The sequence below is a fragment of the Oncorhynchus tshawytscha genome, linkage group LG10, assembly GCF_018296145.1.
Source record: "Oncorhynchus tshawytscha isolate Ot180627B linkage group LG10, Otsh_v2.0, whole genome shotgun sequence".
In the NCBI taxonomy this organism is placed as follows: Eukaryota; Metazoa; Chordata; class Actinopteri; order Salmoniformes; family Salmonidae; genus Oncorhynchus; species Oncorhynchus tshawytscha.
Window position 1 is genome coordinate 20,898,650 of NC_056438.1, and position 72,089 is coordinate 20,970,738.

The window sequence follows — 72,089 nt, forward strand, 5'->3', positions numbered from 1 at the left end:
AATCAAAGCTACGGTAGATATAACATGATTTGACGTCATTTTATCTGTGGCCAATGACCTTGAGCCTTCTTGAATAGGCACTTCTAATATAAATCTATGGCAGCACCCAAGGGGCTTACATATTTTAGCTCTCCCCGTAGATTTTATATTGACGTATATATATCCCCATGAGTGACTGAACACTGAGCAAATCACGGCACAACTAGAAAACATTTCCAAACCCTGTGCTCTGTATTTTCCGCTGGCTTCCCCACCACTAAAGAATGTACTGAGCTAGGCTGAAATACCTGCGTTTTGAAAATGCCTTAAGAAAGCAAAAAAAGAGACCGTGTTTGTATGCAGCTGTGTTAACTTATTATATGTTTTACATTGTTTGCAAACTGATATGTGACATATATTAATGCCAAAATAACATGCAAAACAGGCAACAACAAAAAACAAACAAACAGGTTGGGCTCATACCTGAATGATGGGTTGCCACTGGTTGTATCCTTGTTTACTCTTCAGAACACAATGGTGCACAAGTGATGCATTTTCCATTGTATAATTTCGCTTGACTGTGAGAACCAAAAGTTATTTAAGGTTTGTATAAAAAAATGAAGTATATACCCTATTTCATGTCACTGGAGTAGGCTAGCCTGAAGGCCTATATTTCATTTTTTTTTTCACGGCATCCAGACCTAGTTGCCAACCCCAGTTGTATATTGTAATACCATCACCGCTTCACCATCATTCAGATACTTCAAATATGTGTGGATTTAGTGCTAAACTTGAAGAATTTGTCTCTGTGAAGTTAAATCACAGAACAAAAAGATGCAACATTTTCAAAGATTTTAATGAGTTGCAGTTCATATAAGGAAAAGAGACAATTGAAATAAATAAATTAGGTCATAATCTATTGATTTCACATGACTGGGAATACAGACATGCATCTGTTGGTCAAGGATACTGTACCTATAAAAAAAAAGTAGGGACATGAATCAGAAAACCAGTCAGTATCTGGTTTGACCATCATTTGCTCTACACATCTCATTCGGATAGAGTTGATCAGGCTGTTGATTGTGGCCTGTGGAATGTTGTCCCACTCCTCTTCAATGGCTGTGCGAAGTTGTTGGATATTGGCGATAAGTGAAACATGCTGTCTTACAGGTTGATCCTGTTAAAGTGTGGGATCCTGTTACGATGCTTGCTTCAGATCCTCCAGTGAGACGGCTGACTGAAGGGGAGCGTAGAGTATTTGTAAGAGCTGTTTCGTTGTCGTCTGGCAAGACGATCGGAGGAGCGTGAGAGGTCTGCCACCACATTATCCCTCCCCGGAGTGAACTTCAGCTGATAGTCATACTGTCTGAGGCAGTCGGCCCATCTGTTGAACCTGAAGTGGCTTGTGGCCAGTTCTGTATGCCGACAGTAGCGTAGTGAGGGACTGGTGGGTGGGTCGAAATGTGAACAGCCGGCCATATAAGTAGAGGTGCCACATTTCGTACGCCCAGACACAGGCCAGTGCTTCTCGTTCACCCACAGAGTACCGTTGTTTAGTGGGGCTCAGGGCTCTTGAGGTGAAGGCGACGGGCCTCTCAATGCCACTCTGCAGCTGTGAGAGGAGAGGACAGCTCCTAGTGTTCCATCTGAGGTGTCACAGGTGACAATGGTGAGGCAGATGGGGTCAAAGTGAGACAATTGAGGTCATATCTCATCTCACATGCAGATAGACTAAAACATATACAGATATAGCCAGTTTTTCAGAATGTGCCTTGGTTCCTCGCAGGTTAAATTTTAGTTACTTGTACTTGCCAAAGCCTTTATGATGTGTAACACGATAATCAAATAAAACAGTTTTACTATTATAATCAACATTTACAAAACAGTATCTTTCCTAACCCCATCCGTCATTGAATTCTGATACTTGCTCTTATTTGGGTATCATGAAAAAGGGTAATATTCACAAGCTTTAGTTTCACATTTGATAAAATAACGTAACAGTGAATAATACTTGAGGAGTGGGTTATAAAGGTAGAATATAAAAACATTTGAGGTACTGATAGCTTGGCACCACATACAGTCAACATTTTGATTTAAGCTTTCAGAATGTTTAACATCAGCATTTTTCAAGAAAACTGCTTCTAGTTGAAGAGAAAATAATACAATATAATCAAAACAATATGGCTGTCATTGTAGTACAACTATTTTATGGAAGAAGCGCCCTGCCTGATTGGTACATGATTGTCTCATCCATCTCCATTGGCCCTTGGCTCATGAGTGGTGGGATGCCATTGGTTGAAAGGTCTGAGCCTGTGTCCATGACGGGCACCATATTTGGCACGGCCATGCCCATCTCTCTGGAAGGGGGTACTGCCAGCACCCCAAACTCCACCTCAAAGCTCCCCTTTGCCTCTCCATTCTCACGGCGTATCAGCATCTCGTATTCCCCGAAACGTATCAGGGCCTTACCAGGCAGCTCTGCCCTCTCCAGGAACCCCAGCTCAAACCCATTGACAGTCACACGTCCCTTCTGGCTGAGGTTCTGCACAGAAAATAGCATGTCCGGGCTATTGGAGGTGCGGTAGGCCTGCAAGGACAGCTGCTTGCGGGAGACACGGGGGTCGGCCAGCACGAAGGTGCAGGCCTGGGCATCCCGGCCCAGCCTCACTGGGTCCTCGGCCTGGAGCTTGTGTCTGGTTTCCAAAGGCAACATGCGGTACAGAGCCCTGGAAGCCTGCTGGGGGTGGTAGAGCTGGATCTGGAGGCATGTCATCAGCTCCTCTGTTTCCACAGTGTGAGACACCTCCATGATGGATCTTATGATGGCTGATGCAATTGAAGGGATGTTGTCTTTCACTTTCTGGTTAACTTGGTCTAAGAGAAAAACAGAGAGGAATATTCAAATGGACTACTTTTTGTTATTCTGGCACTAAATAAGTCTCATTACTAGACAGAGAATAACAGCTCAGATAGAGGATGTCAGAGGGTGATGGAATGAAAAACACTTAATTCTATTGCTCTAATCCATAGGAAGAGTATTCAGGGTATTTCCATGAAGCAGTACAAAATCTCAAGGTGCTCTGTTATTTGTTCTAACATTTTTAGTTCTTAGAATTGCATCATCATTCCACACCCTCAGCCTGTCAGGATATCCTCTAAAAAGTTCACTGGCTTAAAGTAATTCCACTGTGATACGAATGTAGCCTTTTTCAAGTATACACAGGGAAACGTCTTAGGATAGACTGCTTTTTCACAAATGTCATTCTATATTGTCATCAGAGAAAGGTGAATAACATTTTAGATATATAATCTGTAAATATCTTCCACACTTATTTTTCTTAAGCACCTATAACAATAGGTTTTCTAACATTTTAATGAGAATCACATATGACATTCGTTCAAACAAAACCATTCTGAATGTTCACTTCCAAACTTGCTATATCTTACCTGTAAAATTGGGTAGGCTGTAGGATTATTTATTTTGCTTGTAGCGTCTCGAAAGATCGGGCTACATTATACAGTAGGCTGTCTCCGACGGTTGACTTCCTTTGTTTACTAGAACCAGTACAATTGTTGCCTATTGGCGCACAAAGTGTTGTGTCAACTATAACGGGTATCGGAGGATACTACCGGGACCAAAAAACAGGAAGGGGGTGATCCTTACGTCAGCCAGAACCAGCAGCACCATACATAGCACCACCAGTGGCAGTGAACTGCTGCTAGTCATAATCCGGTTATAGCTTGATGTTTAGGGAACGTCTGATTATGCTTTCGCCTTGGCAGGTTCTATACAACTTCCTTACGATTTTCAGTAACAGGCAGGATCATAGGGCTATTTTATGACCGTGTGAGTACAGTCGACAAAGGAGCGGTATCAGTTAAACCAACTAGCTTCTTATCTGTGATGAAATTGCATGTCAAATGAACTTTTTTGGGAAAGGGGGGCTATTGTCAATCATTCGACTGCCATCTGTAATCAGCATGCCAAAACCCTGAAGCAGTAAAACGAATCTTGGTTGTCTGCGACACATAGCTCTACAGATCATGGTGATAATAAAACTAAGAAAATGTGTCTATGTGTTCAATAAAATACTGTAAAGACCCTGGTTTTATAAGCGCGGAAACGACCCTGCCGCACGAGCATGCTTTTGCGGCACAGTATATAGCGTGCCGGACCTCGGGCTCGAAGGTCGAGGGTTCGAGACCTGCTTACTGCTGTTTCATTACAATACGTATACCAAGCAAGCTAATATCATAAGTCATACCATTCGAAGTAGTTGGTACGAATAGTGGCGTAATCATAGTATTATGTACCTAGCTAGGCTAATAAATAACCTCAACTTGCCTAAGCAGTTTCAAGCTATTCACTGTTTGCTCATGTGACTGATGGTCCGTATTACGTGCCTACTCTTGGCGTTAGTAACGCTGTAACAACTTAATGTCATTGGTCAATTCACAGGCTAATCAAAGAACAATGGTTGCCTAACCAATCAGCTAGCATAACGCATCTCAGCAGGCTAGGGGGTTTTCCGCTCTTAGAACGCGGTGTAGACATTTTTATACAAAAGTGAAGTAACGAACGTTAACCGATTGAGGTAAGTGTACTATTCAATATTTCTGGTCTATAACATCTTTAAAAAACTGCTGTACTATGAAGCGAGGGCCAGCCAACGAGAGCGTACAGGTCGCAGTGGTGGGTAGTATATGGGGCTTTGGTGACAAAACGGATGGCACTGTGATAGACTGCATCCAATTTATTGAGTAGGGTATTGGAGGCTATTTTGTAAATGACATCGCCGAAGTCGAGGACCGGTAGGATGGTCAGTTTTACAAGGGTATGTTTGGCATCATGAGTGAAGGATGCTTTGTTGCGAAATAGGAAGCCAATTCTAGATTTAACTTTGGATTGGAGATGTTTGATGTGAGTCTGGAAGGAGAGTTTACAGTCTAACCAGACACCTAGGTATTTGTAATTGTCCACATATTCTAAGTCAGAATCGTCCAGAGCATGCATTTAGTTTTACTTGTATTTAAGAGCAATTGGAGGCCACGGAAGGAGAGTTGTGTGGCATTGAAGCTCGTCTGGAGGGTTGTTAACACAGTGTCCAAAGAAGGGCCAGAAGTATACAGAATGGTGTCGTCTGCGTAGAGGTGGATCAGAGACTCACCAGCAGCAAGAGCGACATCATTGATGTATACAGAGAAGAGAGTCGGTCCAAGAATTGAACACTGTGGCACCCCCATGTAGACTGCCAGAGGCCCGGACAACAGACCCTCCGATTTGACACACTGAACTCTATCAGAGAAGTAGTTGGTGAACCAGGCGAGGCAATCATTTGAGAAACCAAGGCTGTCGAGTCTGCCGATGAGGATGTGGTGATTGATAGAGTCGAAAGCCTTGGCCAGGTCAATGAATACAGCTGCACAGTATTGTTTCTTATCGATGGCGGTTAAGATATCGTTTAAGACCTTGAGCGTGGCTGAGGTGCACCCATGACCAGCTCTGAAACCAGATTGCATAGCGGAGAAGGTATGGTGGGATTCGAAATGGTCAGTAATCTGTTTGTTGACTTGTCTTTCGAAGACCTTAAAGGCAGGGTAGGATAGATATAGGTCTGTAGCAGTTTAGGTCAAGAGTGTCCCCCCCTTTGAAGAGGGGGATGACCGCAGCTGCTTGCCAATCTTTGGGAAACTCAGACGACACGAAAGAGAGGTTGAACAGGCTAGTAATAGGAGTTGCAACAAATTCGGCAGATAATTTTAGAAAGAAAGGGTCCAGATTGTCTAGCCCGGTTGATTTGTAGGGGTCCAGATCATGCAGCTCTTTCAGAACATCAGCTGACTGGATTTGGGAGAAGGAGAAATGGGGAAGGCTTGGGCGAGTTGCTGTGGGGGGTGCAGTGCTGTTGACCGGGGTATGGGTAGCCAGGTGGAAAGCATGGCCAGCCGTAGAAAAATGCTTATGGAAATTCTCAATTATAGTGGATTTATGGGTGGTGACAAATCAAATCAAATTTATTTATATAGCCCTTCGTACATCAGCTGATATCTCAAAGTGCTGTACAGAAACCCAGCCTAAAACCCCAAACAGCAAGCAATGCAGGTGTAGAAGCACGGTGGCTAGGAAAAACTCCCTAGAAAGGCCAAAACCTAGGAAGAAACCTAGAGAGGAACCAGGCTATGTGGGGTGGCCAGTCCTCTTCTGGCTGTGCCGGGTGGAGATTATAACAGAACATGGCCAAGATGTTCAAATGTTCATAAATGACCAGCATGGTCGAATAATAATAAGGCAGAACAGTTGAAACTGGAGCAGCAGCACAGTCAGGTGGAAGTTGAAACTGGAGCAGCAGCATGGCCAGGTGGACTGGGGACAGCAAGGAGTCATCATGTCAGGTAGTCCTGGGGCATGGTCCTAGGGCTCAGGTCAGTTGAAACTCCTGGCCAGGTGGCTGGGGACAGCAAGGTCCAGGTAGTCCTGGGGCATGGAGCTCAGAGAGAAAGAAAGAGAGAAGGAGAGAATTAGAGAACGCACACTTAGATTCACACAGGACACCGAATAGGACAGGAGAAGTACTCCAGATATAACAAACTGACCCCAGCCCCCCGACACATAAACTACTGCAGCATAAATACTGGAGGCTGAGACAGGAGGGGTCAGGAGACACAGTGTTTCCTGTCCTCAGTGCAGTGGGCAGCTGGGAGGAGGTGTTCTTATTCTCCATGGACTTTACAGTGTCCCAGAACTTTTTTGAGTTTGTGTTGCAGGAAGCAAATTTCTGCTTGAAAAAGCTAGCCTTGGCTTTTCTAACTGCCTGTGTATATTGGTGTCTAGCTTCCCTGAAAAGTTACATATCACGGGGGCTGTTCGATGCTAATGCAGAACGCCATAGGATGTTTCTGTGTTGGTTAAGGGCAGTCCGGTCTGGAGAGAACGAAGGGCTATATCTGTTCCTGGTTCTAAATTTCTTGATTGGGTCATGCTTATTTAAGATGGTGGGGAAGGCATTTTAAAAAAATAACCAGGCATCCTCTACTGACGGGATGAGATCAATATCCTTCCAGGATACCCGGGCCAGGTCGATTAGAAAGGCCTGCTCTCTGAAGTGTTTCAGGGAGCGTTTGACAGTGATGAGTGGAGGTCGTTTGACCGCTGACCCATTACGGACGCAGGCAATGAGGCAGTGATCGCTGAGAACTTAGTTGAAAACAGCAGAGGTGTATTTAGAGGGCAAGTTGGTTAGAATGATATCTATGAGGGTGCCCGTGTTTACGGCTTTGGGGTGGTACCTGGTAGGTTCATTGATAATTTGTGTGAGATTGAGGGTATCAAGCTTAGATTGTATGATGGCTGAGGTGTTAAGCATGTTCCAGTTTAGGTCGCCTAGCAGCACAAGCGCTGAAGATAGATGGGGGGCAATCAGTTCATATATGGTGTCCAGAGCACAGCTAGGTGCCGAGGGTGGTCTATAGCAGGCGGCAACGGGGATAGACTTGTTTTTAGAGAGGTGGATTTTTAAAAGTAGAAGTTCAAATTGTTTGGGTACAGACCTGGATAGTAGGACAGAACTCTGCAGGCTATCTTTGCAGTAGATTGCAACACCGCCCCCTTTGGCCGTTCTATCTTGTCTAAAAATGTTGTAGTTAGGGATGGAGATTTCAGAATTATTGGTGGTCTTCCTAAGCCAGGATTCAGACACAGCTAGGACATCCGGGTTGGCAGAGTGTGCTAAAGCAGTGAATAAAACAAACTTAGGAGGCTTCTAATGTTAACATGCATGAAACCAAGGCTATTACGGTTACAGAAGTAATTAAAAGAGAGCGCCTGGGGAATAGGAGTGGAGCTAGGCACTGCAGGGCCTGGATTCACCTCTACATCACCAGAGGAACAGAGGAGGAGTAGGTTAAGGGTACGGCTAAAAGTTATGAGAATTGGTCGTCTAGAACGTCTGGAACAGAGAGTAAAGGGATGTTTCTGGGGGCGATAAAATAGCTTCAAGGTATAATGTACAGACAAAGGTATGGTAGGATGTGAATACAGTGGAGGTAAACCAAGGTATTGAGTGATGATGAGAGAGATATTGTCTCTAAAAACATAATTGAAACCAGGTGATGTCATCGCATGTGTGGGTGGTGGAACTGAAAGGTTGGATGAGGTATAATGAGCAGGGCTAGAGGCTCTACAGTGAAATAAGCCATTAAACACTAACCAGAACAGCAATGGACGAGGCATATTGACATTAAGGAGTGGCATGCTTAGTCGAGTGATCATAAGGGTCCAGTGAGTAGTGAGGTTGGTTGGGGTAACGGCGATTCAGACAGCTAGCCGGGTCATCGGTAGCAAGCTAGCATAGGATGGAGGTCTGTTTTTAGCCACCTCATGCGTTTCCATCGGTAGATGGAAGTGGGGTTCCCTTATGGTAGAGGGGATCAATCCAATTGGCAAAATAGATATAGTTATAGTTACCCAAGAAAAAATGTCCGATAGACCTATTCAGATAGCAGCTAATGATTAGCGGGCTACAGATGGGCGTTCAGGTAACGTTGCGACGGAGGGGCCAGTTGGATAACTCCCTCGGGCAGATAATGTCAGTAGTCAAGTCGTGAAGGCCCGGTGGGGCACCGCATCGGCAGTAAAACGGGTCCGGATAGGTGATTGTAGCCCAGGAGTGGCTGATGGAACTCTTCAGCTGGCTAGCTCCGGAATAATTGATGTTTGCTCCGGGATCGACGTAAGCCAAAAGTCACTTGATGCGCTCTTTAGACGGGCTTCATGCCTCAGTTCTGAGAGGAATGGTCTGACAGTCGCTCTTCGCTAAACCTTCAGAGTAACTGTGAAATGCTTGAACTGGGAGAAAAAGCATGTGTAAGAGAGCTCTGCGAAAAATTGTAATTCTTAATCCTCTCGTTGGCACTGCTGGTTTGTAGGCAACTATTGAGCTAAACATAAATCATGTATTGGTAAAAGTGAGGAACTGATGTAGAGTATTAATTTGACCATTCAGATTGAAGTGTCTCACAAGTTGCTGCTGATGAGAATGGAACGATGAATGTAGATTGTTTATAAATGAAACACGTGTTCGCGCCGGTTGACTTGTGTGTGGTTCGCCCTCTTTCCAGGTGTATTTATTTCAACAAGATTTGCGTCCTCGTCACAGCCATCGTATCCTGATGCGCACAGCATTCATCTGTGGCTGAGCGCGTTTCATTCTCAGGAGCAATTGTAATGTTTGACTTCTCGTCATCGAAAACATTTTTATTACACTTGTATTGTTTTGGCCTTTTTTGGTTTGTATTATTTTAGTATTGTGCTTTAGCTACCTTTTTAGTCTCTGGCTCCCAGAAGCCTTTGAGCCGTGCATATTTCTTTTACATTCCAATATTTAGTCTTGATATACTGTAATGTGTCATTATACAAACTTTTGCTGATGAGTCACACTTCTTAAATTTGATGAATGGAAGCATCAACACGTTAGGATGTTACAAGTAAGATGTTACTATTAGCAAATAATCGTGACTGTATATCGACTTAAATACGAACCATCATGTGTTTCCTTGTTCAATCTGAAGTTATGCGACAATGTACAACGGCATAATAAAACCACTATGGACTACAACAATTGACTAGTTGGTTAATTTGTAAATGATCAAATATTTGCTTATGGTAGCTCGTTACCCCAATGTGGATAACGTTGTTTTTTTTTGTCATCAGAGGACAAACTGAATTGTATAATAATTGTTTTAATTTTTTGATCTCTTAACATCTTATCGCAGATTCTTATCACAATCAGTGGTCCGATGGCAGATGATCAGTTGCTTCTCATTACATTTTAATCATTGAATTGTGATCATGTGAAGGGGGTTATGTGCCTGATGATAAGTTAAGAATCGTCCTCTACCAATGTGAAATAACGTTATCACTTATGTCTCCCCTGAACTTCAAGTGCTCAATCACAATTTAACTATCTAAATCAACCCCTTCACTGCCCATCAATTTATTTAGGTTGTCATGGGTTGGATTGCCATTGTCATGTCCCCAGTTCTCAACATATTACACTTGGCATGATGGTGTTATGAGCACCCTCGCTCTTGGAGCATCTCTGGAGAGATGTTCTTGGCAAAGCCTGCAGTAACTTAACCAGGTAAAAGATGTGAATCAAGATCAGTTGTATGAAACTAAGAGTTAAGCGTGATGAATTTAGGTACACATGAGTCAAGGTCTTTTCCAATTTAGTACAGGAGAATGGCAAATGACCTCTGTTTGCTTGATTTAGGCCTGGCATGAACAGGTAAGGTTTTTTTTTTTTGAACTTCCTTTCCAAAACTAAAAAGCAATATGGCTGCGTTTAGACGGGCATTCCAAGTGTCATATATTTTCCCCACTAATTCGTATTGTGACCAATCACATCAGTTCTTTCCACATCAGATCATTTTCAGAGCTGAGCTGATTGGTCAAAAGGCCAATTTAGTGAAAAGAATATCAGATATGGGCTGCGTGCATAAATGCAACCATTGTCAACCAAATGTCTAAAGGGTCAATCTGGGATTCATCAACATTTTGGGACTTATGTTAATGATGTAAAGGCCTAGCCATTGATTCTTGAAGAATACAACTTAAATGCCTCATGACCTTCAACTGCCCTACACAGAAATATGTTCATCAGAGCCCCAAATATAAGCTTGTCTTACTCAATTCTTTGTAAACAAACTGCAGCTTCAAAACTGAATTTTTTTAGCTCATATATGGTCGGTCCTTGTATCAATCGCTCCGTCTATGAATTTGAGTGGTTAACCTACATTTCTTAAGCCTCATCACCACTTGTTTGGTTAACAGTTGGGGGGGGGGGGGCTAAATCCCAGATTGCACTTTAAACATACAGTGCATTCGGAAAGTATTCTGACCCCTTGACTTTTTTCACATTGTTACATTGTAGCCATTATTCTAATGGATAAAATATATATATGTTATATCAATCTACACACAATACCCCATAATGACCAAGCGAAAACAGGTTTTTGGAAAGTTTTACAAATGTATAAAAAAGAGGAATACCTTATTTACATAAGTATTCAGACCCTTTGCTATGAGACTCGCAATTGAGATCAGGTGCATCCTGTTTCTATTTATCATCCTTGATGTTTCTACAACTTGATATTAGTCTACTTTTGGCCAATTCAATTGATTGGACAGGATTTGGAACGGCACACACCTGTCTATAAGGTCCCACATCTGACAGTGCATGTCAGCAAAAACCAAGCCATGAGGTTGAAGAAATTGTCCGTAGATAGCCGAGAAAGGAGAAGAGTACCAAACAATTTCTGCGACATTGAAGGTCCCCAAGATCACAGTGTCCTCCATTCTTAAATGGAAGAAGTTTGGAACCACCAAGATTTCCTAGAGCTGGCTTCCTGGCCAAACTGAGCAATCGGAGGAGAAGGCCTTGGTCAGGGAGGAGACCAAGAACCCGATGGGCACTCTGACAGAGCTCCAGAGTTCCTCTGTGGAGATGGTTGTCCTTCTGGAAGGTTCTCCCATCTCTGCAGCCTTTGTGGTAGAGTGGCCAGACGGAAGCCACTCTTCAGTAAAAGGCACCTAACATCCCGCTTGGAGTTTACCAAAAGGCACCTAAAGGACTGACCATGAGAAACAAGATTCTCTGGTCTGATGAAACCAATAATTAATTATTTAGCCTGAATGCCAAGCGTCACGTTTGAAGGAAACCTGGCACCATCCCTACAGGGAAGCAAGGTTGTGGCAGCATCATGCTTTGGGGATGTTTTTCAGGGACTGGGAGACTAGTCAGGACCGAAGGAAAACGAACAAAGCAGAGTACAGAGATCCTTGATGAAAACGTGCTCAGGACCTTAGACTGGGGTGAAGGTACACATTCCAACAGGACAACGACCCTATGCGCACAGCCAATACAACACAGGAGTGGCTTTGGGACAAGTCTCTGAATGCCTTTTAATCCGATCGAACATCTATTGAGAGACCTAAAAATAGCTGCGCAGTGACGCTCCCCATCCAACCATACAGAGCTTGAGAGGATCTGCAGAGAAGAATGGGAGAAACTCCCCAAATACAGGTGTGCCAGGCTTGTTGCGTCATACCCAAGAAGACTCGAGGCTGTAATCGCTTCCAAAGGTGCATCAACAAAGTACTAAATAAAGGGTCTAAATACTTATGTTAATGTGATATCTGTTTTTTATTTGTAATACATTTGCAAAAATGTCTAAACCTGTATTTGCTTTGTCATTATGGGATTTTGTGTGTAGATTGAGGGGCGAAAACTTAATCAATTTTAGAATAAGGCTGTAATGTAACAAAATGTGGAAAAAGTCAAGGGGTCTGAACTCTTTCCGAATGCTCTGTAAACATGATGTTGGTTGTGGAAATGTTTTACGTCGTTGTGAAGGATTCAGATTTGTTTAAAATATATACTGAACAAAAATATAAACGCAACATGCTACAATTTCATCGATTTTACTGAGTTTAACAGTTCATATAAGGGAATCACTCAAATTAAATAATTAGGCCCTAATCTATGAATCTTAACATAACTGGGAATACAGATATGCATCTGTTGTTCACTGATACCTCAAAAGAGAGGTAGGGGCGTGGATCAGAAAACCAGTCCTTATCTGGTGTGACCATTTGCCTCATGCAGTGTGACACATCCCCCTTCGCATAGAGTTGATCAGGCTATTGTTTGTGGCCTGTGACATGTCGTCCTATTCAATGGCTGTGCGAAGTTGCTGGATATTGGTGGGAACTGGAACACGCTGTCGTACACGTGATTTCAGAGCATCCCAAACATGCTCAATCATTGACATGTCTGAGTATGCAGGCCATGAAAGAACTGGGACATTTTCAGCATCCAGGAATTGTGTACAGATCTTTGCGACATGGAGGCGTGAATTATCATGCTGAGGTGATGACTGGATGAATGGCATGACAATGGGCTTCAGGGGCTGGGCACGGTTTCTCTCTGCATTCAAATTGCCATAGATAAAAGGCAGTTGTGTTCGTTGTCCCTGGCTTATGCCTGCCCATACCATAACCCCACCGCAACCATGGGGCACACGGTTCACCACGTTGACATCAGCAAACAGCTAGCCCACAAAATGCCATACACAAGGTCTGTGGTTGTGAGGCCGGTTGGACATACTGCCAAATTCTCTAAAATGACGGAGGCGGCTTATTGTAGAGAAATTAACATCCAGTTCTCTGGCAACAGTTCTAGTTGACATTCCTGTAGTCAGCATGCCAACAGTCCCCCAACTAGAGACGTATGTGGCATTGTTTTGTGTAACAAATCTGCACATTTTAGAGTGGTCTTTTATTTTCCCCAGCACAAGGTGTACCTGTGTAATGATAATGCTGTTTAATCAGCTCCTTGATATGCCACAGCTGTCAGGTGCATGGATTATATTGGCAAAGGAGAAATTATCACTAACAGGGATGTAAAGAAATTTGTGCCCAAAATTTGAGAAATAAGACTTTTTTGTGTGTGTATGGGAAATGTCTTGGTCTTTTGTGTCAGCTCATGAAATGTGTGACCAACACTTCACATGTTGTTTATATTTTTGTTCAGTGTAATTCCATCCATAAGCAAGCATGGACAAAGTCTTAAAGTCAGCAGGTACATATTGATTTAGGGGATGTATTCATTAGTGTATACCAAAGTGAAACATTTAGCAACGAAAACAAGCGTTTCTAATTGTACAAGTTAATGCTACTGAGTCCCCCTCTGTTTTGGCCCGTTTGGTTCCTAGTGAATGCACCCCTTTGTTTTAAGTTCAAGGCCCCTGCTAAATTAGAAAAGTAGAATTTATTAAGCATTAATATGTATTTGAACCTATACTGTAAAATAGTTGTATTGGTCTGTACAGCTGTACACACCCCCCTAATAAAATATTTAAAAATACCATGATCTTGTTTGTTCACTCAGGGTTACTAGTGCCCTTTCCAAATGAGGGTACTGTACATAATGTTGGAAGGCTGGCCACACGAGACTACAGATGTGTTTACAGATCATGTATAATTTCCATTGGGGGGTAGCCTACAGATAATCTATCGTTTTCTATGAACCCAAATATCCATCTGAGATCCTTTTGGTTTGGCTGTGGTGTGTTCCCTTTATGGAAGCCTACTGCCCTCTGCTGGATAGTTGATATACACGATCAAAGAAGTCAAAACATAGCTGTATGTGTTTCTCAAAATCCCATTGCACCACAATGGTCCCACTCTTACCCAATAAAAAGTCATCGAAAACATCTGTATGTATTTAAAAAGATTGTTACAAGTGTTAGCAGAATGTATTAGATAAAAGACAGAATCTATTAGTGAAGGTGCTGGAGGCCAAAGGGAAAAAGTCTCAGCATACTTCCAGTCAGATGCAAATGTCTTTAAATGTCGCTGAGCTTTCGGTCAGTCGGCCCTCATCAGAGCTTGTCTCCACAAACAATAGTGGGACATATACAATGCCTTCGGAAAGTATTCAGACTACTTGCCTTATTCTAAAATGGGTTAAATAAAATAATCCTCAGCAATCTGCACACAATACCAAATGACTAAGCGAAAACAGTTTTAGATTTTTCTTCAATTGTATTAATACATTGAATTGAATACACAGGTATTCAAACCCTTTGCTATGAGACTCAAAATTGAGCTCAGGTGCATCAGGTTTCCATTGATCATCCTTCAGATGTTTCTACAACTTGATTTGAGTCCACTTGTGGTAAATTCAATTGATTGGACATGATTTGGAATGGCACACAACTGTCTATATAAGGTCCCACAGTTGACAGTGCATGTCAGAGCGAAAACCAAGCCATAAGGTTGAAGGAATTGTCCGTAGCGCTCCGAGACAGGATTGTGTGGAGCCACAGATCTGGGGAATGGTACCAAAACATGTATGCAGCGTTGAATATCCCCAAGAACACAGTGGCCCTCCAACATTCTTAATTGGAATAAGTCTGGAGCCACCAAGACTTCCTATAGCTGGCCGTCTGGCCAGACTGAGCAATCGGGGGGAGAAGTGCCTTAGTCAGGGAGGTGACCAAGAACCTGATGGTCACTCTGACAGAGCTCTAGGGTTCTTCTGTGGAGAACCTTTAAGAAGGGCAACCATCTCTGCAGCACTCCACCAATCAGGCCTTTATGGTAGAGTGGCCAGACGGAAGCCACTCCTTAGTAAAAGGCCTTGACCGCCAGCTTGGAGTTTGCCAAAAGGCACCTAAAGACTCTTGACCATGAGAAAGAAGATTCTCTGGTCTGTTGAAACTATTTGACCTGAATGCCAAGCGTCACGTCTGGAGGAAACCTGCCACCATCTTAACGGTGAAGCATGGTGATGCTTCACTGTAGATGATGCTCCAGAGCGCTCAGGACCTGTGACTGGGGCAAAGGTTCACCTTCCAATAGGACAACGACCCTATGCACACAGCCAAGACAACGCAGGAGTGGCTTCGGGACAAGTCTCTGAATATCCTTGAGTGGCCCAGCCAGAGCCTGGACTTGAACCCAATCGATCATCTCTGGAGAGACCTGAAAATAGCTCTACAGCAACACTCCCCATCCAACCTTACAGAGCTTGAGAGGATCTGCAGAGAAGAATGGGAGAAACTCCCCAAATACAGGTGTGCCAAGCTTGTAGCGTCATACCCAAGATGACTCGAGGCTGTAATTGCTGCCAGAGGTGCTTCAACAAAGTACTGAGTAAAGGGTCTGAATACTTATGTATAAATGTAATATTTCTGTTTTATTTTTAATAAATTAGCAAAACTTTCTACAAACCTGTTTTTTCTTTGTCATTATGGGGTATTGTTGTGTAGATTGAGAAAAAAAACAATTTCATCAATTTTAGAATAAGGCTGTAACCTAACAAATGTGGAAAAAGTCAAGTGTTCTGAATACCTTCCGGAGGCACTGTAAGGCCACACAGTGAGCCAGAGATAATGACCGCAACACCTGTGGTAATCTAAAGTATCCCAAAGGGTCACTAGATGTCATATAAAATGGAACAATTAAATGTCAGTATAAGGAACCTATACTCTCAAAAAGGGATCATTACAGCTGAAAAGCACCCAAAAAATTAAGCAAAGGAAAACACATATAGAACACTATACACAGTGCCTTCAGGAAGTATTCAAACACCTTGGCAATTCCACATTTTGTTATGTTACAGCCTGAATTCAAAATGGATTACCTGGATTTCTCTCTCTCACCCATCTACACACTATAATGACAAAGCAAAAACATCTTGTTTTAGAAATGTTAGCAAATGTATTGAAAATGAAATACAAAAATATCTAATATACACAAGTATTCAAATCGAACTTCGTCACATGCGCAAAATACAACAAGTGTAGACCTTACAGTGAAATGCTTACTTTACAAGCCCTTAACCAACAGTGCCGTTCAAGAAGAGTTAAAACATTTTCTCCCAAAAAATAATATAAAAAATGATAAAAACTAACACAATAACATAACAAGGCTATATACAGGTGGTACCAGTACCGAGTCAGTGTGTGGGGGTACAGGTTAGTTGAGGTCATTTGTACATGCAGGTAGGGGTGAAGTGACTTCATAGAAAGTAAACGGCGAGTAGCAGTGAACAAAACAAATGGAGGGGGGAGAATGTAAAGAGTCTGTGGCCATTTGATTAATTTTTCAGCAGGTTTATGGCTTGGGGTTAGAAGCTGTTTAGCAGCCTTTTGGTCCTAGACTTGTATGCGGCACATGTGAAAGTTGGATTTGATTTTTTTATTCACACCCCTTTGCTATGATACTCCAAATTGAGCTCCGGTGCATCCAATTTCCTTTGATTTGCCCTGAGACGTCGCTATAGCTTGATTGGAGTAAACTTCTGGCCAATTCAATTGTTTGGACATGATTTAGAAAGAAACACACCTGTCTATATAAGGTCCCACAATTGACAGTGCATGTCATAGGAACTTTGGTTTGGAAAGAGACGTCGCCTGTATGGTGAAGTCAGAGATAGACAGACTTGTAAAGTCGGCTAAGGAACAGAAGTTGGGTTTTGGAGAAACGTCTTCAGTGTGTGCTTTGCAAGCCATGCAGCTGGGCAATAGAGTGGTGAACGGATAGACATGGTTATGGACAGCAAGGAAGAAGAGCTGTGTGTTGAGGAAGAATCTGGACCAGTAGGAGTGACATTTTTGGTGAAAGTGTCTTGGGCAGTGAAAAAATGTGGAGGATGGGTGAGGGATCCTGAGAGGATCACAGTGAGTAGTAGATTTGTGCTGGTATAGAGGGATAGGGTAACGATTGAGTTATGTTTCAGTAAGGTTGGCTTCTTAGCGCTCATAGCAATGGTTTTCAACTGTACCGCAGAAATGGAAAGTAAATCGCAGAAAATAGATGTTGTGGTGGCAGCTTCTGAGAAGTATTTGGGTATATGAGATTTGACTTCAGAAGAGTTAAAGGGTTTGTTGAGTTGTGGTGTCCCATCCTCCCAGGCTGTTGGTATGTATGGGCAGGAGCAGATGGGGTCAAAGTAGTGGTTTGCCTCTACATCAACTCCAACGCGGTGGAAGTGTCGACCTACTGTTCACTGCTCCTGGTGGTCAAATGCAGACTTTTCTACCTCCCGAGGGAGATTTCAGCTGTTATCGTGAATGTTGTATTACATTCCACCTGAGGATAAAAAAATAACAAGCTGGCACAAGGCTATAAACAAGCAAGAAAACCTACACCCAGAGGCTGCTTTTCTGGTTTCCGGCAACTTTAATTATGCGTCACTAAGACACTTGATGCTCAACATCCATCAACATGTCTCCGATGCCACTAGGGGCGATGAAGCTTTTGGGGTGAATGTAGTAATGCAAGTAACAGAGAACTCCTTTTGAAGTTAACACTTTTTTTTGTATATCCTGGCGAGGTTTAGAGAGCTCAATTTGGTATGCCTCTTCCACACACAGGGTGGAGTAACCCCTGTCCAGAAAACTTTATCAATAAAGTCCTCTGTCGAATGACACATGTCTGAGCCTATAGAACTGGCTCTTGGGTAAACCTTTAAGGGCACTAGGATGAGTGCTACTTGCTAGGAGAAAAGTGTTTGTCAGTCTCTTTCTGATACAGAGTGGTGATAAGTTCCTCATTCACATGCCCAAGAATGGACACGCGTATGGTCTTATTCAATGAAGAACTTCAGGTCAGTGTTCATAATATTAAAAAAGGAAGTTAATTCATGGAGTTTTTTCTCAATGCCAATCCACACATAGAGAATGTCATCAACATACCTGAACCATTTGAGGATCTTGGAGAAGGAAGGGTTCCTGGTCTCATCCTCGATAAACTTTGGCTCAAAATAGCCCACATAAATTGGAATAATTAGGGGCAAAGGTGGAGGCCATCGCAACTCCACTAACTTGAAGGAAACATTATTTTACAAGGGAAAAGTAGTTGACCTTGAGAACTAGAGAAGACAATTCACAGATTAATTAACATAGTGGTGACATTTCACGTTCCTGTTGGTAATATCCCAGTGCATCTAAGGGAATGGGCGATACCTTGTCAGTTGTACAACTGAATGCATTCAACTGAAATGTGTCTTCCGCATTTAACCCAACCCCTCTGAATCAAGAGAGATGCGGGGCTGCCATAATCGACATCCACGTCTAGGCCATTTTCATGACAGAAATTCTTGTACAGGCTCTGTAGATCAAATGTACCCCGCTATTGTGTAGCAGAATGTATTAGTAAATTATGGTTATCACATATATATAAACACATTTTTACAATGCACTCACATAAATTGTAGAAATGTACGATGTTTAGACACAATATGACGTTGTGGCTGTGTTAACTAGTGACGACCGAAACTCTTGCCTACCGCCCAACACTGCTTGTCTAACCAATCAGCTTTGACGAAGCATCTCAGTAGGCGGGATTTATCCGCTTCTTAGAACGCTGGTGTAGCCATTTTTCTTGTGTGACTGTAAGGCAGATAGCTGATTGAGGTATGAGTCACATTCAATATTTCTTGGTCGATAAAAAAAATGTAAATAACTATACGGAAACATTTGAAATCGATACAAAGTGTATATTAATGTAAAGCCTACCAGTACTAAATAATATTCTCAGTGTTTTGCAGTAGCAAAATTTGTTTTTAGAGTGCCCCTCTTCTCGGACGGACACGACGACGTGTGAGCTGGGTGGCAAGCTAACGTTAGAGCAATTGCTAAGCTACGTAGCTGCTATCTAACTAGACAATATGTACAATCTTTTTCGCCGTTTTCTAGGCATGTCTGATTTCGGTCGCATGAAAGTTGTTTTGCCTTGGCATTATCATGTTGAGAAATAATACGCGGCTTATCTGCGTTTTCGGGGTTTGAAAAAAAGACCGGTTTCTGGACAAAGTGGTTAGCTACCATGCTAGACAGCTAGCCACATAGTGGTGAGGAGGAGGAGTCTACCGTGTCCGGAAGCGAATTCATCATACATTTTCTATATTCAGGGTTCACTCAAAACAATTTTAAGCTTTGTTTTACTATTAACAGTTAGTTGGTTGAGGTTGTATATCGATTTTTCTCTCTTTAGTAAGTATGCCATCTGATATTCGCTTGTCTTTTTGCCGCCTGTTCCTTATTCAGCGGGGTTGGGTTAAATGCGGAAGATACATTTCAGTTGAATACATTGTTGGACAACTGACTAGGTATTTCTCGTTCCCTATCAGGGCATTACAACTAGGTTTAGGGTCTCCTGAGTTGGCGCACATGCGCACTAGGCCCGAGCTCGTTTAACCCTTTACCGTCTAAGCTAGCTGAACTGCTTGTTTTTTGTCCACATTGTCAAACTTAATAAATATTGCACCCTCAACTTTTTAAAACGGCTTTACTAGTTATACATTCATATAACTAAGATATTGTATGGAAAGAAACTTAAATGTATTTTGTTGAACAGTCATGACTGGTTTGAGATGTTGTATGATGATAGTGGTGAAGGATATCATTGTCATTGCTACTTAACGCGGATCCAAGTTACGTTTTGAGATCCATTGGCATAGGGTTAGCTGGACTGGACTTTTCTGACTGGTCTTGGAACTGTGGCAACGGGCAGCCTCTCCTTGCTTGGCTCGACTAGGATATGTAGTGATTTTGCCAATAGACAGATAAGTACACAGTAATGTACCCTTAACCTTGTTTCAACTATGGTATTTGTTGATTAAATAAGACTTTATTAATATATTGAGTAATCCAGGAATTAGTTATTTGATACGAAGAAACTCAAGGAAATAGATTGCCTTGACTACAATGAAAGGCTAAATTACTAACGCTCTGTCTATTGTTAATGCCCAAAACCAGTGTACTGGACTTTGTAATATTAATTAGCTAGCATCTACAAGTAGGTAGCAAAGACATTTGATGATAATGTGGTTAGCTATATAGTCATATTTGAGATGCATATCCAGTCAGTAATTTAAAAGATCTTTAGTAGATTGGGGGGGGTGTGTCTCATTATTGATATTTTTCCCCCTCTTGCCTCAGGCTTTCTACAACACTGCTTCAAGGATGGTCAAGATCTTCATTGGGAATGTCCCTCGGGAGGCAGACAAGGATGAAATCCAGGCACTCTTCTCACAGTACGGTGCCGTCACAGAATGTGCCATCGTCAAGAATTTTGCTTTCGTCCACATGGATGACCGTAAGTCTGCCACCAAAGCCATCCGCAGCCTGCACCTCTACAAGTTGCATGGCACGGCGATAAATGTCGAGGCTAGTCGCGGGAAGAACCAGGGAGCCGTCAAACTCCACGTGACAAACGTGGAGAAAGGCAACGATGATGAGCTCCGCACTTTGTTCGAGGAGTACGGCACAGTCTCTGAATGTGCTATTGTCAAAAACTTCGCGTTTGTGCACATGGACAACTCCGACGAGGCTTTGGATGCCATCAAGGGATTAGACAACGTTGAATTCCAGGGTAAGATTTTTTTTAAAGGCTTATGCTGTTTAAAAGGTTACACATTAAAACCTTTGGCTACTTCCTCTCTCCCACCTAATCATGTTTTTTGGTATTTCTCTCCCTAATAGGGAAACGTATCCATGTTCAGATATCAAAGAGTCGTCCCAGGTATGAGGAGGAAGAAGACTACCCCCCACCTCAAAGGGGGGGATACTGGCCCCCCCGTGGCTACCCCGGGGAGAGGCATGATCCTCCACCCCCTAGCTATCTAAGAGGTCGTCACCCACCCCCTCATCACGGGTACCCTGCCCCCCCTCCACCACCCCCTCCCCCTAGACGAGCCCCGTACCCTGAGCGTGCTTATGAGCGCGAGAGGGAGAGCTATGCCGTGGTGGATTACTATGAGAAATACAGGGCTCGTCCTGCCGCTTATGGCATAATGTCCTATGATGAGAGGCGTGTAGGCTCCTTACCCCCCTCCTCCCCCGCCCCCTCTTCCATGGTCAGGGAGCGTTTCATGGCCTCTGGCCTCGATCCATATGAGCGTCGCCCCCTCCCTCCTCCCCCGTCTGCGTACTACACCAGGGACCGCAGTCCCATTCGGAGGGCCCCTCCTCCCCCATGCCCCCGCCGGTAACGGTTACTCCTATGAGCGTTCCCGACTCTCCCCCGTCTCTCGGCCCGCGATGTACAACCTACCACGTACCAGGGACCCCTACGCCGACAGGTTGCCGCCGCCGCCACCGGCCCGCTATTACTAAGCAGCGTACACCGGCGTTTGACTCAAGGTGAGAATAGGCCTGCGCTACAAAGATTCTAATGGGAGGTGAAGTAGTACCTATCCTCTATATGGAGGGTCCAAGGTCACTTGATGCGCTCTTTAGATGGGTATCATGCCTCAGTTCTGAGGTGAATGGTCTGACAGTCGCTCTTCGCTAAACCTTCAGATTAACTGTGAAATGCTTGAACTGGGAGAAAAAGCATGTGTAAGAGAGCTCTGCGGAAAATCGTGATTATTAATCCTCTTGTTGGCACTGCTGGTTTGTAGGCAACGATTGAGCTAAACATAAATCATGTATTGGTAAAAGTGAGGAACTGAGAGTAATAATTTCACCATTTAGATGGAAATATTTCAAGTTGCTGATAATTGAACAATGAATGTAGATCGCTCATAAATGGAAACATGTTCGCTAGTGGTATAACAGGCGCTTGACGTGTGTGTGTGTGTGTGTGGTTTGCTCTCTTTCCAGGTTTAAATATTTCAACAAGATCTGCGTCCTCGTCACCGCCGTCGTCTCCTGATGCACGCAGCGATTTACCCCCGTCTGGTTGAGCGCGTTTCGTTCTCCTGCAACACTCTCAGGAGGAATTGTAATGCATGACCCCTCGTCATCTAAAACACTTTTATTACACTCGTATTGTTTTGGCCTTTTTTGTTTTGTATTTTAGTGTTGTGCTTTAGCTACATTTATAGTCTCTGGCTCCCAGAAGCCTTTTAGTCAGTCGTTTTTTTTTAATTTTACGTCCTTGATATACTGTAACGTGTCATGATACAAACTTTTGCTGTTAAATCAAATTTCTGAAATTTGATGAATGGAAGCTGCAGCACGTTATTATGAAAAGGATGTTATTAATATCAAATAATCGTGACTGTATATCGACTTGAATACGAACCATCATGTGTTTCCTTTGAAATTAAACCACCACGTTTGTTCAATCTACGTCTGAAATTATGACAAGTTATGGATTATGAAAAGGTTGCGCTCTGCGACAATGTACAACGGCGTAATAAAACCACTACGACGGACTACAACAATGGACTAGTTGGTTAATTTAATTGGACAAATATTTGCTGATTGTAGCTAGTTTTACCAAGGTGGGTAACGTTCTTGTTTGTCATCACAGAGGACATGATTTTAGTAAATAAAATAAACTGAATTGTATAGTCATTTGGATATATTTTTTTTCTCTTGTTAAATCATAGTCGTGTCACAGATTCTTATCAGTGATTCAATGGCGGATGATCAGTTGCTTCACAATATACTTAAACCATTGAATCGTGAACGGGGGATATATGCTTGATTATGATAAATCTAAGAATCGTCCTCTACCAATGTGAAATAACGTTATCGCTTATATCTCCCCTCGACTTCAAGTGCTCAATCACAATTGAACTATCTAAATCAACCCCTTCACTGCCCATCAATTTATATAGGTTTCATGGGTTGGATTGATGGGGCTTTATTGTCATGTCCCCAGTTCTCACCATATTACACTTGGCATGACTGTTCTGAGCACCCTTGCTCTGGAAGACTCTTTGGAGAGATGTTCTTGGCACAGCCTGCAGTGGCCTAACCAGGTAAGATGGGAATCGGGATCAGTTGTGGGTTGTATGAAACTAAGGGTTAAAGATGTGAGAAATTTAGGTACACAGGAGTAGAGGTATTTTCTGAATTTAGTACAGGGAAAAGGCAAACAACCTTTTGATTAATGCTGAGTGTGGACAGGTAATATAGTTGTTATTCCTTTCCAAACTAAACAACAGTATGTCAATCAAATGTCTTTTAAAGAGGAAATCTGGATTTCATCAACATTTTGGGACTAAAATTAATTATATATGCCTAACCATTGATTTTTACAGAATATATAGCTTTAATGCCTCATGAGCATAGTTAAACTGACCTACCCCAAAAAATGTTTTACAGCCCAAACGTAAGTTTGTTACTCCACTGTTTGTAAAAAAAATAAATAAAAAATGTTTAATTGTTAACAAACTATAGCTTCAAAGTCTGGTTAACTATTATTTTGATCTCATAGATAGTCAGTCTTTTCAATAGCTCAGTTTATGATTTTCAGTGGTTACATTTCACCAGCCCATCCCTCAGCTGTTAACCAAACAATTGTCGGGGAATTTGTTATTTGAATCGAAGATTGCCCATCCATTATCAGGCAGGGACCAAGTATTTTCAGGTCAGCAGGTTCCTGGTAATATGTGTGTATTTACATTTGATTTTTTAGTGGGCATATAAGAAAAACGAAAACGAGCCTTTATTGGACAAGTGCAGGTTAGTAAGTCGCCCGGTTTTGGCCATATTGGTTCCTAGTGAATGCGCACCTGCGTTCGATGTTCTAGGTATCTGTTAAATTACACATGTATAGTTAATTGAGCATTCGTATGTAGTGACACCTATACTGGAAATAGTTATATTGGTTTGTACAACCTGTCATTCCTACTATCCGGTGCCTTTTGGTCCTCATAACTTAAAAAAAAACGTGTGTATATGTATTTTATCAGAAAGCACACGTTTGACTTTCATAAAATATTGGTCAAACTCGGGCACTAAAATCCCTGTTGTGTGCATGATCCTATACAGTCCATTGCATAATCCTAACGGTGGCAATTTGGAGCATAAATTAGCCATAGCTCTGTGATTTTTAAGATAAAAATCCTTTTAAGTGTTCACGATTATGTTAACTTCTTTATGAAATGTTTTTTTAAGATTTTGCAATTTAATTTTCTCTCATTTAGCCTAACAAAGGAAATGTATGACTAGCATAATGAAAAATGCATAAAACCGAGTGTTTATTTATTTACATTTGGCACAATTGTTCAAAAAAAAAAAAAAAAAAAAAACCGATGTCCTGAACGTGATTGTGGGAAGGGCATGTTTTCTTAATAAAGGAGAATTGCTACATACTAAGGGAGAAAAGTGATATCGGGGCACACATTTTAAATCCAGTAGTTTATATTTCTCGTAGAAGTTGAATAACACCTGGGGTGGCATAAACGCCTCAAAATGCGTAGCATTCCCTTTCAAGATCTATATTTTTGTGTTTTTAAGAAATGGACGCCTGACATTAATTCCCCTTCCCGATTGTTTCATCTCCAAATAAAATATTTAAAACCATGATCTTGTTTGTTCACTCTGGGTTGATCGTGCCCTTTCCAAACAAGGGTATTGTACATACAATTTTGGGAGGGCTGGCCACACAAGATTACAGATGTGGTTACAGGTCATGTATAATTTCTGTTGGTGGTTAGCCTATGATATTTATAAACCCATATTTAACCATTATCATATGACTGACTGGTAATGAGATCCTTTTGGTGTGCCTGTGCTCTCGGTTCCCTTTGAAGCCTACTGCCCTCTGCTGGGCACTGGCTGGTATGTTTCTCAAAATACCCTTACTTACACCACAACACATGTTCCCACTCTTACCCAATAAAAAGTAATCAAATGTATATATTTCAAAAGGGTAGAGGAATTTTCATTTTTTTATTGCATACAGAGAGCATGCTGTATATTCAAACAATATTTACAGACGTGCATATTTTATAATAGACTCACATTTTCTTTATAAAACAAAAAATTAGGATCTCAGTCCCACTCATAATGACGTCTCACCCCAGAGTAAACCACGTTCATTGTCCTTTCGCTTATAGCATGTGCACATAGTCTAAACCCAGAGGCGAGACATCGCAAGATTTAAGGAACGCTTGCGAAACAGACGAACAGAACAGGCCGTGGTTTGAGAGGTCAATGAGAGAAGTGAGAAATTATTCCTTTAAATTTCTCAATCTAAAGGCACAACCTAGATTCGGTCCGTATCTTAACTAGTTGAACATCAAATTACTCCAACCTCGTGAAAGTGATGAACTGACACGTTTTCATTTCAAAAACAACTTTATATCAAAGTAGTGCCTTTTGATTTAACGGCTTGCTCAGTTCGGGCGAGAAGACCCATTTGACCTGATGTGCTTCTACACATAGTTTTGCTACAGTGCCTTGCGAAAGTATTCGGCGACCTTTTGCCACATTTCAGGCTTCAAACATAAAGATATAAAACAATTTTTTTGTGAAGAATCAATAACAAGTGGGACACAATCATGAAGTGGAACAACATTTATTGGATATTTCAAACTTTTTTTAACAAAACAAAAACTGAAAAATTGGGCGTGCAAAATTATTCAGCCCCCTTAAGTTAATACTTTGTAGCGCCACCTTTTGCTGCGATTACAGCTGTAAGTCGCTTGGGGTATGTCTCTATCAGTTTTGCACATCGAGAGACTGAAATGTTTTCCCATTCCTCCTTGCAAAACAGCTCGAGCTCAGTGAGGTTGGATGGAGAGCATTTGTGAACAGCAGTTTTCAGTTCTTTCCACAGATTCACGATTGGATTCAGGTCTGGACTTTGACTTGGCCATTCTAACACCTGGATATGTTTATTTTTGAACCATTCCATTGTAGATTTTGCTTTATGTTTTGGATCATTGTCTTGTTGGAAGACAAATCTCCGTCCCAGTCTCAGGTCTTTTGCAGACTCCATCAGGTTTTCTTCCAGAATGGTCCTGTATTTGGCTCCATCCATCTTCCCATCAATTTTAACCATCTTCCCTGTCCCTGCTGAAGAAAAGCAGGCCCAAACCATGATGCTGCCACCACCATGTTTGACAGTGGGGATGGTGTGTTCAGGGTGATGAGCTGTGTTGCTTTTATGCCAAACATAACGTTTTGCATTGTTGCAAAAAAGTTCAATTTTGGTTTCATCTGACCAGAGCACCTTCCACATGTTTGGTGTGTCTCCCAGGTGGCTTGTGGCAAACTTTAAACAACACTTTTTATGGATATCTTTAAGAAATGGCTTTCTTCTTGCCACTCTTCCATAAAGGCCAGATTTGTGCAATATACGACTGATTGTTGTCCTATGGACAGAGTCTTCCACCTCAGCTGTAGATCTCTGCAGTTCATCCAGAGTGATCATGGGCCTCTTGGCTGCATCTCTGATCAGTCTTCTCCTTGTATGAGCTGAAAGTTTAGAGGGACGGCCAGGTCTTGGTAGATTTGCAGTGGTCTGATACTCCTTCCATTTCAATATTATCGCTTGCACAGTGCTCCTTGGGATGTTTAAAGCTTGGGAAATCTTTTTGTATCCAAACCGGCTTTAAACTTCTTCACAACAGTATCTCGGACCTGCCTGGTGTGTTACTTGTTCTTCATGATGCTCTCTGCGCTTTTAACGGACCTCTGAGACTATCACAGTGCAGGTGCATTTATACGGAGACTTGATTACACACAGGTGGATTGTATTTATCATCATTAGTCATTTAGGTCAACATTGGATCATTCAGAGATCCTCACTGAACTTCTGGAGAGAGTTTGCTGCACTGAAAGTAAAGGGGCTGAATAATTTTGCACGGCCAATTTTTCAGTTTTTGATTTGTTAAAGTTTGAAATATCCAATAAATGTCGTTCCACTTCATGATTGTGTCCCACTTGTTGTTTATTCTTCACAAAAAAATACAGTTTTATATCTTTGTTTGAAGCCTGAAATGTGGCAAAAGGTCGCAAAGTTCAAGGGGGCCGAATACTTTCGCAAGGCACTGTATATAAAGTCGCCATAAATGTGGTGAAGGACTCAATGGAAAGCAAATATCAACCTGATTGGCGCACATTCAACAAATCTGATCTAACTAACTGGATATTCGTCAAATCTGTCAATTTATTTACTGTAAAGGGCCCACAATGTCGGAACTTAAGTCTGATTTTGAGTTATTTGTCTGGTTTCGCTGCATAACATGTAGAAGTTGTCCCTTTTCAGATTAAGAAGAAGTGACTGCTAATAGGCTGGACACTTTAAACATAAGTGTCAATTTTAACAATGCTTTTTTCTGATAACTAGTTCATTGCATCCGCCTTGGAGCCCAGTTTCATAATATTACCATATGTCCCAGCTGCTTGCCATAGTTTTAAAGTAATCATGAAAAATCAGGCATTATTAGGGCATTTTTCACCCTGCCACCTCCTATTAGTTCTATTGAGCACCATGGCACCAACTTGCCTTGCGAACGTTCTATTCCCAGTTTATTGTTCTACATCACAATGCTTTGCTATTGTTGGTAATGAGACCTGCCCACGTTGCTGGTAGTTCAAATGTTCAAACAGCAAAACATTACTCATGGAACTCTGAGGTCATCCCATTGTTTACTACAGGGAAATATAGGTAAGTCTGTCTATTTTGCCAAATATCTCACTGTATATTTAGATTTTATTCAAATGAGACCATTTTAAACATGAGAATCTCCTCTTTCTAATTATGTAGACTGGCCAGCGTACTCTGTTGTCATCAAACGCTATCCCTGAAATATCCCTTGCCCTTGGAACGCTGAGCTCCCCTCATTGTTTTCCTATGGAGAGGCATGCTGGTATATTTCTCCAAATATCTCGCAATGTGTATATTTTGATTTTTTTTCAAGTCGGACACCATTTTAATCACAATAGTCTCTTTCCAATTACATAAGTTTGGGCAGCGTACTCTGCTGTCATCGATCGCTAGACCAGAAATAGTCAAAAGTTGCTATTTTTTCCCCCTACTTCATCGTTATGCAGACATAAGCACACTTGGCATCATTGAGGTGCGGCTGTTTACTTTCTACACGAGTTATTATTTTTCAGTTTCTTCCAAAGAACTGATTGTAGTGGTAAGATGAAAAGGGATACATTTTTTAAAATGCTAAATGGAATTCTAAGTCCCTCCAGTCAAAACAGGCTCTGCGAATGTTCGATTCCATTCATTTGATATGGAACTAGTGTTCCAGTTTAGCCAACGATCTTTTGCCATTTTTCAGCCTTGGGTGAATTTTGACTCGTTCTATTGTCCAGCCTACTGCTAAACGCTAACTCCCATTCGTGTAAGCTGGTTAGCATAGCTAGCATACAGAAATTGGTGGTCAAATTTGGTTTTAACTAATGCAGTTGATTGGTAACAATGACATTAACATATGTTGGGGTTGACGTCCATACAAGCATTATACTATTTGTTACCACAACAGTGTGAAAAACACAGGCTAATTTAGCTGGGGGGCAATGAGGTGTCTCAGGATCTTTCTCCCACACAGGCCTATCCCCCATACATATCCATGGCAATTCCATTGTTTTGGTTGAGTTCGACTGACCCCTTTACCAAATCTATCGCCAACAAGTGTGATCAGGGATTTCTATTGGAGAAGCAGTTTTAGCTTATCTTCATACTGTACTGTCTTTGCCTGTGAGTCAGCTAGCTGATTGAGGCAAGTGTCCCATTCAATCTTTTTTAGTCGATATTCTGTTGTAAATAACTGTACTCTAACATTTTAAATCAACACGAAGTCTATATTTAAGCAATAAAGCCAGAGAGGGTGTGGTATATGGCCAATATACCACGACTAAGGGCTCTTCTTATGCACAACGCAAGTCAAAGTGCCTGGATACAGCCGTTAGTGGTAGTATATTGATAATATACCACAAAACCCTTAGGTGCCTTATTGCGATTATAAACTGATTACCAACGTCTCTGTCGAGACTCCACACTGTCCTTTCCCACCTGTACAAAAGGAACACCTATGTGAGAATGATATTCATTGACTACAGCTCAGCGTTCAACACCATAGTGCCCTCAAAGCTCATCACTAAGCTAAGGACCCTGGCACTGAACACCTCTCTCTCTGCAACTGGATCCTGAACTTCCTGATGGGCTGCCCCCAGGTGGTAAGGGTAGGTAACAACACATCTGCCATGTTGATCCTCAACACGGAGGCCTCTCGGATGTGTGCTCAGTCCCCTCCTGTACTCCCTGTTCACTCATTACTGCATGGCCAGGCACAACTCCAACACCACCATTACGTTTGCAGACAACACAACAGTGGTAGACCTGATCACCGATAACAATGAGACAGCTAATGTGAAGGAGGTCAGTGATCTGGCCGTGTGGCGCCAGCATAACAACCTCTCCCTCAACGTGATCAAGACAAAGGAGATGATTGTGGATCACAGGAAAAGGAGGACCGAGCACACACCCCATTCTCATCGATGGGGCTGTAGTGGATCAGGTTGAGAGCTTAAAGTTCCTTGGTGTCCACATCACCAACAAACTATCATGGTCCAAACACACCAAGACAATTGTGAAGAGGGCACGACAAAGCCTATTCCCCCTCAGGAGACTGAAAAGATTTGGCATGGGTCCTCAAGTTCTACAGCTGCACCATCGAGAACATCCTGACTGGTTGCGTTACTGCCTGCTATGGCAACTGCTCTGCCTCTGCAAGGCACACTGCCATCCAGGACCTCTATACAAGGCTGTGTCAGAGGAAAGACCTAAAAATTGTCAAAGACTCCAGCCGTCCTAGTCATAGACTGTTCTCTCTGCTACTGCACAGCAAGCGGTACCGGAGTGCTAAGTCTAGGTCCAAAAGGCTTCTTAACAGCTTCTACCCCCAAGCTGTAAGACTCCTGAACAGGTAATCAAATGGCAACCCAGATTATTTGCATTACCCCCCTCATTCGGGACTTCTCCTTAGATGGGGGGCTGGTTTTGTGGCTGTTGTACTTCCAGAGCCAGATGACTTGGTAGAGTGGTGTGAGGAATCACACTGTCCTCATTACCATCAAGACCAAAGAGACGTGCATAGACTTCAGGAAGCGTACAACACCTACCTCTGCAACATCTATCAGAGGACAGAACATAGACTTCAGGAAGTGTACAACACCTACCTCTGCAACATCTATCAGAGGTCAGAATATAGAGATTGTAGAGGAATACAAATACCTGGGTGTCCTCTTGGACAATAAGCTTCAGTGCAGTAAATGTACAGACCTGATCTACAAAAAGAGCCAACAGAGACTGTACTTTCTCAAGAAGCTGGGATCTTTTAATGTAGATTGTACTATACTGACTCTGTTTTACAAATCTTTCATTGAGAGTATTTTAACTTTTTGTATAGTTTGTTGGTTTGGCAATGCCACTGTCAGCCTGAGAAATATCCTGAGAAGGATTATCACCACAGCAAGCAAGGTACTTGGAGTCAAACAGACATGCCTGGATGAGATCTTTAAGGTCAGGGCCCTCCGCAAGGCTCACAAAATCATTTTAGACCCAAGCCACCCCCTGTACCCGGACTTTGAACTACTCCCCTCTGGGCGCAGGTATAGGGCACCCCTCAGCAGGAAAAGAACTAGACAATAATCTGTGCCAGGTGTGATATCCCTCCTAAATAGATCAGGCTAATGTTCCTATCGACTCAGTAAGGCCAGCAGGCTAGTCTTTGAAAAAATAAATAATAATAATGTTTTATTGGTGTGTAACTGTGATGAAAGTTGTATTTAAACAATGTAATTGTGAACAAACTATAGCTTCAAAATATGGTCAAAACTATAATGTTGATCTCAGATGGTCAGTCAAAACCCTTTGGATTTCAGTGGTTACGTCCAGCCCCATCCCTCAGCTGTTAACCAAAACAAGTGGTCGGATCTTTGTTGTTTGAATCCCAGACTGCCCTTTAAATAAACAGGATTTTGGTTGAAATTTTGTGTGGTGTGATTGTGAGAGGTGTTTTAGAGATAATTCCGTTCCATAAGTAAGCAGAGACCAAGTCTTTTCAGGTCAGCAGGTTCATATTGATGCGGGGGTGTATTCATTAGTGTACACAGAAGCAAAACATTTTGCAACGAAAACAAGCGTTTGTCATTAGACAAGTTCAGGTTCGTGTTTCTGCACGTTTGGTTCCTAGTGAATGCACCCTTGGTTCGATTTTATAGGCCCCTGGTGAGTTACAAAGTATATAAAAGGACTTTATTACAGACAGAAATACTCCTCAGTTTCATCAGCTGTGCAGATGGCTGGTCTCATGATCCCACAGATGAAGAAGCTGGATGTGGAGGTCCTGGGCTGGCGTGGTTACACGTGGTCTGCGGTTGTGAGGCTGGTTGGACGTACTGCCAAATTCTCTAAAACGACGTAGGAGGCGGCTGATGGTATAGATATTAACATTCAATTCTCTGGCAACAGCTCTGGTGGACAAATCCTACAGTCAGCATGCCAATTGCATGCTCACTCAACACTTGTGGCACTTTGTTGTGTGACAAAACCTTTTATTCCTTTTATTGCACCTATGATCAGTCAGATTCTTTAGCAAAGGAGAAATGTTAATTAAAAGGGATGAAAACAAATTTGTGCAAAAAATCTGAGAGAAATAAGCTTTTTGTGCTTATGGAATATTCAAGGATCTTTTATTTCAGCTCATGATACATGGGCCCAACACTTTACATGTTGTGTTTATATTTGTGTTCAGTATAGAATTAATTGAGCGTTCATATGCATTAAAACCTATACTGTAAATAGTTGTGGCTGTACTATTGAAACAAGGGTTGAGAATTTATAATTTCCTTTTGTGGGTATCCCAAAGATAGTCTCCTTTTCTAGAAACCCATATAGATGGTAAATACCATCCTACTATATTGTAGCAGGTCCCATGTGGCTCAGTTGATAGAGCATGGTGCTTGCAATTTTTAATTTTAATTTTACCTTTATTTAACCAGGCAAGTCAGTTAAGAACACATTCTTATTTTCAATGACGGCCTGGGAACAGTGGGTTAACTGCCTGTTCAGGGGCAGAACGACAGATTTGTACCTTGTCAGCTCAGGGGTTTGAACTCACAACCTTCCGGTTACTAGTCCAACGCTCTAACCACTAGAGTTGGTTGTGGGTTTGATTCCCATGGGGGGGACCAGAATGAAATAGTATGATAAATGTATGCACTCACTACTGTAAGTTGCTCTGGATAAGAGTGTCTGCTAAATTACTAAGATGTAGCTAGCCATCATCATATGACTGACTGGTGATGAGTTCCTTTTGGTGTGCCTGTGGTCTGTTCCCTTTGTGGAAGGCTTACTGCCCTCTGCTGGATAGTTGGTGTACATACAGATCAAAGAAGTCGAGACAGCTCTGGGACAGGATGGTATGTCCTTATCAAAGTCCCCTTACACACACACACACACACACACGCGCTCCCTCTAATAGTCATCTTAAATATAGATATATTTTAAAGTTTATTAAAATATTTAGCAGAATTTCTGTTAATTATGTTCACAGCATATTACTTTTACAATTCACTCTAAATGGCATTATATAATTGCATTATAAAACTATTGCATTATAAATCATGAATCCCAGTTCCACTCATGATGACCTTTCACTCCAGAGTAAACCACATTCATGTCCGTCGCTCTGGTCTGTCTCTCTGGTTCTGCTCTCCTCTTGGTCTTCCTCGAGGAGAAACTCATGGCAGCATAGTTCAGCTCCTCTCCCTCATCTCTCTGTAGATGACAATTAGTCAGATAGTCTACCTCACAAGGTAGAGTGCTGTGTACAGTTGAAAAAGATGTGTGAAAGTCAATTACAATACTGGGCTGCTAGCCATTTTCATTTAAACGATACAATGCAATTTTACTGTGGAAATATATTATTTTGTTCTTTACACAAGTTGTCACATCCTTTTCAGATGTAATGCTATTTTTAATGTGCTAAATTGTTCATAAAGGGTTAGGTAAACAGGTAACATCATCTACCTCCTTGTCAGGACAGGAAGGGGCTGTAACACCACTTTGAGGATGTTGAGGCAAACCTGCTTGACAAAAATTAGGATTATTAGGACAGTGTACATTTTGGGGACAGGATGTGCCAGTGCCACTGCCTGATGTGCCAGTGCCACTGAGTGTACAAAGCATTAGGAACACATGCTCTTTCCATGACAGACTGACCATGTGAATCCATGTGAAAGCTATGATCTGCTATTGATGTCTGTTCTTAAATCCACTTCAATTAGTGTAGATGAAGGGGAGGAGACATGTTAAATAAGGATTTTTAAGCCTTTGAGACATGGATGGCGTATGTGTGCCATTCAGAGGGTGAATGGGCAAGACAAAAGATTTGTGCCTTTGAACAGGGTATGGTAGTAGGTGCCAGGTGCGCTGGTTTGAGTGTGTCAAGAACTGCAACACTGCTAGGTTTTTCACGCTCAACAATTTCCTGTGTGCATCAAGAATGGTCCACCATCCAAAGGACATCCAGCCAACTTGACACAACTGTGGGAATCTTTGGAGACAACATGGGCCAGCATCCCTGTGGAACGCTTTCGACACCTTGTATAGTCCATGCCTCGATTAATTGACGTTCTGAGGGCAAAAGGGGGTGTAATTCAATATTATGAATATTGAGATAAAAACCACTAATTCATTCACACTCTTTCTTAAAACACCTCTCAATCACTTTCATGGTTATTATTGCCGCAACATTCTACCGTAATGATCATCACATTGTATGTATGTAATCATATTGGAAGGTATGCGAATGAAAACACAAAATGGCAGTAGAAACAAAGGGCCTTAATGATACAGAACCTTTCTTCCTTCTCACACAGATGAGGACAACGACTGCAATCAAGCTCAAGATGTTGGATACGATTAGAGCCAGGAGCTTGGGGTCCACCAGATCAGCAGGGCCTGTGGTTTAAATTAAGTTGTTGATATTAATTCACAGTTAAACAGATATACATTACCAGTCAAAATCTTCTTTATTTGTACTATTTTCTACATTGTAGAATTACAGCGAAGACATCAAAACTGAAATAAAAAATTTGGAATTACGTAGTAACCAAAAAAGTGCTAAACAAATAAAAATATATTTTATATTTGAGACTCTTCAAAGTAGCCACCCTATGCCTTGATGACAGCTTTGCATACTGTTGGTATTCTCTCAACCAGCTACATAAGGTAGTGACCTGGAATGCATTTCAATTAACAGGAGTTCCTTGTTAAAAGTTAATTTGTGGAATTTCTTTCCTTCAATCAGTTATGTTGTGACAAGGTAGGGGTGATGTAGAGAAGATATCCCTATTTGGTAAATAGGGTCCATATTATGGCAAGAAGTCCATATTATGGCCAAGTCCATATTATGACAAGAACAACTCAAATAAGCAAAGAGAAATTACCGTCCATCATTCATTTAAGACATGAAGGTCAGTCAATGCGGAAAGTTTCAAGAACTTTGAAAGTTTATTCAAGTGCAGTCACAAAAACCATCAAGCGCAATAATGAAACTGGCTCTCATGAGGACTGACACAGGAAAGGAAGACCTAGAGTTACCTCTGCTGCAAAGAATAAGTTCATTAGATTTAACTCCACCTCAGATTGCAGCTCAAATAAAGTCTTCATAGAGTTCAAGTAACAGACACATCTCAACATCAACTGTTCAGAGGAGACTGCGTGAATCAGGCCTTCATGATCAAATTGCTGCAAAGAACCACTACTAAAGGACACCAATATGAAGAAGAAACTTGTTTGGGCCAAGAAACACAAGCAATTGATATTAGACCAGTGGATATCTGTCCAAATTGTATATTTTTGGTTCCAACTGCCGTGTCTTTGTGAGAGAGTGGGTGAATGGATGATCTCTGCATGTGTGGTTCCCACCGTGAAGCATGGAGGAGGAGGTGTGATGGTTTGGGGTGCTTTGCTGGGGACACTGTCAGGGATTTATTTAGAATTCAAGGCCCACTTAACCAGCACGGCTACCACAGCAGTGTGTAGTGGTACTCCATCCCATCTGGTTTGGGCTTAGTGGGACTATCATTTGTTTTTCAACAGGACAATGACCCAACACACCTCCAGGCTGTGTAAGGGCTATTTGACCAAGAAGGAGAATGATGGAGTGCTGCATCAGATGACCTGGCCTCCACAATCACCCGACTTCAACCCAATTGAGATGGTTTGGGATGAGTTGGACCGCAGCATGAAGGAAAAGCAGCCAACAAGTGCTCAGCATACACTGTATGTGGGAACTCCTTCAAGACTGTTGGAAAAGCATTCCTCGAGAAGCTGGTTGAGAGAATGCCAAGAGTGTGCAAAGCTGTCATTAAGGCAACAGGGGCTACTTTGTTTAATACTTTTTTTACCCTATGATTCCACATGTGTTATTTCATAGTTTTGATGTCTTCATTATTATTCTACAAGTAAAATAAAGATAAACCCTTGAATGAGTAGGTGTGTCCAAACTTTTGACTGGTGCTGTACATGTTTAATTTTGTAAGTTTAGCCTTACTCCCTTTTACAATTTAGAGTTGCATCAGCACATTCATTTTAGTTTGATTGCTCTTGAATTATGACAGGTACAAATCTAAATTCAGAGTTTAAAATCAAAATACCTCCAACATCCAGCTTGGTCCTGTTCCCAAACAGTATTTCCCCACATGAGGCCACAGCACAGTAGTAAGTCCCAGCATCAGAGAGGCTGAGTTTCCTCTTGGGGAGGTTGTAGACACAGCTCTGTGTAGGAGACCCAGCCTCAGGGCTCTTCTCACACTGATCACTCCTGTCTCCATGGGTGTAAATGATTCCTGGATGGGATTCTCCTGAACTATGTCTGAACCAATAGACACTGTGATCTCCTGAACAGGTCTTAGTGTGTATTGTACAGTTCAAAGTCACAGAGTCTCCTGGCTGGACAGACTCAGACTGCTGAGTAAGATGCTGGTTCCTGGAATCTACATGTTTAACACAATAAAACCAAGGTTCTAGTAAATGTTTGTTATTTTACAATACAACCACGTGGAGAGCCTGATAGTCACATGTTAATACATTTACACTGAGTGTACAAAACATCAACACTTGCTTTTTCCATGACAGACTGACCAGGTAAATCCAGGTGAAGCTATGATCCCTTATTGATGTCACTTGTTAAATCCACTTTAATCAGTGTAGATGAAGGGGAGGAGACAGGTTAAAGAAGGACTTTTAAGCTTTGAGACATGTATTGTGGGGTAAGACAACATGGGCAGTAGGTGATAGTAGGTGATGATAGTAGGTGCCAGGTGCATCGGTTTGAATGTGTCAAGAACTGCAACACTGATGGGTTTTTCAAGCGCAACAGTTTCCCGTGTGTATCAAGAATGGTCCACCACCCAGAGGACATCGAGCCAACTTGACACAACTGTGGGAATCATTGGAGTCAACATGGGCCAGCATCCCTGTGGAATGCTTTCGACACCTTGTAGTCCATGCCCTCCGAATTGAAGTTGTTCTGAGGGCAAAAGGGGGTGCAACTCAATATTATGAAGATGTTCCTAATGTTTTGTACACTCAGTGTATATATATGTTACTTACCCCCATACATCAGAAACACACCCTTCCCGAAGATCATGGCATCGTAATCGCGTGTAGCACAGTAATACATCCCCATATCTGATGGTCTAGCATCTGAAATAGTCAGCACAAAACTGGTTCCATTCTTCGTTGCCATATACCGGGGGTTGTTAAACTCTCCAAAGAACTTTGCAGTGTTGGCGTGAGTGTAAAGAGACAGAATTAATACTGGGGCTTGTCCTATTATTATCTTGATCCAGTTGTAGTAGTTGCCATCTTCTTCTGACGTGAGGCATTCCAAATGAACTCTGTCTCCAGCCAGGAAAGTCTTTAAGACATCGCTCTGGCTGATTTTAGCAAGAGACCCTTAAAAACAATAAAGCATTCATGACTTACTTTTTCTTACTAACTTTGTACAGGTTTTTGTCTCAGCTGTTTCTAATCAGACTTGAACCCTAACCTTATGCGCTAAGTTAAATCAGCCTTACCTGTTTTAAACATCAGTAAAAATATGAGAAACAGTTGGGTTATTGTATAATTCCTTCTCTGTTGATAGCATCTCATGTGTAGACTAGTCATCCTGTGTGTCAGATGAGAGTGAGAATCAGAGGGTTATGGGTGTCTTTTTATACTTGGCTTGGGTGATGGTCCACAGGCCTGATTGGCTGCTCTGTGAACTGTAAAGACACGGAACAGGACAACTTTACCCTCCCCTCTGACTTTTTTCTGTCCTCATGTTACACAACAACAGTTTCCATTTTCTTCAGAAAAGCTATCGAGATATACACACCATATGAAACATCCTGGTTCTCATTTCAGTTCTTTAATTTCACTTTTTTACAGTAATATGACATGATTATGATTGGCAAGCTCCTATCTACTCACTCATAGATGTATCAGTAGCATTAACATTATTCATCAGAATGACAACTGCTTAAGAATGCCTTCTCCAGTACTTTAATTCAAGAGTCTTGGACATTGCGGCAAATTATTTTCTATCAGACAGGAAGAATACTATTCATGCACATTTTTTTGTGATATTATATAATTGAAGGCATACATTGAGGAGTGTTTCCACTTTTCCTTACATGATTTATCATTCTATTGATCTCAAAGTGACCAATATAGGCCCTCACCAACAGGGGGAATCTTGCTCTATGCTCCCTCAAATCTACTCCGTAGATTACACCTATAACGGTACTCCTTCATATTTCTATACTCCCAATACTTTCTCCAGTTATGCCATTTGTAACATACTATTTCATCTTGAAGATGAAAGTCATGACAACAACAGGTTGTGTTCTGTAAACATGTGGGATGATTGTTGTTCAGACAGAGGGTGTGGTGAAACTGGGGGTGGAGACCTTGGTTCCATCTGAAAGGGTACCATATTCCCTACAGCAGGGTTCCCCATCTGGCTTTATTTGTCCACCCAAGTTTTCTGAGCAATAAAAAAAATCTAATAAAAACTGTGTGGAATTGTCATTATTGGACAAAATAAAAACAGTTAAAAAAACACCAGGAAATCAGCTCCAAGTGAATTTCATTTCTGAAATCTGTTCCCAAGTATTCCCATGCATTATAAAGGGACACGACATGATCGTTTAAACATGTAAGCAAGGTTTGAAATGATTATGTTTTAGTCAAACATTATATCTGTTATGGCTTCTTTCGGTTAATTTGCAGTCTACAAATTATTTGTAATTATGGACCGGCCCCCGACCATCCGCTCAAGAATATTTGCCCCGCGGCTGAATCTAGTTGATGATCCCTGCCCTACAGTACATAGTGCCCTTCTTTTGACCAGAGAGCACACAGGGTGCCATTTTGGAAGCTCATTTGTCATTTGGTTGATGCTGTAGGTAGATAACGGTTTTGGTAAAAGTAAACTAAGCCTTGATAAGTGCATGGCCTTACTGCACCTTGCTGTCCTAATAAACAATGAGGACATGAAAACCATAGGCTAGAAGTGTAAGAGGTCAAATTACAGCTGTGACATTTGGTTTTCAACTTCTTCCAAATCTCTCTGTTCAGAACAAATACAGAAATTGAAAAAGTGCATGATGACCAAAGATATCACAAGGCTCATCACAGGCCTTATAAATACAATGAGACAAATTATCTGTATGCAAATCAAACTGCATTGGTAGCAAACTATAACACATAAAACACGTCACAGGAAATATGAGGTGTGAACTCAAAAGTACCTAAGAAAAGAAACGTTTATAGCAAATGCGCAAAGGCATGACGTCTGTTTGTTTAGTTGTTGAGTGGAAACTTCTGACCACAGAGATCTTTGTATGAGGTGTGTGTTGTTTTCCATCCCTGTTCATACCAGCGAGGTGACACTGACCACAGGCCGGGGATGTAGCGTTTGCAGCGAATGCATCAGATGAGAGTCTGCAGAGAGGGTTGACACCTGCCTCTGTACACTCAAAATTAGAGCAGTAGGTCTATTGTTTATGGTGAATTCACTCTGCATGCAAATACATAATGGATGCACCAAAACTGAAGTAGACCTACAAGAGCTCCAAAGTGTTGAAGATGTTGCATAGAACACATTTATGGTCTTTTTGAACATAGGACACTAAAGTATGGTTATTGTACTAAACAGAAGATGGCGGTGTGCAGGTGTCCCAAACCTCAGGTTTGCAACATACAGTATCGTTGTACATAGTGCATTAAATTAAATTCAACTGTATTATGATAACAACAGTAGGTATGAGTTTGTCTTTATTTGTACTCCTCCCACATTGTGCACAAATCTAGTCTAGATCCTGGGGTTTTTTGGTTTTGATTTTGCTCAGGTATTTATAGTCTGGAAGTATGGATGGAAAGATATGTGGGGCCTGATTGGTGAGAAGAGATTGTGTGGTTTAGAAAGAGGAGAGAGAGAGAGTTGACAAGAACAACAGATCAGTGTGGTGAGAGCTGATAGCTCCAGGTCAGTCTTCCTGTGGTTCAGGTTGTTTGTCTTCAGCAGAGAAAGAGAATGGAATATAACTAGGTCTATCAGTGACAACATTATACACACAAACTACAAAAATCATGAGAGGTCCAGTGTTGTTCACCTCAGCATAAGAAAATCTCAATTGCATACTCCTCCAGTTCTCTCCTCTCACCTCCTTCTCAAAACCATTTGAATGAGAAAGCCAGAGGTCCCTCCCCTCTGACTTTGTCCTCCAATGGGTTTTGAGAAGGAGAGAGGACGCGAGGAATATGCTATTGAGATTCTCCCCAGGTCTCCCTCAACACCGAGCTGCTCCTTCCTGTCTCCCAAACTACAGGAAGTGATGTGTTTCCCACTGCTCCCTCCTACTCTACCTCGGGCCCCAACCATAATGTCCGTCACAAGAGGGTTTTTGACTACTTGGAATAGCGGGGGGAGAGCACAACAACAACAGTCAACTCTAAAACAACTACTCAATATACACTGAGTGATCAAAACATCAAGACATTCTTGATGTACACAGGAAACTGTTGAGCCTGAAAAACCCAGCAGTGTTGCAATTCTTGACACAAACCGGTGTGCCTGGCACCTACTACCATACCCTGTTCAAAGGCACTGAAGTCTTTTGTCTTGCCCATTCACCCTGTGAATGGCACATAAACACAATCCATATCTCAATTATCTCAAGGCTTTAAAATCCTTCTTCAGCCCTCTAGAGTCGAGTTTTAAGATGGTCTTACCAAAGATGATTTAGCTATTTGATTTGGAATTTTAAGACCCCTTTTAGGTATCGCAGCCCATGCAAAAAAAGACAACCGGATATTTATATCTTAAACAGACAGATTTTGATGGGGATTTTTGAATTATGTTAACTAGATTTCCGCAGTGGCTGGAAATTGTAAGCTAAGGGTTAACCTTTCTCCTCCCCTTTAGCTACACAGATTGAAGTGGATTTAACAAGTGACATCAATAAGGGATCATAGCTTGTATTTAAGGGATCATAGCTTTCACCTGGATTCACCTGGTCAGTCTATGTCATGGAAAAAGCAGCTGCATTAGTTCTTCATCAGTGCTACACTGAAATCAACATTAAAACATTTAGACATGATCTTGTGGCAGTGTACACAACATGCTCCATCTCCATTATTAGACATTTAGCTGTTTTCTTATTCCTTGTCCTCTTCTGACATTCTCAACACTGTAGTTCAGAGAGTCTGGGTCCTGACCCGGATCCTGTAGAAAACAAATTATAATATTACACAACACATGCAAATACTGCTGCTCTGTACCATCACTCATTCATATATCCTTATGTACATATTCTTTATCCCCTTACACTGTGTATAAGACAGTAGTTTTGGAATTGTTAGTTAGATTACTTGTTGGTTATTACTGCATTGTCGGAACTAGAAGCACAAGCATTTCGCTACACTCGCATTAACATCTGCTAACCATGTGTATGTGACAAATAAAATTTGATTTGATTTGTACTGTATCAACAAAACAAACACTTCTAAAAGATAAACCATTGAAACACCATTGAAAACCTGCAGTTTTAATCAAAGAAGGCAGTCCATAAGCGCAGATGAAAGAAATCAAGGATCTGGAAATATTCTGTCTGGAGAAATGTTCTAAGATCCCTCCTTATATGTCCTCCAATCTCATAAAACATTTTAGAAAAAGGCTCAGTGTCGTTGTCCTTGCAAGGGGAGGGTGCTGGAGTATTGAAAACAGGGTTGCCAATAACTATGACTTGTTACACAAAGAGATCTTCTGTTGAATCTGACAATTAATCTTAATGGTTGTACAGTCGTCTCAAATAAAACTGTGAAGGACCTCGGCATTACTCTGGACCCTGATCTCTCTTTTGAAGAACATATCAAGACCATTTCAAGGACAGCTTTTTTCCATCTACGTAACATTGCAAAAATCAGAAACTTTCTGTCCAAAAATGATGCAGAGAAATTAATCCATGCTTTTGTCACTTCTAGGTTAGACTACTGCAATGCTCTACTTTCCGGCTACCCGGATAAAGCACTAAATAAACTTCAGTTAGTACTAAATACGGCTGCTCAAATTCTGACTAGAACCAAAAAATGTGATCATATTACTCCAGTGCTAGCCTCTCTACACTGGCTTCCTGTCAAAGCAAGGGCTGATTTCAAGGTTTTACTGCTAACCTACAAAGCATTACATGGGCTTGCTCCTACCTATCTCTCTGATTTGGTCCTGCCGTACATACCTACACGTACGCTACGGTCACAAGACGCAGGCCTCCTAATTGTCCCTAGAATTTCTAAGCAAACAGCTGGAGGCAGGGCTTTCTCCTATAGAGCTCCATTTTTATGGAACGGTCTGCCTACCCATGTCAGAGACGCAAACTCGGTCTCAACCTTTAAGTCCTTACTGAAGACTTATCTCTTCAGTGGGTCATATGATTGAGTGTAGTCTGGCCCAGGAGTGGGAAGGTGAACGGAAAGGCTCTGGAGCAACGAACCGCCCCTGCTGTCTCTGCCTGGCCGGTTCCCCTCTTCCCACTGGGATTCTCTGCCTCTAACCCTATTACAGGGGCTGAGTCACTGGCTTACTGGGGCTCTCTCTTGCCGTCCCTGGAAGGGGTGCGTCACCTGAGTGGGTTGATTCACTGATGTGGTCATCCTGTCTGGGATGGCGCCCCCCCTTGGGTTGTGCCATGGCGGAGTTCTTTGTGGGCAATACTCAGCCTTGTTTCAGGATGGTAAGTTGGTGGTTGAAGATATCCCTCTAGTGGTGTGGGGGCTGTGCTTTGGCAAAGTGGGTGGGGTTATATCCTTCCTGTTTGGCCCTGTCTGGGGGTGTCCTCGGATGGGGCCACAGTGTCTCCTGACCCCTCCTGTCTCAGCCTCCAGTATTTATGCTGCAGTAGTTAATGTGTCGAGGGCTAGGGTCAGTTTGTTATATCTGGAGTACCTCTCCTGTCCTATTCGGTGTCCTGTGTGAATCTAAGTGTGCGTTCTCTAATTCTCTCTTTCTCTCTCTCTCTCTCTCTCGGAGGACCTGAGCCCTAGGACCATGCCCCAGGACTACCTGACATGATGACTCCTTGCTGTCCCCAGTCCACCTGGCCGTGCTGCTGCTCCAGTTTCAACTGTTCTGCCTTATTATTATACGACCATGCTGGTCATTTATGAACATTTGAACATCTTGGCCATGTTCTGTTATAATCTCCACCCGGCACAGCCAGAAGAGGACTGGCCACCCCACATAGTGGGGTTCCTCTCTAGGTTTCTTCCTAGGTTTTGGCCTTTCTAGGGAGTTTTTCCTAGCCACCGTGCTTCTACACCTGCATTGCTTGCTGTTTGGGGTTTTAGGCTGGGTTTCTGTACAGCACTTTGAGATATTAGCTGATGTACGAAGGGCTATATAAATAAATTTGATTTGATTTACACAAAATCTATTTCTCTGATCAATTGTGTTTGTATAAAATAATGTCATTTTCACAGTATTTGAATGATATGTGTTATACAATCTTCTTTGCTCACCGTTATCAAGGGTGACAATTTTGGAGGTGACTGTTATAAGGCTTGTGGTCCTCCACTGTACCTGTGTTTCGTCTGTTTGAATCTCGTCTGACCTTGAGGACCAGGATGAGGATGATTATCAGTAGAACAGCAGTTACAACAGCCAGGATCACAACCAGTAGGAAGAGCTTCATGGTTCCATCAACCTTTCCTAAGAGACAGACAGTTTCATTACAATGTCCTATTAGATCAGAGGTGTCAAACATATGGCGGATCCGGGCCGTGGATGGTTTGAGTTGAAATAAGAGGGAAAAAAAGATTGAAAAGAAAACATTTAACCTACTGGGCAAACTGTTTGAATCAACGTTGCTGCCACGTAATTTCAAGCCAAAAATTCAAAGTGATGACGTTGAATCGACGTGGAAAACCTATTGGGTTTGAAACAAGTCAAACTTATTAAGAGAATGACATGGTGAAATGTTTTGTTGATTTCATGTTGAATTCACATTAGTTGACAATTCAACCAAGTGAACATCAAAACAAGACTGAACTGATGTCTGTGCCAGTGGGACATTTCTTAAACTAAATTGAAGCTGTGTAGGGATGATAATGGATACAGTCTCTTCACTCTGTTCATCTCACTAACTAAACTAAATTTTTATCACCGAAATGAAAGCTAGACAGTCAGGGAGCATCGGACATTTTTGTAATGATGGATAGAGGGCACATTTTGACAGCGAGGAAATATAACACATTTTCAGTTCTGCCCTCCAGACCTCAGTGAAAACAGTACGTGGCCCCTGGGGGAAAATTAATTTGACACACTTTTAAATTAATTATGGATACCCATTGAGTCTTGAAGAATATAACTTATAAATGCCTCATGAGCTTAGTTCAAGTGTCGTAGCCAATCAATACCCCAAATATAAGCTTGTTTTACTCCAATGTTTGTAAACCATGTGAATGTAACCAAACACTCTATATCTTCAAAAGATGGTTACAACTATAATTTTTACATAATGGATGGTCAGTCCTTCCATCCATTTCTCCAGGCCCATCCCTCAGCTTTGTACTAAAACAGAGGCTTGTTATTGTTCCAATTTAGGTTTCTAGCTTTAAATCAGTTTGTGATCATTTAAAGACGGAGCTAAATTATCTGCATTTTTTTAACAGTAAAAAAAAAAACATTAAAAGGAACTGACTTTCTTTAGATGACTGCTATTTCCTCACCTCCGTTGTACCCTGTAACATCAAAATTGGTAAACGCAATTGTAATTTCTGAGAGAGGAAATACTATGGTCAGCAGTGCTTTGTCCTTAACAGGAAAGAGTAAGGGCTGCAACGTGGACGGGAACGACAGGTAAAAGGAAAAGTGTCTAACGGCTGTGCCTCAAAAACCCAGGCCTCTTAATAGTCAGACACCGGTTACACTTTCATTAACTCCTGATTAGATTAATACATATTTTTAAGTGTTACATCAAAATACCTAACATACACTGTGTCCAAAATATTATCAACACCTGCTCTTTCCATGACATAGACTGACAAGGTGAATCCATTTGAAAGTTATGATCCCTTATTGATGTCACCTGTTAAATCCACTTCAGTCAGTGTAGATGAAAGGGAGGAGACAGGTTAAAGAAGGATTTTAAAGCCTTGAGACAATTGATACATGGGTTGTGTATGTGTGCAATTCATAGGGTGAATGGGCAAGACAAAAACTGTAAGTGTCTTTGAACAGGGTATGGTAGTAGGTACCAGGTGCACCGGTTTGTGTCAGGAACTGCAACGCTGCTGGGTTTTTCATGCTCCACAGTTCCCGTGTGTATCAAGAATGGTCCACCACCCAAAGGATATCCAGCAAACTTGGAACTACTATGGAAAGCATTGGAGTCAGCAAGGGCCAGAATCCCTGTGGAATGCTTTCGACACCTTGTAGAGTCCATGCCCCGAAGAATTGAAGCTGTTCATAAGGAAAAAGGGGGTGGTGCAACTCAGTATTAGGAAGGTATTGTTCATGTTTTGTACACTCGGTGTATATCAAAATCCAAATAAATAGTTGAAAACTTACCTTGAACCTTTTAGAAACGTTGCATTGACAAAGACCATGTAGCTTTGTGGAAACATTCCACAGAAACACAGGCCAGAGTCCGATGAATCCACATTTGTGATTTTGAGGAAGATGGTGGTGTTGTTGCTATACATTTCCAAATGACTATTTTTAAAACCCTTGTTGTGCCAAACTGTCGATGGATGTGAGCCGTACATAGTCCAGATACACACAGGCTCTGATCCGTTGACTTGTTTGAACCAGGCTGTGTGTCCAGGAACTGTTGTAACATTAGAACACTGCAAGGTGATGGTAACCCCAGTACGGACCACTATAGTCGGAAACTGAGTTACCAAACCTGAAACACATAAGAACTAAGTTAGTGATTGCAATAGTTTATATTGCATGTCCATTTTTTTCAAATGAGCACCAGTGCATGCTGTGCTAAACATCTGGTAAGATGCATTCTTTGGAAATGTAGGTTCTATGACGGATGCATTAAATCTTTAACATGTGTAGCTTACTTACTCAATCCCATAGACCAGTAGAGCTGGTATATAGGTTCTCACCATTATGTGTGTAGATCTGTTCTGCTCCGTCTGGCCGTGAATCAGAGAATATCTCTTAATTCACTCTGAGATCAGACTGAGTCTAGGGGGATTTCAGTGGTAGGGGGCGTTGTAGTTGGTATTGGACTACAATGTCTACAGGAAGTGATACTCCTACAGGTGTTTATGTGGAATGTAAAAATAGAAGTATGTGTTTGTGAAATACATCAGCTCTGTTAAAAGAACACTCAAGAAAAACAATTTTATTGATCATAGTGATTAATGTGTAACATTAAAACAACGTGAGTAATATGCCACACCAACATTAGACAACTAATACAGAAAAAATAGAAAATTGCTGAAATAAGAAAATCGAATCAATGATGGAGAATAGTCAGATTAATTGATCATTGGCACAAACATGGTGGTGTAGCAGGATAATCCCCGTAAGAGGTTGAGTTCAAATCCCAGGAGAGGACATTAATAATAATTATAGTATGAATGAACATGCACAATGTACTGTACATGTTTCAAGCAGACAACCATAGTCCCTGTGTCCAAGAACACAAAGGTAACCTGTCTAAATGACTATCGTCCCGTAGCACTCACATCTGTAGCTATGAAATGCTCTGAAAAACTGGTCATGGCTCACATCAACACCATCATCTTGGACCCACACCAATTTGCATACTGCCCCAACAGATCCACAGATGACACAATCTCTATTGCACTTTCCCACCTGGATAAAAGGAACACCTACGTACATGAGACTGCTGTTTATTGACTACAGCTCAGCGTTCAACACAATAGTACCCTCCAAGCGTATCACTAAGGACCAGACTGCAAGGCACTACAAAGGGTAATGTGTATGGCCCAGTACATCACTGGGGCCGAGCTCCCTGCCATCCAGGAAGTCTATACCAGGCTGTGAAAGAGGAAGGACCTAAAAATGGTCAAAGACTCCAGCCACCCAAGTCATAGACTGTTTCCACGACAAACGGTCCCGATGCACCAAGTCTGGAACCAATCGGACCAATCCTAAATAGTTAGTTAAATACAGTACCTAATTAATGAAATAGCTACTCAGACTATCTGCATTGCAGTAACTTTTTCTACTCATCACATACGCTGCTGCCACTGTTTTATTATCTGGTGTTTTATTCCTAGTTATATGTTAACATACAGTTGAAGTCAGAAGTTTACAAACACCTTTGCCAAATACCTTTAAACTCAGTTTTTCACAATTCCTTACATTTACTCCTAATACAAATTCCCAGTCTTAGGTTAGTTAGGATCACCACTTATTTTAAGAATGTGAAATGTCAGAATAATAGTAGAGAGAATGATTTATTTCAGCTTTTATTTCTTTCATCACATTCCCAGTGGGTCAGAAGTTTACACTCAATTAGTATTTGGTAGCATTGCCTTTAAATTGTTTAACTTGGGTCAATCGTTTCAGGTAGCCTTCCAGAGCTTCCCACAACAAGTTGGGTGAATTTTGGCCCATTCCTCCTGACAGAGCTTGTGTAACTGAGTCAGGTTTGTAGGCCTCCTTGCTCACATGCTTTTTCAGTTCCGCCCAAAAATGTTCTATGGGATTGAGCTCAGGGCTTTGTGATGGCCACTCCAATACCTTGACTCTGTTGTCCTTAAGCCAATTTGCCACAGGTTTGGAAGTATGCTTGGGGTCATTGTCCATTTCGAAGACCCATTTGCGACCAAGCTTTAACTTCCTGACTGATGTCTTGAGATGTTGCTTCAATATATCCACATAATTTCCCTTCCTCATGACCTCATCTATTTTATGAAGTGCACCAGTCCCTCCTGCAGCAAAGCACCCCCACAACATGATGCTGCCACCCCCGTGCTTCACGGTTGGGATGGTGTTTTTCAGCTTGCAAGCCTCCCCCTTTTTCCTCCAAACATAACAATGGTCATTATGGCCAAACAGTTCTATATTTGTTTTATCAGACTAGAGGACATTAAACCAAAAAGTACAATCTCTGTCCCCATGTGCAGTTTCAAACCGTAGTCTGGCTTTTTTTATGGCGGTTTTGAACAGTGGCTTCTTCCTTTCTGAGCGGCCTTTCAGGTTATGTCGGTATAGGACTCGTTTAACTGTGGATATAGATACTTTTGTACCTGTTTCCTCCATCTTCACAAGGTCCATTGCTGTTGTTCTGGGTGTGATTTGCACTTTTCGCACCAAAAGTACATTGCACTCTAGGAGACAGAACGCGTCTCCTCCGGAGCGTTATGATGGCTGCGTGGTCCCATGGTGTTTATACTTGCGTACTATTGTTTGTACAGATGAACGTGGTACCTTCAGGTGTTTGGAAATTGCTCCAAGGATGAACCAGACTTGTGGAGGTCTAGAATTTATTTTCTGAGGTCGTTTCTGAGGTCTGGCTGATTTCTTTTGATTTTCCAATGATGTCCAGTAAAGGGGCATTCAGTTTGAAGGTAGGCCTTGAAATACATCCACAGGTACACCTCCAATTGACTCAAATGATGTCAATTAGCCTATCAGAAGCTTCTAAAGCCATGACATCATTTTCTGGATAGTTCCAAGCTGTTTAAAGGCACAGTCAACTTAGTGTATGTACACTTCTGACCCACTGGAATTGTGATACAGTGAAAGAATCTGTCTGTAAACAATTGTTGGAAAAAGTACTTGTGTCATGCACAAAGTAGATGTTCTAACAGACTTGCCAAAACTATAGTTTGTTAACAAGACATTTGTGGAGTGGTTGAAAATGAGTTTTAATGACTCCAACCTAAGTGTATGAACACTTCCGACTTCAACTGTATCTACCTCAATTACCTTGTGCCCCTGCACATGGACTCTGTACTGGTACCACATGTATACAGACAAGTTATCATTACTCATTGTGTCTATTACTTTTATTATTACATGTTTTACTTTTCTATTATTTATTTATTTTATTTCTCTCTGCATTGGCAGGGCCCGTGAGTAAGTATTTCACTTTTAGTCCACACCTGTTGTTTACAGAGCATGTGACAGACAAAATGTGATTTGAATAAAAAATGTTTTTGCTGTTTTATATTATTTGGGATAGTCCCTACATACAGTCTATGGATGTTCATCTAACTATCCACTAACCTTAACCCAGGCCATAACCCTAAAGCCCTAGTCCTAACGCTAAAGCTAACCCTATAGCCCTAGTCCTAACCCTATAGCCCTAGTCCTAACCCTAAAGCTAACCCTATAGCTCTAGTCCTAACCCTAACCCTATTGTCCTAACCCTAACCCTATAGCCCTAGTCCTAACCCTAAAGCTAACCCTATAGCCCTAGTCCTAACCCTATAGCTAACCCTATAGCCCTAGTCCTAACCCTAAAGCTAACCCTATAGCCCTAGTCCTAACCCTATAGCCCTAGTCCTAACCCTAAAGCTAACCCTATAGCTCTAGTCCTAACCCTAACCCTATAGTCCTAACCCTAACCCTATTGTCCTAACCCTAACCCTATAGCCCTAGTCCTAACCCTAAAGCTAACCCTATAGCCCTAGTCCTAACCCTATAGCTAACCCTATAGCCCTAGTCCTAACCCTAAAGCTAACCCTATAGCCCTAGTCCTAACCCTATAGCCCTAGTCCTAACCCTAAAGCTAACCCTATAGCCCTAGTCTTAACCCTATAGCCCTAGTCCTAACCCTATAGCCCTAGTCCTAACCCTAAAGCTAACCCTATAGCTCTAGTCCTAACCCTAACCCTATAGTCCTAGTCCTAACCCTAAAGCTAGCCCTAGTCCTAACCCTAAAGCTAGCCCTAGTCCTAACCCTAAAGCTAGCCCTAGTCCTAACCCTAAAGCTAGCCCTAGTCCTAACCCTAAAGCTAGCCCTAACCCTATAGTCCTAACCCTAAAGCTAGCCCTAACCCTATAGTCCTAAACCTAAAGCTAACCCTATAGTCCTAACCCTAAAGCTAACCCTATAGTCCTAACCCTAAAGCTAACCCTATAGTCCTAACCCTAAAGCTAACCCTATAGTCCTAACCCTAAAGCTCTAAAGCTAACCCCCTAAAGCTAACCCTCTAGTTCTAACCCTAAAGCTAACCCTCTAGTCCTAACCCTAAAGCTAACCCTCTAGTCCTAACCCTAAAACTAACCCTCTAGTCCTAACCCTAAAGCTAACCCTCTAGTCCTAACCCTAAAGCTAGCCCCATAGCCATAGTCCTAACCCTAAAGCTAACTCCATAGTCCTAGTCCTAACCCTAAAGCTAACTCCATAGTCCTAGTCCTAACCCTAAAGCTAACTCCATAGCCCTAGTCCTAACCCTAAAGCTAACCCCATAGCCCTAGTCCTAACCCTAAAGCTAACCCATAGCCCTAGTCCTAACCCTAAAGCTAACCCCATAGCCCTAACCCTAAAGCTAACCCCATAGCCCTAACCCTAAAGCTAACCCCATAGACCTAACCCTAAAGCTAACCCCATAGTCCTAACCCTAAAGCTAACCCCATAGCCCTAACCCTAAAGCTAACCCCATAGCCCTAGTCCTAACCCTAAAGCTAACCCCATAGTCCTAACCCTAAAGCTAACCCTCTAGTCCTAACCCTAAAGCTAACCCTCTAGTCCTAACCCTAAAGCTAACCCTCTAGTCCTAACCCTAAAGCTAACCCTCTAGTCCTAACCCTAAAGCTAACCCTCTAGTTCTAACCCTAAAGCTAGCCCCATAGCCATAGTCCTAACCCTAAAGCTAACCCCATAGCCCTAGTCCTAACCCTAAAGCTAACCCCATAGCCCTAGTCCTAACCCTAAAGCTAACCCCATAGCCCTAGTCCTAACCCTATAGCTAACCCCATAGCCCTAGTCCAAACCCTATAGCTAACCCCATAGCCCTAAAGCTAACCCCATAGCCCTAGTCCAAACCCTAAAGCTAACCCCATAGCCCTAGTCCAAACCCTAAAGCTAACCCCATAGCCCTAGTCCAAACCCTAAAGCTAACCCCATAGCCCTAGTCCAAACCCTAAAGCTAACCCTAGCCCGGCTGTAGCTACAGCTACAAAGGTACACAGGTCTTTCAGAGACAGGTCTTATAGCTCATCATCAAAGCCTGCAGTTCTGTCTGGGTGTCAGAGATACTAACCAATAATATCAGGTCATCTCTGGCTCCAGACTTGTAGTTCCTGTCACCTCACACTGTGGTTGAGGCTCTTGTCATCTTTCTAATGTCAGACCATGAAGAACAAACCTCAAGAAAGGGGCTGTTATTCTGAGGTAAAGCTAGGGGTAATAAGAGTGCAAACTTAAGATTAAATGCTTGCTTACGTATTTAAGAAAACAGATATTTTGAGTTCTTACAGTACATGCATGAACTATGATATGTGGATTCTTTATTAATATAAATATTTAGCTTTCTCTTGCTGTTGTTGTCACTCAGTCTGATGTTTTGGAGCACCTTCACTCTTGGAGACACAGTTGATTTGGAATGCTTCATCACTGTGGATGACAGGACAAGCCCCAGATGTTATCTCTGTATTCTCACTACAATTGTCTTTGGAGAGTTTGACAAAAAGCTTTGCTTTGCTACAAGGAAGAGTGGCACCAGATTTGTGCTGACCATCTCAGATTCCACGGCATCCAACATGGGGATGTATTACTGTGCTGCAATTGATTATGAAAGCATGATCTTCGGGAGTTGTTTTTTTGATACATCAGGGTACATCTGATACATTCAGGTGTTGTATCTTCTATTTTAGCAAACATATGTTGTATTTGGAAATTGTGCAAATCATTGATGGTAATGTGATTTTATATTTCTGGAAAAGCTGCAGATTCCAGGACCCAGCATGTTGAACAGCAGTCTGTGTCTGAGTCAGTCTAGCCAGGAGACTCTGTGACTTTGAACTGTGCAATACACACTGAGACCTGTGGAGAACACAGTGTCTATTGGTTCAGACATGGCTCAGGAGAATCCCATCCAGGAATCATTTACACCCATGGAGACAGGAGTGATCAGTGTGAGAAGAGCCCTGAGGCTGGGTCTCCTACACAGAGCTGTGTCTACAACCTCCCCAAGAGGAACCTCAGCCTCTCTGATGATGGGACTTACTATTGTGCTGTTTGGGAACAGGACCAAGTTGGATGTTGAAGGTAGCTAACATTTCTTAACCCATATGCTATTATTAGAAAGACATTAACATTACAGTTAATGATTGATAACATGTTTTCAGCTGCTGCCCAATGCACAATACTGGAGTAATACAGTATATTTAATATCTTTCAGATGGTGATGTTGATCCACAGATGAGAATCCTGGTCCTTCTCTCCATCATAGGAACTGGAGTTCTCCTCTGCTGTCAGACCATCTTCATCAACACCACCAGGAAATAGATATGTTCTATTGATATTGGCCATAGATGTATATGGTATGTTACTTGCTTTCACCAAATCCCTGTGTATTCACTTATTGTATTAGCATAAATAAATAGCACTGTGAACATTGATACGGACTTACGTCGTTCTGTTTGAGGGAATGGGTCAGAGGTTTTCATGAAGGAAAATAGCTGATCAAACTATTGAGATGTCACCCAATACTTTAGGTTTTGGGAAAGGCTTTTAGATTGTGAAGAATACAAATACTTTGCACATCTGACCGAGCGGAAGGTGTCAGGTGTTTATCATCCAGGTGAAGAGGTGTGAAAAGTGTTTTTTGGCACATAGGTGTTGTGAGAGCTGAAGGCCAGTCTTTCTGTAGTGCAGGTTGTTGGTCTTCAGCAGGGAGAGGGTGATGCATGATATGTCTATTGTCTGCATCTCACATCATTGTCAACAGCCCCTCAAATCACTCACACATGTTACGTGGTGAAAAGTGACCAGGTTCTTTTGAGCAGGCACACTCATAAAAAGAAAAGGTGCTACCTAGAACCAAAAAGGGTTATTTGGCTGTCACATAGGAGCACCGTTTGAAAAAACATATTTTTGGTTCCAGGTAGAACATTTTCAACAAAGAAATGTGTTGGGTCGGTGGGCAGAGAGGAGATATATATCCCACAGTGATGTTCATCTAAGCAGGTCTCACTCATCACTGAGCTGCTCCTCCCTGTCACTCACACCACAGGAAGTGATGCCTTCCTCACTGGCTCCTTTACCTCAGACTCCAATCATATTCTCCTTATAAAGGCAACTAGCTGCTTTTCAGAATAGGGGGCTGTGATCAGTGGAGTCAAGACAGGAAATACAAAGTGGCGAATAACATGACAGTTTTGATAAAACTTTTTATTAAGTAATCAATGTAATACAATTGTCCTATGCTAGGTACTTTGTCCTTTATGGCCAGCTTATTAAATAATAACCAATTCACTAACACAACACAAGAGAACAAAGCTAAGAGAGACCAAGAGGCAACTACTACTCTGTGGCCATTAATCAGTTGTGGTTTGAGTCCAACTCCCCCTCTAACCACCCCTGCACCACTGAGCTGTGTGGCCTAAGAGAGGAACAGGGTTACAGTGGCCCTTAGTTTATTAACATTTCAATACATTTGATTTAACTACAAATACAATATAGGAAGATTTAAACATGTATTCAAAGACATGGCAAACCACTTGTCCTCCTCTCCACCCTCCACTTTGTCATCTTGTAGCAGCATACACTACATGGGGGTCCAGCTCCTTCTCTCCCTCTTCTTTTTCTTGGAGGTGAAATTAAGGGCAGCATAATTCAGTGCATCAGTATCTTGGTTCTGTACATTGGAAAAACCATGAAATACAATTATACATTTACACTGTTTCTGAATTTCTCACATTTTAAAAATAATTTCACTGAACAAATAGCATTTACCTGCTCATTTCGTTGGTTGTCGTTGTGAGTCAGGTCCTGAATATGATATAAAACAGAGATGAGAGAAGATATCAACTGATCATTCCATTGTAGTGTTTACAATATAACTTCTACTGACTCTTTCATTTCTCAGTATTTCAGGAGACAGTAACCCTGTTCCTGCAGAGCCACAGGTATTGCAGGGGTTTGTTCCAAATAAGCACCACACCTTCCCAACTGAGCTAATTGATAATTTCAGTGATTGCCTAAATTCAACACACCTGGTCTTCCAGGTCGGTTAAACTAAAAACATGATGTTTCTGCAGCACTCCAGGACCAGGGTTGCCTACCCCTGAAATATATCACCTGCAGTATGTCATGTGAAACATTTTCTATGTAAGTGTAGTTAATAGCAGGCCCCATATGAAATGGGCTCCATACCTGTGTTTAGTCTGTTTGAATCTCGTCTGACCTTGAGGACCAGGATGAGGATGATTATCAATAGAACAGCAGTTACAACAGCCAGGATTACAACCAGTAGGAAGAGCTTCATGGTTCCATATTCCTCTCCTACAAAACAGATTTAAATTAGATTCAGAACTATAAAAACTTTTACCCCATTTGCTACCAATGAAGAATTATCAGATTGCTATAAAATGCTGTTTTACTTTATTTTTATTCTGTGGTACTGTCATGGTACATCATTAATTCATTTCTGAAATATTATCACTTAAAATTACGGAATGAACATACCTTCTTCATAGTGCTCTGTAGGGTCCTTGTCATAATCTTTGTGACCTTTTGGATGATTAGGTGAGTTAAATATTCTTCTGTTAAACAATACTATCTTACTACAGTTTGAATCGCCAACATTTAGTCCAAAATATATCTGATACCTAGAATAAATCAATAATAAATCAAAATATATTTTATATTAGCCACCCACAAATAGCCACCCTTTGCCTTGATGAGAGCTTTGCACACTCTTGGCATTCTCTCAACCAGCTTCATGAGGTAGTTACCTGGAATGCATTTCAATTAACAGGTGTGCCTTTTTAAAAGTGAACTGGTGGAATTTCTTTCCTTCTTAATGTGTTCGAGCCAATTATTTATTTTGTGACAAGGTAGGGGTGGTATACAGAAGATAGCCCTATTTGGTAAAAGACCAAGTCCATATTGTAGCAAGAACAGCTCAAATAAGCAAAGAGAAAAGACAGTCCATCATTATTTTAAGACATTATTTTAAGCATTTTTCCTATTTTGTTGCCTTACATCCTGGATGGGTTGATTCATTTGATTCACACAACATGGCTACCACATTTAAGATGGAAAATATTTTATTGTGAAACAAACAAGTAATAAGACAAAATAACGGAAAACTTGAGCGTGCATAACTATTCACCCCCCCCAAAGTCGATGCTTTGTAGAGCCACCGTTTGAAGCAATTACAGCTGTAAGTCTCTTGGGGTATGTCTCTGTAAGCTTGGCACATCTTGCAATTGGGATTTCTGCCCATTCTTCAAGGCAAAACTGCTCCAGCTTCAAGTTGGATGGGTTCCACTTTTGCACAGCAATCTTTAAGTCATACCACAGATTCTCAATTGGATTGAGGTCTGGGCTTTGACTAGGCCATTCCAAGACATTTAAATGTTCCCCTTAATCTCACTAGGGTAGGGGACAGCATTTGGAATTTTGGAAGAAAAGCATGCCCAAAGTAAACTGCCTGCTACTCAGGCCCAGAAACTAGCATATATGCATATAATTGGTAGATTTGGATAGAAAACACTCTGTTTCCAAAACTGTTACAATAATGTCTGTGAGTAGAAGAGAACTGACATGTCAGGCGAAAGCCTGAGGAAAATCCATCCAGGAAGTACTATTATTTTGAAAGGCTGTTTTTCCATTGAAAGCCTATCCACCATACAAAGACTTAGGACCCAGTTCATGATCTCTATGGCTTCCTCTACATGTGGCCAGTCTTTAGGCATTGTGTCAGGCTTTTACTCTGAAAAATGAGGGAGATACAGCACTTTCAAAGAGAGGACAGTGGAAATTTCCAGACATGAGTCCAGTGCACGATTGGGAGCGCGCCTTTCTTGTTTCTCCTTTTCTATTGACAAAGCTTTTGTCCGGTTGAAATATGATTGATTATTTATGACAAAAACAACCTGACGATTGATTTTAAACATTGTTTGACATGTTTCTACAAACTTTTATGGTACTTTTTAGATTTTTCATCTGTCTGTTGTGAACACGCTTTGTTCTAATAAATTGCTGAACAAAACGCACCAACAAAACGGTTTTTGGATATGAACATGGACTTTATCGAACAAAACAAACATTTGAGTAAATGGGAGTCTTGTGAGTGCAAACATATGAAGATCACCAAAGGTAAGAGATTAATATTATCACTATTTCTGACTTGCGTAACTCCTCTACTTGATTTGTTCCTGTTTGTAATGATTTGTCTGCTGGACGCTGTTCTTAGATAATCGCATGGTATGCTTTCGCCGTAAAGCCTTTTTTGAAATCTGATACCATGGTTGGATTAACAAGAAGTTTATCTTTAAACCCATGTTTAACACTTGTGTGTTTCATGAATTTCATGAACGCTAGCGTCCCACACCCCCTAGTGAGGTTGAACCACTCAATTGTTGCTTTAGCAGTATGCTTAGGGTTCAAAGTTTCTGATATTTTTTATAACCCAACCCTGATCTGTACTTCTCCACAACTCTGTCCCTGACCTGTTTGGAGAGCTCCTTGGTCTTCATAGTGTCGCTTGCTTGGTAGTGTCGCTTGCTTGGTGGTGTCCCTTGCTTAGCGGTGTTGCAGACTCTGGGGCCTTTCAGAACAGGTGTATATATACTGAGATCATGTGACAGATCATGTGACACTTAGATTGCACACAGGTGGACTTTATTTTACTAATTAGGTGACTTCTGAAGGTAATTGCACCAGATCATATTTAGGGATGCACCACTTTTTCCCATTTTTTGTTTATTGAATATTTTGAAACAAGTCATTTTTTAAATTTCACTTCACCAATTTGGACTATTTTGTGTACATCCATTACATGAAATCCAAATAAAAATCCATTTAAATTACAGGTTGTAATGCAACAAAATAGGAAAAAGGCCAAGGGGGTGAATACAAGGCACTGTATATCTTCAAACTAAGGGCAACCATGGCAGTTAAAAGATGGAACCGAAGAACTGACGTTTTACATTCTCCCAACCAATTGTGCGATTTTATACATTTTTTATGTTTTGTTTAACCTATCTTTTAAAATTTATTGTGTACATATTGTTGCTGCTATCGTCTCTTATGACTGAAAAGAACTTCTGGGCATCAGAAAAGCGATTGCTCACTGCAGACTGGAAGAAACTTTTTCCTTTAACGAGTCCGATGAGAAAGATATCCTGCTTTCACTGGAACAGGCCCAGATCCACGCCTTTTGCATGAAGAAAAGATGCCGGAAAAGAGGCCCCAGATCGGGCACCCTTCTGAGAATCTGGAGGCGAGAGAGTAAACTCCCATTGCCTTCCATTATTCTTGCTAATGTGCAATAATTTTAAAATAAAATTGATGACCTACGATTAAGATTATCCTACCAATGGGACAGTAAAAACTAACATCTTATGTTTCACAGAGACGTGGCGGAACAAAGATACGGACAATATAGAGCTAGCAGGATTTACCATGCACCGGCAAAACAGAGACGCTCCCTCTGGTAGGACGAGGCATGAGGGTGTGTGTCTTTTGGTCAATAACAGCTGGTGCGCGATGTCTAATATTAAAGAAGTCTCAAGGTATTGCTCGCCTGAGGTAGAGTACCTTATGATAAGCTGTAGACCACACTATCTACCAAGAGAGTTCTCATCTGTATTATTCATAGCCATCTATTTACTACAACAAAGTGAAGCTGGCACTAAGGCCGCTCTCAACCAACTATAAGGCCATAAGCAAAGAAGAAAATCCTCACCCAGAAGCGGCGCACCTAGTGGCCGGGGACACAGAGATGTATTCATAGCTGTCCCCCGCCCTCCATTTGGCAAATCTGACCATAATTCTATCCTCCTGATTCCTGTATACAAGCAAAAACTAAAGCAGGAAGTACAAGTGACTCCCTCAAGAAGGAAGTGGTCAAATGACATGGATGCTACACTGCAGGACTTTTGCTAGCACAGACTGGAATATGTTCCAGGATTCATCCATTGGCATTAAAGAATACACCTCCTCAGTCATCGGCTTCATCAATAAGTGCATCGATGTCGTCATCCCCACAGTGACTGTACATATCCCAACCAGAAGCCCTGGATTACAAGCAACATCCGCATCGAGCTAAAGGCTAGAGCTGCCACTTTCAAGGAGCGGGAGACTAATCCGGACGCTTATAAGAAATCCCGCAATGCCCTCAGAGGAACCATCAAACAATCAAAGCATCAATACAGGATTAAGATTGAATCCTACCACACCGGCTCTGACGCTCGTCGCAAGTGGCAGGGCTTGAAAACTATTAGACTTCAAAGGGAAACCCAGATGCGAGCTGGCCAGTGACGCAAGCCTATCAGACATGAACTCCTTATGGTATAGGGGACGCTTGCGTCCCACTTTGCCAAAAACCAGGGAAAATGCAGCGTGGCAAATTCAAATAAATTGTTATAAAAATCAAACTTTCATTAAATCACACATGTAAGATACTCATTTAAAGCTACACTCGTTGTGAATCCAGCCAACATGTCAGATTTTAAAAAGGCTTTTCGGCGAAAGCATAAGAAGCTATTATCTGATGATAGCACAACAGTAAACAAAGAAGGTAGCATACTTCAACCCTGCAGGCGCTACACAAAACACAGAAATAAAATACATGCCTTACCTTTGACAAGCTTCTTTTGTTGGCACTCCAATATGTCCAGTAAACATCACAATGGGTCCTTTTGTTTGATTAATTCCGTCCATATATATCCAAAATGTACATTTATTTGGCGCGTTTGATCCGGAAAAAAACAACTTCCAAAATGCGCAAAGTCACTACAAAATATTTCAAAAGTTGCCTATAAACTTTGCCAAAATATTTCAAACTACTTTTGTCATACAACGTTAGGTATTTTTAAACGTTAATAATCCATCAAATTGAAGACTGTGTGATAACGCTCTCGGTAGCCGATGTGAACAAAACCTTTTAAACAGGTAAACATTCACAAAGCCGCTGGGCCAGACGGATAACCAGGACGTGTACTCAAAGCATGCGTGGACCAACTGTCAAGCGTCTTCACTGACATTTTCAACCTCTCCCTGACAGAGTCTGTAATACCTACATGTTTCAAGCTGACCACCATAGTCCCTGTGCCCAAGGAAGCGAAGGTAACCTGCCTGAATGATTACCACTCACGTTGGTAGGCATGAAGTGCTTTGAAAGGCTGGTCATGGCTCACACAGCATCCTCCTGGACACCCTAGACCACCTACAATTTGCATACCCCCCCAACAGATCCACAGATGACGCAAATCTCAATCGCACTCCACACTGCCCTTTCTCACCTGGACAAAAGGAACAACTATGTGAGAATGCTGTTCATTGACTACAGCTCAGCGTTCAACACCATAGTGCCCTCAAAGCTCATCACTAAGCTAAGGACTCTGGGACTAAACACCTCCCTCTGCAAATGGATCCTGGACTTCCTGATGGACCACCCCCTGGTGGTAAGAGTAGGCAACAACAGGGGGCCCCACAGGGGTGTGTACTTAGTCCCCTCCTGTATTCCCTGTTCACCCACGACTGCATAGACAAACACAACTCCAACACCTTCATTAAGTTTGCTGACGACAGAAGAGTGGTAGACCTGATCACAGACAATGATGAGACGGCCTGTAGAGAGGAGGTCAGGGAACTGGCAGTGTGGTGCCAGGACAACAACATCTCCCTCAATGTGAGCAAGACTAAGGAGCTGATCGTGGACTACAGGAAAAGGCCCCCATTAACATCGAAGGTGGCTGTAGTTGAGAGTTTCAAGTTCCTTGGTGTCCACATCACCAACAAACTATCATGGTCCAAACATACCAAGACAGTTGTAAAGAAGGCATGATATAACCTTTTCCCCCTCAGGAGACTGAAAAGATTTGGCATGGTTCCCTAGATTCTCAAAAGGTTCTACAGCTGCACCATCGAGAGCATCCTGACCGGTTGCATCACCGCCTGTAATGGCAACTGCTCGGCATCTGACCGTAAGGCACTACAGAGGGTAGTGCGAACGACCCAGTACATCACTGGGGCCAAGCTTCCTATCATCCAGGACCTATATAATCGGCGGTGTCAGAGAAAAGCCCCTAAAATTGTCAGAGACTCCAGTCACCCAAGTTATAGACTGTTTTCTCTGCTACCGCAAGGTAAGCGGTACCGGAGCACCAAGTCCAGGACCAAAAGGCTCCTCAACAGCTTCTACCACCAAGCCATAAGACTGCTGAACAATTCATAAAATCGCCACCGGACAATTTACCCCTCCTTTTGTACACTGCTGCTACTCGCTGATTGGTATAAGATGTTGTCTTTTCTTTTGTTGTACAACAGGAGAGTGGTCTCATATCAGCCAATGTTGGGGACACAGTGACTTTGCAGCACTTCTATGAAGGCGACGTGGCCATGCATTTCTCCTGGTTCAAGCAACCCTTTGGAGAAAAACCTCAGCTTATCTCAACCATCTATAAGTATGATGAGTCCTACATTTGACCATGAGTTCAAGGGTAACCCTCAATTTTCAATGCAATGCGGCCAAGGAATTAATCACCTCAGTATCTCAGACTCAGTATCTCAGCTCGGATTCAGCCACGTACTACTGGAATTTGGACAATTGTCTATGTAAAAGGCACAGTCCTGAGAAAATTATTTTAATATTCCGTGAAATATTTTTTGAGAAAGTCTGAATTGGTAGACAAAGAGTAGTGATGAGTTAACCTAAGCAAACATCATTTTAGGAGTTTTTTATATCAGGTATTATCACATTGTGAAGATTCTCTCATTGAGTAAGAACACTTGAAACAGGAAAGTTGTAGATAGTTAAGACCGATTTAACAAATATTTTAAACGCTCTTTTCAGATTCATGCTCCAACAGCAAGACAGTTGTAGAGCAGTCTGTGTCTGAGTCAGTCCAACCAGGAGACTCTGTGACTCTGAACTGTACAATACACACTGAGACTTGTGCAGGAGAACACATTGTCTATTGGTTCAGACATGGCGCAGGAGAATCCCATCCATGAATAATTTACAACCCATGGAGACAGTAGTGATCAGTGTGAGAAGAGCCCCGTTGCTGGGTCTCCTACACAGAGCTGGGTCTACAACCTCCCCAAGAGGAACCTCATCCTCTCTGATGCTGGGACTTACTACTGTGCTGTGGCCTCACGAGGGGAGATACTGTTTGGGAACGGGACCAAGCTGGACATTCAAGATAAACCTCTTATGCTCTTTTGTTCAAATTACATAAACATTACATTACGTACCCAGTTGATTATTATAAAAGAAAATGTGTTCTCAATGACTTCATTAACATTTTAGTCATTTGCCAGAACTATCCAGAGAACTTAGGGTTAAGTGGATATGAGGATACTTGTCCTCTTCTCCTTCATAAGAACTGGATTTCTCCTCTGCTGTCTGACCATCTACCTCATCAGGAAATAGATTAATTCAATGATTCAATTTTTTAATCCTTCAGCTGTTAGAAATACAAATGTGGTTTAACTGACTTTTCAAATGTTTCAGTGCTCGTCAGCTTTGGTAACATAACGTTAAGTAAAATGTTCAGCCTTTTGACATGCAGAGGATTCAGATATTGCTGTTCATATTTCGGTAATCCAACCAGTGGAAAATATGTGTTGGTACTTAATGAATATGATGTTAGTTCGGTTGTCATCTGAGACATTATGACTGATGACAGGACGACATAAACTGTATCTGGGAAAGTCTACATATTCTAGTTATCAGATTCACATGGAATAGTTGTGCAATTTAAATGTTTAAATATGAAACTATTTGTGAAAAGATTAAATGTAATTTTAGCTTCCAAATTAGAGAATTGGGTTTTCATAAGGTTAGAGCTCTGCTCAATCAGTGGCCCGCCCTTGTGAAGCGACATGGGTTATAAACTATGAAACACACCCTTCTCGCCCTCCACTATATAAGCCCTTGATAAAAATGTAACCTCCTGTTCTGAGGACGTGAGGACGACCATCCCACGTTAAAAGGACTAACATGTCAACTACAGAACTAAGCCAACCTCAGTGTGAGCTTTGGTTGTGAATGGTATGAACTTTGAACTCTTCACTACAGAAGTGATACCTCCTTGCCGTTGAGTTAGCAGTGGCTGCTGTAGACGTGGGCTAGGAAAGGATGGATGATGGATCCAGTCTAACACACAACGACGATACTACAACGTATCCCATTTACCACCAGAGACATTGTTCCCGAGGACAGCAAGATCTCTGTTGGGCAACACGGCCAGCATCTACGACCAACCTACCGAAGCTCAGCTCAGCTCAGCTCAGCTCAGCTCAGCTCAGCTCAGCTCAGCTCAGCTCAGCTCAGCTCAGCTCAGCTCAGCTCAGCTCAGCTCAGAGTATATATTTATTGCATTTCCCTTTTTCAAATGGGTGGTTATTTAGAATGCATAAGATTCTGTATTTACGATAGTACAGCTTCTCCCTTTGTTCCTCAGTCTTCCCGCTCTTTCACTCAAACCCAACCCCCTTTCCTTTGTTTAACCAGCCGTCATGTCGGCTCCGTCCACCAGGGACGTTTTCTGTATGACATCATTTGCATTCGGTGTATATGTAATTCTGTGTGATTAGTTAGGTATTTAGTAAATAAATAATTAAACCCAAACCAAGAATGTACAACTTTCAGGTGAGACTGAAATAAGGTGACGATTAATATTGACTGCTATTGATGTAAAATATTACTAGGTCTTTAAGAGTTTATTCGGGAATATAACAGCTGTATAAACACTCTTTTGTGGTGTCCCGACTTTCTAGTTAATTACAATTAAATGATTAGCTCAATCAGGTAATATTAATTACAGAGAAATGATTTCATAGAATAGCATGTCATATCACTTAATCCGGCATAGCCAAAGACACGACAGCTTTCTGTGGTGGTGGGGCAGCCAGCGGAAAATACGGAGCATAGGGTTTGGCATTGTCCTCTAGTTGCGCTGCGATTGGCTCAGTGTTCTGTCACTCATGGGGACACTATGTCACTGCAAAATCTACAGGGAGAGCTCGGAAGTTCAAGACCCTTGGGTGCTGCCATCCAAGAAGGCTCAGGGTCATTGGCCACAGATAAAATGACATAAAATATCATTATATGTACTCTAGCTTTGATTGGACCGATCATGTCAACATCCCACTTTCAAAATTTTAGCTAGCAAGCAGACAGTCATCATCATGAATCAAGTCGACAATCTATTGGTACATCCTTGTCATATGATGAGAAATTATGAAGAGAAATTATAGATAAAACATATTGGTGCTCATCGGCCATTGGACAAAACATTACACAAGAAGTTGGAAATCGCAAATTCAACAATGAGTGTGGTTTGGAAGGAATCATTGTCTCACTGCAAGTATTGAAAAGCAATCACTAGCCTGCTATTTAGTGCAGTGGCTTTGTGGTCCCAAGTCTGGGTTTAACGGTCTCTTTTATAAGTTTAAAAGGATAAACATTCAACATAGGCCATGCTGTCAATCAAGCATGACTTCTGCTGTGTTCGAAACAACTAGAAACTTGGAACTGGGAAATCTCAGACTTCAGTGAGTTCAAGACAACTGGGAAATCTGAATAAAAAACGAGCTCCGACTGGGAAAATACGCTTTGAAAATACGTCATCCAACGCAGAATTTTATTTTACAGTACAGAGGGTCATGGGAAATATTTGTAAATGTAGATCTGTCCCTAAATGTGACCAACCACCTCAATTTGGTCTTATGTTGCAAAATTTGAAATAGTGTTTTATTAAATTGGATAAAATACTCACAGCTACAAAATTGTAAATCATACAGTTGAGACAGTTGAGGAACAATGGGAAAGTAAATGTCCTTTGAAAGTTGATAAACTTGTAACTCCACTTTTGAGAAAATAACTGTTTTGGTACACCTACTGGAGAGCCCTCATTTGTCTACATCTATTCAGTATAGTTGACACTTTTAAGCCATGTTGTTCTTCACATGACCATCTCTGGTAAACACACTGTCACGCCCTGGTCTTAGTATTCTGTGTTCTCTTTATTATTATGGTTAGGCCAGGGTGTGACATGGGTGATTTATGTGGTTTGTTTTGTCTAGGGGTTTTGTAGTTTGTGATTGTGTTTAGTTAAGTATTCTAGGTAAGTCTATGGTTGCCTGGAGTGGTTCTCAATCAGAGGCAGGTGGTTATCGTTGTCTCTGATTGGGAACCATATTTAGGCAGCCATATTCTTTAGGTCTCTTGCGGGTTGTTCCTGTCTCTGTTTAGCATCAGTTAGGACTGTTTTCCACATTTTCTTATTTTGTATTATACATTGTTCAAGTTATCATCTTTATTAAAGATGTTTATAAATAACCACGCTGCGTTTTGGTCCGCCTCTCCTTCCCAGGAAGAAACCCGTTACAGAGTCACCCACCCCAACAGGACCAAGCGGCGTGGTGACAGGCAGCGGCAGCAGGAGCAGCGCAAAGAGGAATGGACATGGGAGGACGTTTTGGATGGCAAGGGTTGCTACACATGAAAGGAGATCCTGGCGGGAAAGGATCGCCTCCCATGGGAACAAGTGGAGGCAGCTAGGAGAGCAGAGGCAGCCAGAGAGAGGAGCCGGCGATACGAGGGAACACGGCTGGCAAGGAAGCCCGAGAGTCAGCCCCAAAAATTTCTTGGGGGGGTGGCACACAGGAAGTGTTACATTTATGTAAGTTCACGATGGGGCAGACGAAAATTCCAACTTGTATCCGTAAAATTTGTAGAAACATGTCAAACGGTTTTTATAATCAATCCTCAGGTTGTTTTTACAATATATAATCGATAATATTTCAACCGGACTGTAGCTTCTTCAATAGGGAGAGAGAGAAATAATGTCTGCTCCACTCTGTTGCCGCATGCAAAACACTGCTGGCACCCAGCCATCCACTGATTCGATGGGATCTTTCTCGCAAATTTTTCAGAATAAAAGCCTGAAACTATGTCTGAAGACTGTTCACACCATGTGGAAGCCATAGGAAAAGGAATCTGGTTGATATTCCTTTTAAATGGAGGGAAGGCATGCAATGGAACAGAGAGCTTTCAGGAAAAACAGCACTTCCTAGTTGGATTTTCCTTTGGTTTACGCCTGCAATATCAGTTCTGTTATACTCACAGACAATATTTTGACAGTTTTGGAAACTTTAGAGTGTTTTCTATCCTAATCCTAATTATATGCATATTTTAGATTCTGGGCCTGAGAAATAGGCAGTTTCATTTGGGTACGTTTTTCATCCAAACATCAAAATACTGCCCCGTACACTCAACAAGTTAAGCAAACCAGATGGTGCCATTTTCTTGTTTTTATTTATTTACGGGAATTCATGGGCACACTCCAAAACTCAGAAATAAGCATGTATGTTTAGTGAGTCCGCCAGATCATGGGCAATAGGGATGACCAGGGTTGTTCTACTGATAAGCGCATGAATTGGACACTTTCCTCGTCCTGCTAAGCATTCAGAATGTAACAAGTACTTTTAGGTGTCAGGGGAAAAAGTAAAAAGTACATTATTTTCTTTAGGAATGTAGTGAAGTAAAAGTTGACAAAAATATAAATAGTAAAGTAAGGTACAGATACCCCAAAAATCTACTTAAGTAGTACTTTAAAGTATTTTTACTTAAGTACTTTACACCACTGACTGTGGAGCTATGAGGATGAAACATACTCACTCAATTCAGACTCTATTATTAGGCCTAACTACAGCTCATACTGTCTGCAATATTATGTACTCCAGCTGGCCAACAGAGGGCTTGTCCACCCAAAGTAAGAGACACAACAGCAAGAGTCAGTGGATCCTTTACTTAATGTTTTTCCTGCCATTGTGGTCCATGAGAGTCATACAGTAGTTGGGATCCTCTAGGGCCTCTATGACTTCCACACAGTCACTTCATAACACAGAGAAACAGAAAACACGTCAATAGTTTACTTAACCAACAATACCTCATACACTATTTATTCTGTAATGTATTGACAGATAAAATTCCTCCCATCATATAATTAGAAGGAGGCTCTTTCTTCTTGGCCCAGATGATGATGATACTTTACATCACACTTTAGACCATGGTTTGTGTTTAACTACGGACTTCAGATCTCTAGGTCAATTAACTAATACATAGTTCATTTCTGTGTTTTTACACAGATTTCTGTAGAATATATATAGATAACTTGCTGCCTCATTAAAATAGTTAAATTTTTGCTAAAAAGGACAACATGAAGAGCAAAAAATGGTCATACAACTGACTGACACCACTGAGACGTCCTGCTGAAACCACACAAAGAGAGAGAGAGAAAGACAAAAAAGGTCCTGTGCAGAAGGCCGATAGGCCTTACCAAGAGTAGATAGCAACAACCTTGTGTATTGTTCATAGCAGACCGCAGAATACATGTAAATAGGTTGCTGTGTATGTGAGTGGGTGTGTGGCATGCAATCAGTAGGCCTATGTCTTAAAGAGAAAACAAAGAAGTAAACCTCCTACACCACAACTGCATTGTATTTTCTGTAACATGATGCAAGGGACTTCCTGACTCCACATAAATAAAGACATTGACCTTTACACTGTAAGCACTGTGTTTAGAGGCCAGTGTTGCACTCAGGGGTGTGAACAGTATGGTGGCCTTGAGATGGAAAGTAGTGCAGAGTGTTGGTGCAGGTCAGTCTTCCTTTGTTAAATGTCTATGAAAGTTAGTTTCCAATAGTGGATAGTCACTGTAACACCCTCCACTATGACCACAGAGGTGTGTGAACAGAATGCATTGAGTTCAACTTGTTGACATTAATTTGGTTTAACAGTTGGAAATGCTTTATTTTTCTTTACACATGCAAATCAAATGTAAAATGAGTTTGACACAGAAGCAATGCATTCAATTATTTGTACTTTGTGTTACACTTAAAATAGCTATCATCACATTATACTGAAGCATTCATATAGAGCTAGTTATTAAAGAGGTATCTTGCATACAATGACAACTGTTTCATTCATCCAGTTCTACTGTCTGATCCCAGAGTACACCGTCTCTTCCTCCATGTTGCTTCTCTGTCTTCTAAACCTGTTGTTCTTGTTGCTCAGATTCAGAGCTACATAATGGAGACTGTCTGCATCTTGGGCCTGTGAGAAACAGAACTGTGTTATTAACATTAAATGTAAGAATTTTCTCCTGAGCCATGTCTGAACCAATAGACACTGTGTTCTCCTGCACAGGTCTCAGTGTGTATTGTACAGTTCAGAGTCACAGCCTCTCCTGGCTGGACCGTCTCAGACACAGATTGCTGGAGCACAGTCATGTTTCTGAAATGGACAAGAAGGTCTATTAACCCATAGAATTTCTAGAATATCATGGAAGCAAGTGTTCTAACTGATGAATTGTTAAATTAAAATCTCATCTGGTTAAGAAAATACCTCATATTTACACCAAAAATCTCTATATTCAGATTTAAAAAACAAACTTTTTCTTTGATCCTTCTCCAAACATATTGTTGCTATAAGAGCTCCCATGTAGACTCTGGCACATACTATCAGCTGCATGTCTGAGATCCTTAGGTGATCTTTTCTTGGCCATTTTCCACTGAGGAGTGAAGTTTACCTTTAAACTCATGATTTTTTAAATTTTTACCTTTATTTTACTCGGCAAGTCAGTTAAGAACAAATTCTTATTTTCAATGATGGCCTAGGAACAGTGGGTTAACTGCCTGTTCAGGGGCAGAACAACAGATTTGTACCTTGTCAGCTCAGGGATTTGAACTTGCAACCTTTCGGTTATTAGTCCAACACTCTAACCACTAGGCTACCCTGCCGCCCCATAATAGAATATTGCGTTCCTTTCAAACTTAATGACAGTTGAGAAGAACTGAAGTTTATCTCCCAAGGTTTGCTTGTACCAAGAGAACAATACTGCCATGTCACTTTCGTGAAAGCAATGCAATACCACTGTGTCTCCAACGTTGGCTGACATGAGACCACTCTCTTGACGTATGGATGAAGACTCCGTTCCAGCTAGCACATCAACTAGAGAACATGAAAATATAGTAACTATGCTATAGGTTACCCAAATACAACATTATATTGTCAAAGTGTCTGTAAAACAATAATTGGACATCACATACTGCAAGTAGAGAAATATAAAATATTGACTTACCCATCTCTACGAGAATTGGAAATGTATGACAGTGTGATCATCTTTAAAGTTGTCATCCACTTCACAACTTGTTCTGATTCAGAATAGTTGTCTTATAAGTAGATTCTGATCATTATAGATGTATTACAAATGAAGTACTTATTGTTGAATTGTGGCATCCCTTATTCTTTATCACTGCAGCTACTGTTGTAAAAGAAAGTCGTAGTTGTGATCTTTTTGGAACATGTATGCTATGACACTGTCATCCACGAGGGCTTCTATCACCATACAGCCACTCCACCTCGCCAAAACCATATATGGAGAAAACACAGCAAACACAATACAGTCGTCTTCTTTTAGTGATCTCTCATTCAGGAGAAACTCATGGCTGATAAATACACTCTTAAAAACGTCTAATAGTTGACATGAACGACTGCTCATTCGAAAAGAAATTGCAATTTACACTACAGTTCAAAAGTTTGGGGCCACTTGTTTTTGAAAGAAAAGCACATTTTTGGTTCATTAAAATAACATCAAATTGAACAGAAATACAGTGTACACATGGTTAATGTTGTAAATGACTATTGTAGCTGGAAATGGCAGATTTTTTATGGAATGTACATAGGCGTACAGAGGCCCATTATCAGCAACCATTGCTCCTGTGTTTCAATGGCACGTTGTGTTAGCTAATCCAAGTTGATCATTTTAAACCCTAGAAAACCCTTTTGAAATTATGCTTAGCACAGCTGAAAACTGTTGTTCTAATTTTGAAAAATGGCCTTCTTTAGACTAGTTGAGTATCTGGAGCATCAGCTTTTGTGGATTCGATTACAGGCTCAAAATAGCCAGAAATAAAGAACTTTCTTCTAAAACTCGTCAGTCTATTCTTCTCCTGAGAAATGAAGGCTATTCCATGCAACAAATTGTCAAGAAACTAAAGATCTCGTACAACGCTGTGTACTACTCCCTTCACAGAACAGTGCAAACGGGCTCTAACCCGAATAGAAAGAGGATTGGGAGGTCAAGGTGCACAACTGCGCAAGAGGACAGGTACATTAGAGTCCTCAACTGGCAGCTTCATTAAATAGTACTCGCAAAATACCAGTCTCAACATCAACAGTGATGAGGCGACTCCGGGATGCTGGTCTTCTAGGCAGAGTTGCAAAGAAAAAGCCATATCTCAAAGTGGCCAATAAAAAGAAAAGATGGGAAAAAGAACACAGGCAATAGACAGAGGAAGATTGGAAAAAAGTATTATGGACAGACAAATCTAAGTTTGAGGTGTTCGGATCTGTCATGGCCGTCATACGAAGGAGACCAAGGTGCAGCGTTGTATGCGTACATTCTTCTTTTATTAATGAATGAACACTGAACAAATGAACAAAATAACAAAACGAACCGTGAAGCTAATACAAATAGTGCAGACAGGCAACTAAACATAGAATAAGAACCCACACCAGCTGTCAGAACCCACACACACAAAAGAACCCACAAACACAAAATGGTAAATGGCAACCTAAATATGATCCCCAATCAGAGACAACGATAAACAGCTGCCTCTGATTGGGAACCATATCAGGCCACCATAGACATACAAATCACCTAGACCTACAAGAACCCTAGACACACAAAAAACCCTAGACAATACAAAATTAGCATACCCACCCTCATCACACCCTGACCTAACCAAAATATAAAGAAAACAGAGATATTAAAGGTCAGAGCGTGACAGGATCACAAAGAAGAACATTCGTAAGACACAGAAAAATTGAAAATATGCTGGAGGAGTGCTTGATGCAATGGTGGAGGCAACGTGATGGTCTGGGGGTGCTTTGGTGGTGGTAAAGTGGGAGATTCGTACAGGGTAAAAGGGATCTTGAACAAGGAAAGCTATCACTCCATTTTGCAACGCCATACCATACCCTGTGGACGGTGCTTAATTGGAGCCAATTTCCTCCAACAAAAGGACAATGACCCAAAGCACAGCTCCAAACTATGCAAGAACTATTTAGGGAAGAAGCAGTCAGCTGGTATTCTGTCTATAATGGAGTGGCCAGCACAGTTCCTGGATCTGTCGCGGTAGGGGATTTTGCTATAGGACCGTTAAGGTACCCCCGTCGAGAGTCATACAAGTCGTCTCACTCAAGTTCTTATGTCACCCGGCTAACAGGTGACTCACAGGTCAGCCGGACTGACCTGGTTATGTATCCTGCCCTTTATTCAGAGATTAGCCTTGTGTGATGCCGTTAGGCTGGTTTCGGGATCTTAGATAACATCAATCAGACTTAGAGTACCTCTTGTTTTACTTTCAATTTCACTTTTTATGCTTCTTATATCTAGACTCACGTATACTAAAACTTGGGTACGATTTACTGTCTATGTCCGTCGACTAATACTGCATGAGCATTAATATAGAGTATTACTATTACAATAAAATTATTATTCTGTCCAAACCGTTATATTGTCTTTAGTGTAGAAACTAGACTTGTCCCCCCAACTCGGGAGTGTTAGAGGCGTTCTCTCCCCTAGGGTTTTAGGTCTAGTTTCTATTTTTTATTCAATGTTTACAGTTTACACAGTTGTACATGTTATTACAGTTTATTTTTTGGTTCTTAATCCATAACATCAAAAATCATCAAAACACCTACTACTATTAATGCCTTATTACAACAAGCGCTTAATTACCTTAGCGCAGGTTGACCTGGTTGGTTCCCAAAGAGCATGTTCTTCCACTCACAATTTCTCTAGAGGTTTATCCAATCACTCAGTATCTGTTTCTCCTACTAGAAGTTGTACTAAGATTTACTGATTAGTGAAGAGAACCGATCGAGATCAAGACCCTTTGTAACACCACTGATGCTATTTATCGACTCCGGTTAGGGGGTGGATGTATTAAGCAATAGGAGTGTAGAGGGTAGTTGTCTCAGTATGTCTCATTCAAAAGTCAGAAGTCAAGAGATACAATTGTTCTAGAGTATGAAAGTCAGATATTACCTTTTAGGTTGATGATAGTTGAAGTATCATGAGCTGTCTGTCAGTGATAAGTCAAGTAGCACTATCATGCCTTTCCATTGAAAGCATGCTTTTTATATACTCTTTTTTTCAGGACCAAGTCAAGCCATGCTCTGAATTCTATTTTTAAAGCGGCGTATCCTCGCACTGAAGTGCTGCTCTGAAAGCATGCGGTGGCAGTGCTACTAGTTGCAGTGCTTCTGGTGGCTGTGTCGTGAGGTGGCAGTGCTATTATTAGTTGCAGTGCTTCTGCTGGCTGTGTCTATGCATCATCTAAACTCAGATCTTGCGTCAGATCTCACCCCAATTGAGCTGTTGTGGGAGCAGCTTGACCTTATGGTACGTAGAAGTGCCCATCAAGCAATCCAATTTGTGGGAGGTGCTTCAGGAAGCATATGGTGAAATCCCTTCAGATTACCTCAACAAATTGACAACTAGAATGTCAAAGGTCTGCAAGGCTGTAATTGCTGCAAGTGGAGGATTCTTTGACGAAAGCAAAGTTTGAAGGACACAATTATTATTTCAATTAAAAATCATTATTTATAACCTTGTCAACTTCTTGACTATATTTCCTATTCATTTTGCAACTAATTTCATGTATGTTTTCATGGAAAACAAGGACATTTCTAAGTGACCCAAAACTTTTAAACGGTACTGTATATATTTACGAGTGTATGCCTTGTTGTCTGTCTCTGTCGTCGCCGGTCCGTCTGCTGGAGAGAGTCGACAGAAAGGTCTCTAGTTGCGTTCCTAGTGGATAAGTCAGGCATACCCATGTTGTCTCATAGAAGAGATGTTTCGGCGGTTGTCGGTATTCTTCGTCCTAGGCTAAGTACATTTCCAGCTGCAAACTGAAAAGTCCTCGCCTAAGATTTGCTCCTTCGTGGCAATGTTTTAGAGTTGAACCATTTCTAGCCTTGTAGCCAACGTTACACACCGTATGGTCTTAGAAATTCAACCATTTGCAACCTTAGCTTACACCATGGTTTGCGTGGTCTGGTGTGAATTGCGTCACGGGGG

At 41.6% G+C, this 72,089-nt stretch overlaps 2 protein-coding genes and 2 pseudogenes across 2 annotated transcripts; 2 read left to right on the forward strand and 2 right to left on the reverse strand.

Moving 5' to 3' along the window:
* Window positions 1–1,820: 1,820 nt before the first annotated feature.
* Window positions 1,821–4,373, reverse strand: tifa (TRAF interacting protein with forkhead associated domain). The gene is made up of 2 exons (XM_024434609.2): window positions 3,427–4,373; window positions 1,821–2,853 (listed from the first exon to the last, which is right to left on the reverse strand). Exon 2 carries the CDS (start codon window positions 2,786–2,788, stop codon window positions 2,186–2,188), a length of 603 nt encoding a protein of 200 aa, XP_024290377.1. The 5' UTR covers window positions 2,789–2,853; window positions 3,427–4,373; the 3' UTR covers window positions 1,821–2,185.
* A 14,503-nt stretch (window positions 4,374–18,876) lies between these two features.
* On the forward strand, window positions 18,877–22,854 carry LOC112259911 (annotated as a pseudogene).
* Window positions 22,855–32,750: 9,896 nt separating this feature from the next.
* LOC112259917 lies at window positions 32,751–37,441 on the reverse strand. The gene is made up of 6 exons (XM_024434616.2): window positions 37,345–37,441; window positions 36,878–37,222; window positions 35,920–36,258; window positions 34,118–34,219; window positions 33,287–33,342; window positions 32,751–33,034 (listed from the first exon to the last, which is right to left on the reverse strand). Exons 1-6 carry the CDS (start codon window positions 37,433–37,435, stop codon window positions 32,879–32,881), a joined length of 1,089 nt encoding a protein of 362 aa, XP_024290384.1. The 5' UTR covers window positions 37,436–37,441; the 3' UTR covers window positions 32,751–32,878.
* Window positions 37,442–57,154: 19,713 nt separating this feature from the next.
* Window positions 57,155–67,257, forward strand: LOC112260987 (annotated as a pseudogene).
* The last annotated feature ends 4,832 nt before the right edge of the window (window positions 67,258–72,089 follow it).

Coding starts and splice junctions, on each gene's coding strand:
- LOC112259917 (XM_024434616.2), bottom strand. CDS start 37,435: ATGACTAGTCTACACATGAGATGCTATCAACAGAGAAGGAATTATACA. Junction 37,223..37,344: donor TTTACTGATGTTTAAAACAG/GTAAGGCTGATT, acceptor ATTGTTTTTAAG/GGTCTCTTGCTAAAATCAGC. Junction 33,035..33,286: donor CTTCCTGTCCTGACAAGGAG/GTAGATGATGTT, acceptor TGTCATCTACAG/AGAGATGAGGGAGAGGAGCT.
- tifa (XM_024434609.2), bottom strand. CDS start 2,788: ATGGAGGTGTCTCACACTGTGGAAACAGAGGAGCTGATGACATGCCTC.